General features: G+C 31.6%; 1 protein-coding gene across 1 annotated transcript; it reads left to right on the top strand.

The window, feature by feature from the left end:
• The first annotated feature begins 5,491 nt into the window (after positions 1 to 5,491).
• Positions 5,492 to 35,336, top strand: LOC132717650 (serine/threonine-protein phosphatase 4 regulatory subunit 2-B-like). The gene is made up of 8 exons (XM_060701167.1): positions 5,492 to 5,549; positions 5,635 to 5,716; positions 7,842 to 7,913; positions 8,722 to 8,815; positions 9,991 to 10,028; positions 18,094 to 18,736; positions 31,433 to 31,586; positions 33,274 to 35,336. Exons 1-8 carry the CDS (start codon positions 5,507 to 5,509, stop codon positions 33,705 to 33,707), a joined length of 1,560 nt encoding a protein of 519 aa, XP_060557150.1. The 5' UTR covers positions 5,492 to 5,506; the 3' UTR covers positions 33,708 to 35,336.
• Positions 35,337 to 58,835: the final 23,499 nt, after the last annotated feature.

Below are 58,835 nucleotides of genomic sequence, written 5' to 3'. Positions count from 1 at the left end.
ATAAAAGGTAATCGTACATTGCAAAAATTTATCTTTTTTCCTACATGACAGCTGCATTCCTTTATTGTCAACCTAACACAAACACCTGTCAAAATTAATATAAATTAATATAAAGTTGTCAACAACTGTCTAATAAAAATTAATCAAAACATTCAAAATGATATTTTAAAATAAATTGACCAAGAGTACAAATGCATTAAAACCAAAAGATTATTAGTATCCAAATAGGATAATATAATTATTTTATTGCATTGTTGACAGAATATTTCTTGTTCTAGTTTTCTCTTTCTGTGATATTGCCATTAAATCTTTATCTTTTGCAAGAAAGCAAATGTATATTAGGGTTCTTAAAAGATTAAATTATATTTCCCTGAAAATAAACATTACAACATAAGCATTAATTTTGTCTCTTCATATCTTGAACAGTGTTATTACTAAAAATATATTGAGTTTTAGCACTGCTTCTAATAATCTTTTACTACAAGAACTAAGATCATTAATGATTTTTGTACATGCATTAATTACCTTTTCATTATTTTTCATATTTTGAAAATATATAGGAACAGGAAAAGTTTTTTACAATGAAGAAAGCTTCAAAGAAATGATTAGTGTATTATCTATCATACTCAGGTAAGTTTACTCATTTAAAAACTTTTGTAGCCTGGTTAATAATTTCCTAAATATATTGTTGATAATTGTTTGAACATAACAATGTATGATAACATGGTTTGCATTCAGATACATGGGAGACAATACCTAATTGTAGGTGTGGGCACAATGCCAAACATCTCTGAAATATCAAAACTTAGACACAGTCATGGATTTAACACCCCACCCTATCATATAACAGTGACATAATTTCTATTTTAAATCATAACTAGTTCATTAATTCAAGATATGAAGCCAGGAAAAGCTATGAGTATAAGTGGAGTACCATTTTTAATTTGTAATTAGTATGATTGGACTGGTAAGCTAATAGAACAAGCTATATTATTCTGAACCCATCATTTCATAATATAAATGATGATACAGAAATATGATAATTGCCTCACACTGTGTTTATATTGTCTTATAAACAGCAAGATGACAATCTATAAAGGGAGTGGCAGATGAGGATGATTCCCCCTGGCTAATTAAGAAGACAGGTCTACATTTGAGACAATTTTAAGATTTGTCATAACTGGACTTGCCCTTATTATCATCCCTATCATCTACTGATTCATGGAAATTTATGAAGCTACTGATTCATGGAGAAAATATTAGAACTGACCGACTTAATACAGATTTCAATATAGTTATTAAAAGCCTATTATGAGCTATTTGAATTAAACCATCATAATAAACAAACCTGTTTCAGCATGAAAATGTGTATAATAATATAGAGTTTTCTTAGAAAACCTATGATAATTTGAAGAATTTTTCCCATGTTCACCTTAAATATGAAATAAATTTCAATTTCTTCCAAAATCACACATTACCCTTTTACCAAAAGCATTTTCTTTTTCAAATATTGTACACATATTGTCATGATATTAGAATAGTCAGACCATAAGTTTGCCTATTAATACTGGTCATGTCTTAGAAACATCACTGTTTGTGATAGCTGGCTATAATGATGTTGTCTTGCATTCAAAATATTTCAAAATTATCCAGAAGGCAAAAAGAACAAAGTTCCAATATAACCTTAAAAACTAGATCAAACTTTCAAAATCATATTTCTGACAAGACTTAATTTTTTTTAAAAATATGAAGAAACTCTGGTAAGTTCTGGTTTTGAATAATAAACAATTTGATAAATAATGATTTGAATTAAAGTGTGCTTTATTGAGGTTGATAAACAGCCGCATCAAGTACCAGATTAGGCAGATCCTCAAGTTATCAGTAAGTGTATAGATTCTATAATTATAATTATCAATTGATAACATTACTACAATATAGATCCATCAAGTTAATCAGGTAACATAAATGGCATAGAATATGTAGTGCAAAATCAAAGTAGCGATACATTTATATGGGAACAGTATATTTTAACAACATATTCATTTTCATAAACAAAAATAACCCCACCATTTCTACATTAAGAGAATCAAACTTTAATGTTCAATATTCATTATGTCCGAAAATTAAACTATCCGAAAAACAATACACATCATTCACTCCCACTTCTGCCTTTTCTCAAATGAAGCGGCGATACTATGTGATAAATTCCATGTATTCAAGGCAAACATTAAAAGATGTTATAATAAGTCAAATAAAAATCTATAAAATCAAAACAAAACATGATTTACCTGGCTCTACCTTAATTAGCTTTTATCGTAATTGGACACCGGCGTCGATGTATATTCCGCCCAGGCAGATATATCCCACAAGACAAGTTTGGAGGATTTATCTCCCTTGCAGCAGGAGATTCAATTTAATAATTATTCAATAACTTTTATAAAATTATATTAAATAGTTGGAAAAAAATACCACATAACGCAGATGAAATCTTTATCTAAATGTCTTATAATACAGAAAAAAAGGAAAAGCGTTTGTTTTCACAGAGACATAGATATCTACGTCTCTGGTTTTCATTGAACTGACTATATAATAACATACATGTATATCTGTATGTGAACTCTCCCTGTTTAATTAAGGGTAAGCGGGAGACACCTTCTTTCTCCTGTCAAATTTTTAAATAATTTTCTTGGAATAAGGGGTGTTTATAAAAAAAGAAAAAAAGAAATCCCCTCTTTTTCTTTTCAAAATTTCCTTCTATGTCTATTGTTAATTAAAAAATCTCCCTCTTTTTTAAGTAAATTCTCCCTCTTGAACATTGAAAAAAGTTAACATGTATGTAATAATTAAGAACAAATTTTAAGACATACAGAATAACAAGAGAGATTAGTGATCACATGAGTCGGCTCATGATAGCTGCAGCTACTGTGCAACAGGAGACATATATGGCACAGCTTCAGGTCGTAATAAAGTCCTCCTTAAGGATTGGGCCGGGTATATAGATATCTATATCACTGCAATTGAGACCTTAATTGCTGTATTATATTCATTAGACCGTGATTTGTACAACATGGACATATATTTGGACAAACACCTAGCTGAAAATCATAATTGGCGAGTCGCTGGACGTATATTCGCTCCAGTACGGCGGAGGTCTATAGACATAAACATGTAGCTATAATATTCGTCAAAACGAGAGAATTAGATGGGACTGGATACGGAAAGAACGAAATAAATGTTATAAACGACAGTTAGGGTGTGTACTATGGAATTGCGAGCTTTTGCGAATCGTACGATATTTACGGTACAAATTCCCTTTGTCTTTTTTTATATAAACAAAAGGAAAAAACTGTGGATTTTAATTTGAACTGAATTAAATAGAGAAAAACAGAGTCCCTAAAGAAAGCCCAACACGGCAAAATTGTAAAATGTTGCAGGCTCGGTTTGATTGAGCCTGTTCATGGACGGTACTGGAAAGTGCAAGTCACTGCCCACGCCCACTAGCACCGGCTTAAGCAGAATTCAACATTTAAACACAAAAATGGTGAAATTTTGAATTTAGAAACATCCGCAGATGTGTTCATACGGCGGTTATCATGGAACCTTCAATGTGACACAGTAGTGTCATTCCATGAAAAGCGGCGAACGGTCCCCATAGTGAAAGAATGCGTGTGCCCTAAACGAGAAAACAATGGGCGGATCTAAATAAAATGGAATTTTGAAAGGGGCCTGAGGTTATGAAGCCTGCATATCACAGACAAGGCGTCAAAAGATAAATTTAAAAAATAGGCAACATATCCTAAGGCTGCTTATACAGTATTAAAGTAGGAATATTGGAACCACCCAAGTTGAAAAAGGCCAAATACAAGAAACTAAAATACCATCTAAAATGTATACACGGCAATAATGTCGTGCTGAACGCTCTTCAAGGATCGAAAATATAATGTACGGGGAGACTTTTTCCAGTCGCCACACGGCAAAAATAACACGGACGTGTTAAAGCATTAAAGTAGGGTGCCGTGCTTTTAACGAACAATATTTGGTATCTTTCCTCTGAAAAACATTATTATCTAAACGTGCGTGCGTGCTTGTTAATATTAGGTGGGAAATACAAGATATTTCTATCATGTTTTCCTTTTTTCCGTAAAATTTCATTTTATTGAAAGGAATTCATTGTATTTATAAATAAGTCTTGATCAGTTGATTTGGTCTTTATTCAAGATATGTTAAGAAATTTGTTTGATAAAATGCATGTACATTTTTGTAATACATGTGTATCTGCTCTGTGCCAAGTATATTTTTGAAATTTAAGAAAATCATGGAATTTATGTTGCATATTGCAAAACTCTTACCGAAACCTCACTAAAAAGCACGTTGCGTTTATAACTAAAATATAAATGCGACGATATAGTAACTTTAAAAAAAACGAAACGGATGTTTCACATAATTAATTATTAACTATAGTCTCTAACATTTTATAACATTCACCAATACGAGTAAACTGTCGGATTCTTTAGCGATTTTATTTTTGCAAATCAAGGTAGGAACAATATAATTATAACTACACTTGGAGAAATTTATAACTGTACCACACTCTATGAAAATATATATTTCTAGAATTTGCTGATGGAATTCTTCAAAATGTTCAATGGTGGTACAATAAAGACGAATGAATACTACCCCAGCGACACGAACATGTTACAGGGCAGCCGTTGTAACTCTTAGCTTTGGTCGTCGGGTAGACTTGAAACCTCTTCCGTTGCCCTTTACCTCATTTTCTTATGAAGTTTCTGTGTACATCTATTTTCCTAGCAACATATTAAGATAGATATCGATCAATTATCAATATCGATCAATTAATACCCTTGAAACACTTATGAGGTTTTATAGATTTTACTAAATGACATCTGGGCGGCTACATATGTATAAAGTTAGGGAAAGCTCTACTTGGAACAGATTTGTTATTAGTAAAAAAATGTTTTGTATGCTCACTCGCGCATTTAAACAAAATATGATCGGGCTGGAAAGCATATTTTGAAATCAAAAATTGCGAAATTAAAAATGCATCGAACGGAAAGTGTTAAATAATTATACTTGAATTTTCATTTAGAGATCACTTTCCTCTCTTTGGACACTTCGGACACTCCCGCCGAACAATGTTACATAACAGACATACTGGCCATTTTTTTAATGCACATGTTTCAATTGCACATGATTTGTGTGCCTTTAGAACGAGTTTCACGTGCATTTTGAATGGAAAATGAAATAAAAATAAATAAAAAATAAATAAGAACTAAAAACAAAATCTGCATTTCTTATATTCATGATATGTTCTATTTTTCTACCGCAGAGCTTTATTTAAATATTTGTATGTACTGTAAGTCTCTGCTTCTAAAAATTTGTGCCAACTCGTACTTTTATACCGGAATTTCGTGCACTGTAAAATAGATTGTCTAGACGTCATCGTACGCAATTATCGTCCTTGACCGGAGAACTGATACGGTAAACAATGGAAATGGAAAATCAAGACAAAGTTCTGGATGTTTTAAACAGTAAGTTGTGTTTGATATTTGACAAAACAGTACTTCAAATATTCATAAATTGACTGTCTCTCACCATTTTGTCATATCTTTACAGGTTTTGAGAAAACACCGTCTCGAGATATACCACCGGTCTTGGAAGACTATTTACGCACAGTCGCGAAAACTGGTAAAACTGTGTAAGTAAACAGTTTGAAATATTTATCATAACAATTTTCTTACATGTTTCTGGTCTTTTATAGTTACATTTTGTATATCCATAAATGTTAAGTGATTAATAAACAAAACTTACAAACTGATATGTCTATAAATAAATCTTTTCTCCATCTGGAATCATCTGCCAGGAAGAGTAGGTCGGTCTATTTACCCAAGATACCACAAGACTACTCTGGGTGGGGTAAATAGACCGACCGAGGAAGAGTTGATTTTGCACCAGATTATTCCACTACTAGATTGTAATCAAGTGATATAGGAATCAAGAGGCATTGCCTGAGAAACAAGATGTCACTTGTAAAAAAGTTGTACAGTCGAGACTGCCTTAGCGACCCCCTGATTTCAACGACTCCCTGACTTATCCGACCTTGTTTCAGTACCCCCAACGTATTTTCCTATATAAATGGTTTGAATTAAACAACTCCAAGTCATATGTGACAAGCGACCCTAATTGTCTGGTCCCAATGCAATGTTTTGTCTGATTTAAACGACTTTCACACCTTTTAATTGTCCGTTAATATATTGATAAATTGAATACCTATTTTAACACCCACAGGGCCAAAATAATTAAGTCCAATTATATAATCCAGTAGCAAACAAACTCTACACATCTGTGCATCAATTACACTGTTAACATGTATACAGTACAGGTATCAAGTGACGTAGCGTCTGTTCTCTACTGCCAAATATGGTAAGCATGATGCATTCGATGTGTGTGTAATGTACATAATGACCTGAGTAAACTGGATAAAGACTTGTGTCAGATTTTTTTTTTAAATTATAGAGTGCCAACGGAAGATTTTTTTAGGCAGCATTTTTTAATTTACCTTTCTATGGCTGTATAATTAATACGGGAAAAAATATTGATACCAAACGGTATGGATATGTTTAACCTTTACAAGTATGATATTTATTTCAATGATTTGAATGCATCAAATTCCACAGACACTTTGGGTTTGGAGCTCAAAACTCCTTTAAAATCTGCATTTTATTTGGATTTTAAAGGCGTTTAATAAATCCCTGAAAAATACTCAATTAGATTTAGAATTTAGAACATGCCAATGGAACATGTTCCCATAGTTGCAATAAGATAATCAAGCACGCCAATTCCACAGAAAAACTTTCAGCATTTGGATATATTAATGAAACACCCAAAAAAGTCACAAATTAATTTCTACCCAGTTCAAAATGGAAAAGTCAGTTAATTGGTTAATGTCAACAGCCTGAGGCTGAAATGGTGAACATTAAAAGTGACTTAAATTTAAAAATTCAGAATGGCATCACAATCCCCTTTTTTTCCAAGCTAGATTGGACCCGGACCCATTCCCAAAAATTCAAAAACAAAAAAAAGCCACTTGACTTGTCAGATTTATACTCCTGAAATACAAAGTTTTCACCCAAAATATTTAAGATCTGTTAATGTCATGGTAAAACAGATTTATCTAATTTCTGGTATAAAAATCCCTTAAATGCTCAAATTATTATCTTAAACATTCGTCAGATTTGAGTTAAATGTTAAAATACTTTAAAGTTAATAATTTTAATCGCCTGTGTACTAGAAAACATGAAGATTTGTTTGGATTTTTACAGCTACAGATCTACATTAATCAATTTATTTTTGTCACTTTAAAGTACACACTTCAGTTATTTAATAACCAGTCATTTGGGAGCATCATAAACATCATCACATATGAAAAAGAAACTTGGCAAAGACCTTTTTTGTGTCCATTAAAATTTAAATTTAGAGGTATTCATATGTAAAAAAAAATTTACAAAGGGTTTTCATGATAAATGTAAATGAATTATGGTTATAAATGTGGAAATTTCTCAAAACATTTTATTATCAAGTGAAATTTGAAACAATTTAAGATAAAATAAACAAATTTTTCAGATTTACATAAAATACCACAAACATTTAATGTTACAATATAGGATGCATTTCAAAAACTTTTAATTTTGAACCAAATGCACTTTTTTTGAAATGCCTGGGGTTTCCAGGGGCAACAACTCAAGATGTTTTTTTGCCAGAACAGAGCGGGTGATGGAAAAACATTCAACAAAATGACCTTGGGGGTTTCGCGGGCCCCATTTTCCAAATGTTGATAATACAAAGTTTATGGAGATGAGACAGCGCATTATTGATGCATTGCAGAAATTTAATGGGTAAAATAATCAATTTCGTGTTACCCACATTTTGTAATTTGCTTAATTTCTTTAATGGACTTGTCAAGCTTCAGTATTATCAATTTTGAGTGATATCAGCATGAAAGATTAAATTCAATTTAAAATGTCAGACAATATTTTTGTTTTAGAAATTCATGTTTCTGACATTTATTAGCTTGATTATTCTGCAGTCACCCATTTGTCGGCATCGGCTTCCCTGTGGTTAAGTTTTTGCATGTAAGCAAGTATCTCCATAACTACTGAAGGAAATGAATTCAAATTCACATCTTACATGATTGGTACAAGTCCCATAACTCTTGATTTGTTTTTTCGTAATTTTTCCCCTTTTTCGGCTTAGAAATTCTTGGTAAAGGTTTTGCTTGTATGCTGGTATCTCCATAACTACTGAAGGGTTTGTGCCTTTTTTGGGACAATTTTATGCATTCATAATAATAAAGCAGTGATTTACTCAATAAAGCATCTTAACAATAAGCCTTTGTACCTTTTCGGACAATTTTATGTATTCATATAGGTAAGCATTATTATACTCAATTAAAACACCCTTGTGACAACTTTTTTAAATAGTCGAGCATTAATGCTCTCCAACAGATCTTGTTATTGCATACAATGAATTTGTTTCACAGAAATTTTTACCTTGCCTGATTAATTAAAATCTTGTAAATAGAGTATTTATAGCATGCAGCATTATGAAATCATACAGGTCATTGTCATGACATTATTTGAAACATTTCAAAAATGCACATCTCTGGAATATTTGATCACTTTAAGATGTAATTTCTTATTTCAGTGCACCATTTACTGTACAGCGACTTTGTGAACTTGTAACACAGCCAAAGAAGCATTATACACAGTGTGATAAATTCTTGCGGGGCATTGAAAAGGTATTCTTTCATGATATACACTTTAGATATTTGAATGATTTTTATTTTGTGTCTAATTTTAAATTTAGTGCATTTTGTTTGCTTTTGTTCAAACTTGGCAAATTATAGGCTAACAGAAAACATGATGTTTATAAACCAGCTTGTAAGATGTTGTAAACCAAGTAATGTTGCAATGTTTTGTGTGCTTCAGTACCACTTTTTGCTGGTTTCCTTCATAAATAAATCAATGTTGATAGTGTTGGTTCTATCGACCTTTAATAATATTCAAAACCTTGGCGTCACATATGTTTTCCCCTGACATTTACCAGCCATCTATAATTTTTCTGTCTTGAACGAATGGTGATAGATCCTTTCAGCGGGGAAAAATGGTAATGTAATTACTAAGAAATGGTTAAAAAAAGAAGTGTATACTTGATAATAACTTACCACTACAGATGAAAATTACTCGATATGCAATATTATAGTTTTTCTGTCGAGTTGTGTGTGAAAGCTGAAAGTTAAGGGTTTTTTGGTTGTGGAAGAATTCATCCTGAAACTGTCAGAAACAGCTTGCAGCCTTCAAAACTTTATGAAACATTATCTATATTGATGATATTTTTTCATCAGCAAGTGCTTTCCCTTTAAGATATAAAATGGAACATTTTTTATACTTGGACTAAAAGATAATATGGAACATTGTACAAACTTGTATGTCATATATTTGCTCATACAGCTTTTATTTTTAATTGATGTCTTTCATGTTTAAATGCAAAGGAAGGTTCAGATTTAGATAGGGGTGATTTGGGTCAAGGTCAAGATCAACAATACCAAAAATAGATATTAACAGTTTTACAGGTGACAGGTAATCTATGTCATTGACAGACTTCTTTTATATTTCGGAGGTGTCTTCTACCTTTGGAGTGAGTTAAGGGGGGAAAAGGGCCAACAGTTAAAAGCAGAGTAGAGAGACATAGATTTATTTTTTTTTTGTCTAAGAAGGAACATAAATGAAGCAAATTTTAAAGTCAGTGTGTTCTAAACTACATGTAAACATATATCGTCAACTATATAACTGAACAAAAAAATTGGTGTGAAATGTTTAATGAATAAGCTGTTGTTGAATGTATGAAAGCTGTTTTTTCTTTGTCTTAGTTTTGTTAATAAGTCAAAGTAATTCATTTTTATCCTGTTTACAGAATGTAATGGTAGTAAGCACGGTTGATCCCAATGGCAGGTATGTATTTTTTGTTTATTCAGCTTCAAATCCACTTTCAATACACTTTAATCATTATTTTTAGAACTAGATCGCAGACTAGTAAAACCAGTTCCTGTTGCTTTGAACTGCATGCCTGTTACTATTGTGGTTTATTCAATCAACCTTTAACGCAATATCTTAAATGGACTTTCATCTTTCAATTTGGCCCTAACTATTCATCAATTTTAGGGAAAATTTTAAAATAAGTACTGACTGAATAGCGAACAGTGCAGACTATGATCAGCAGGCATTGCGGGACTGATCTTTTCCTGCACTGGGCGCTGGGATATTCGGCTGTTCACTTAAGGAAAAATTTTCATTAACAGAATGTATGGGTTTTCCAAATTTACCTCTTTGGGGTTTACAAAAGATTTTAAAAAAATAAAACCATTTAACATAGATTGATTTCTTTTAAAAAAAATTGGGCCGTAAAGGAAGTCTGTAACATCATTAATAGTTAGGTTGATAGTATAAAGTAGCATTCATAGCACCAAACTGTTGAAGAATAATATGTGGATGTTGCTGGTAAGTGTGAGATACGATATTACATATATATGTATAACAGACATTTACATCATGAAAAATCAAATTCTCTTCTATCTAAATACCATAGCAGATAGAATAGATTTTGCTTTTTCATCATGTAAATGCCTATACAAAATTTTTTTCAACATTTTTCCTAAATAATATTTTTTAAAAACTTACAAATTATACATTTGTATTGTTTTTTTATAGAAAAATGTGCCCATTGTAGACCAATTTACTTTAATATTCTAATTTTACTTTGTTCTGAAATATTTTCAGATTAATTCTTATGTCCATTTTTACAATGATCTCTCTTGTGCTTGATACATTCTATTATCTTAATATATTCAATTTTATTTTGTAATGGGAGATAAATCTTCTGACTTTATGCTCATTTATATTTGAGTTGTGTCCCTTTAATTAGTAGTTTAGCTTACCTGTAATGAAAGCTTAAGGTTTATTTAACCAGTCGGGAGTCATATCAGAACTGGTGTCAAATAGGAAGAATGTGGTCCTGGCCCAAACTGTGTCCGAACTCTTGATTCCTGGTTTGAGGGGCAGACACCTTAACTCCCTGGCCACTGCTTTAATATATCAGTATTTCCCTTGTTTATGTGTACTGATGGTGTGATTGATACTGACTATATAGATAAGGCATCATAGATAGACCTTAATTTATGGAGTGAATTTGTGAATATATAGATGTTTTTCACATAGCAATTTTTACTTCCCCTGGCCACCAGTAAATATTGTAAAAATCGGGAACTATCTATGAAATTCTGAAAAAGGGAGGTTATCCAAGTGCGCAATTTAAGAAAGTGATTTAACTGTTCAAATACGGTATACATCCATTTAAAGGTCAGGCCAACAACTTGTTATCAGTTTCACCGATAACATTAAAGTTAACATGTGATCAAGGTTAAAAAGAAGGACAGTATCATTTACAAAATTTAATTCTTTTAAAAGGCAGATTTATCCAATATTTTCATAGACAATGAAAGGTCTTTCCAGCTCCACCCAAGGATGTTAGCATATGTTTTCACATATTTAGTTATTATTTCCAAATTTTACCTTAAGTAGCATTGTTTTATCATATAAAATCAAGAAATGTAATTTTCTTGGAAATATTTTTATTGATATATTTTGATACATAGGAAGCTCAAGCAAAAATGCAATTTATAAAGATAGGAAATGATTAATGTAAAAAAATTATATAAACACACAAGTGTTATATGTGAATACCATACAAAATGGAAGTGTTATATATGCCTAATAATAAAAAGGTGGAAGTGTTATATAAACACAATAAAGGATGTGTTATTTAATGTAATAAAAATGAGTGTGTTATATAAACACAATTAAATTGAAAGTGTCATATAAACACATTGTAAAAAAAATATGAATGTGTTATAATTATAAATACAATTAAAATGGAAGTGTTATATGAACACATTGTAAAAAAAATGACTGTGTTATATAAACACAATATGAAATAGGAGTGTATTTATTACCAGGAAGCAAATTATTAAAGATATAATAATCATTCAGTATGGTTAGCATTACATGTAGAATGTATACTAGTTACATTTTTATAACATTAAGTATGTAAAAACTCAAAAGTTGCTGCATTAAGAAATATGGGCACAAGTTAAACTTACTTCAAATTCTTTTTGTTTCCTCATATATACATGGAAAAATAAATTAAACAAAAAGTTCAAAATATTTTATATTTCACAAACTTTAATAATCTCAATGAGAGGGTTTGTGTCTTAAGCTAAATTTGCTTGATTTATGAAATTTTTTATGATGTGCTATCCTTATATATAAAGAATTAAATATAAATATAGGGATAATGTGATTTACCAATAGCATCAGTAAGAAGGTAAAAAGGCAAAGATAGAAAGCTAGGCAAGAAATTCATGTCAGTATCCTAAGTATTTCATTTTCAGATTTCATGGAATAAAAATTCACTTTTATACAATGGTTTACATGGTGTAATTACCATATTTATCATGATTAAAGCCATGCATTTCAATACAAAAAAAAAACAACTTTTTTGGCTAGTGTCATTCCGATTCCAAAAGACTTGCAGCATTTTATTGTTAAGAAATCAATAATGTTTTGATGATTTATAAAACATAAAACTATCACTCTTTGATTTTATCACACGTATTAAATGAAATTTGTTCTCTGTTGATACACGTATGTTATATAAACAAGGTTTAGGTAAATTTTAAAGCTGATAAATCCTTATAGTATCATTGCACCACATGCCCACATAGAGTGTATTCTTCTGGGAGTTGTAATCTACACATTGTGGGTTAACTATACCATTACTGGCATCCAGTATTACCTGGCCTTTCGACAGATCTCCGCTTATACGGTGTATGTTATTGCTGTTATATCCGCAGACATACACATGTCCACTTTTGTCTACAGTCAGACCAAACGGCATCTGTAGCTCCGCATTCTTATAAACAGCTTTGACCTTTCCATCCGTTGTTAGACTTTTCACGGTGTTGTTGTTGTAGTCAGAGACGTAGATAGTGCCATGATCTGGGCTTTGCGTCAGATACTTAGCATGACTGAACAGCTGGTTCCCTTCTGAGTCTGTGGTAAAACTCTTCAGATTTTCTCCCTTCATGTTTATAACTTCAAGTTTGTCCTTGTGGGTGACAGTAATTTTGTCTTGACTGTATATGATACCATAGCAAGGAGTGCTTGTTTCCAAAAAGTTTAAAAGAGAAAGCTCCCTTCTCTGGCTGACAGTGAAAAACTGGATTTTCCGTTTAAAGAATAGTGTGACAGCAACGATATTGTCTGTTACCATGGTAATATCATGAGGGTCACTCTCCACAGCAACAGAAGAGACAGTCTTGTTGTTAAATGTGTCTATCATTTTGATCAGGCTGTTACCGCAGTCAACAACCACAATAAAGCCATCTGATAGGCAACAGACCCCTGTTATGGTGCAAGGCTTTTCATCAGTCTTTGTTCTTGCTTTAATGGAAGTCTCTCGTTTTGTATGTGTTTGGACACCATTTGTTGAATTTTGATTTTCAACAATTTGTGTAGAAATTCCATCTGTATGATCTGTAGGTCCGTCTAGTAGAAGTGTTCCTAGTTCTTTAATTGCCAGCATCATCTCTTTGATTTGTTTGGATGGTTCATACTTGAAATGATCTACTCTGTTTTCCTGTTTCAGTTTTTCTAGGGTGTCTTCTAGATCTTTTAGGTCCTCTACAATTTTCTCCATTGTAGCAGAGGTTTGCTGATCAGACTTCTGCAGTGAAGCATTAAGTTGTTTTTGAAACTTTTCAACCATATTCTGTCTTTTGACATTGTTTTCTGTAATTGTAATAAATTTTGTTTCAATTTCACTCTCAAGTTTGTCAAAATAAAGTTTGATTTCCTCCCGTTGTTTTTTAAGCATTTCCTTGGCTCCGCTTAGCTGTGTTTCATTTATCACCTTGTTGGTCTCGTAAACACTTCTTTCATGGTCAAGTTCCTTAGAAATTTTTTGTAACTTTCCTTTTACTTCTGTTAATTCCATTCTTATATTATCAGACTGTGCTGTATAGTGAGAACCGTCTTCAATGTTACGATTGCTAGAATATTTTATTGCGCAAGAAATACAGTCTACTTTATCGCATGCTTTGTGATGATTTAACGCAGTCTGACCTTCACTCCCACCTTCTGATAAACCCTCAACCTTGGCTCGTTTAATCGCTTGAGTCATTTAATTTCACAACAGTTTACCGTCAATTTTTTTTCTTCTCAAAATGATTTATTCTTTCATATATCACATTTTTTTCCACTTTAGTCGTGGTATTTGTTTAACAGCTATTACACGCATTGAACCAACTTTTGCGCAAGTTGTAACTTCCTTCTTCCTTTAATATATATAATTTGTGTATAATATATATTATCCAATTTTCATTCACTTGTTTATTTTCCTGTTTCATTAACTTAAAACCTACACCCTTATCTGATGAATATAAAGTATGTATTTATCTAAAATATACAAAATGTTAATGTATAATTGTTTAAAGGTGGTTGACCTGGTAGCAATGGAGAAAAAGATAAAAGTGTCACAGTTAAATTTTTGCCTCTTACTTTAAAGCACATCTGACCTTGACATAACAAAACCTTCATAAAGATTTATTTTCAGAATAAATAAAGAGGAAAAAAATACTTTTGTTGGTAACTTAGGAAAAAATTTTTATACAATAAGTGAAGGTGCTTTTTGATAAGTGTATGATTTCACTGAAGTTAAATGACTTCCCTCTTGCTTTTATTGCCTCTTAAATTATGCACAAGGGAGATTCACAAGCAGAACAAGTTGTTGAAGTTACTTGACATAAATCAGTAGGTGTGTTTGAATGTTCCCAATGTTGTATTCTTTCAATTTAGGAGCTAACCAGATAGCTTTTGGAAGGGAGTACAGTAACATAAACCCAAAGTAATATATTAAACCCAAATATCTGCACATGTCTGAAATAAGTCTTGGTTGTTCTCTTTGTATCTTTTTCAATCAGATTAAGCTATACAGATGCATTATATGAAATTACCATTTGAGCCGCGTCACGACAAAAACCAACATAATGGGTTTGCGACAAGCATGGATCCAGACCAGCCTGCACATCCACGCAGTCTGATCAGGATCCATGCTGTTCGCTATCAGTTTCTCTACTTGTTATAGGGTTTGTAAGCGAACAGCATGGATCCTGATATAGTGAAGTGTAGACAATGATCAGACAACACAGTTGTGCCAGCTTATCATGGTCTGCATTGTTTGCATAATAGATTCAGTTAATGCCTAAGTAAAGGTCAAATAGTAATTACTCAGTAAATAACTGCCAATATTAATATGTATGAGTTCATGTTGAAGTCCCACCCACAGGTGTTTGGCATGTTTATTGGTCACTTCCCCAACCACCTGTATAACCCCCAACCTTTCCAAACAATTTAAATTGTAGTGTTGTTTTTTCATGTAACATGCAATTTAATACCATATTTATATGATTGTGACAACATTTCTTTCATTTAAAAGGAAAAAGATACATATTTTTTGGGGGTAGTAACCAATCAATGCGCCAAACACCTGTGGTCTTAAGTGGAAAACTGGTAACTGAAATTGATTCAACAGTTATCAGATAATTGAATTTACCCAATTAAAGGTAATTTACTATAGTTAATAAATATCCCATGTATAATATTGGTACATGTATTTCATTAATAATGGAGTACCTTTAAAATATCTTATGTGAATCTAAAAATTATTTGAAATATGAATTTAATTGTTCAGATATGTTAACAGATAAATGAAAAGACCTCAAAATTAGACATAAGGATTCATCATTCAGATTTACTCTGTCACCCCACATTAAGGTTGTGTGACATGTAATAAATTGTTATGATTACAGTGAAATACTTGTTCAACCAATTCAGCCTTGCATTAATCACAACAAAATTACATAAAAAAATGCACACTCAGTTTCATTGAGTCTGTGCATGTTTGATAAAGAAAACAGTGCAACTTCCCTCATGCCCCCTAGCATTGGCTTGATCCAACACTTAAAAGTACTGGAATCATTGATCCCAGAAGACAAGAATGATATAAGGATATATACCAAGACTTGCCATCTTTTGAACTGTTCATTGTTATTTTGAGGAATATTGATATGAAAAAAGGTTTTTATTTCTCAAAAGCTTTTTATTTACGGTGTCCAGTTATTGTTCCAAAAAGGTTATAATTGACCAATTACCTGAACTTGTTTACATCATTTTGCTATTTTATGACAAATAGTTTCACATTCAGTGCTACTTTCTTCAGGTAATAAGTGTCTAACATGCTAGACTAAAACCATTATTTAAATGTTATAAAACTAATTTTGCTCTTTCTAAGGTCATATTTGGTATTAAATCTGTAGATAATATTTTATAAAATTGATCAGACATGTTTATGTTAGAATGGCTAGCAGGAAAAAATGTACATACATTTGACATTTACATACATTTATCTCTTATTTTAAACATAAAAAAATGGTTTCCATAGAGACTGTATTGAAGTAATTGTTAACCCCGAATTTTAGTTATCATCCAATGAAAAACTTTATCTTTGTACTTCCTTGTATACCCCATATTCTCTTCCTTATTGATCGTACCTTAAAATGTATAAAAAGCTATATATCTATGGCAAAAATTATTGTTTGAATTTTAAAACAAATAATTCAAGAATGCTAGTATAAAATAAATATGTTAGTAAATTGCCTTAAAAAATGAATTGCGCTTACACGAAAGCATTGCTAAATTGATTATACCGTACTTTGTAAAAAGCAGAATATATTTTTTTGTTACTGAACATTTTATTCTGTTTACGTACAATATTCATGTGTAAGAAATCACAGAGATTTCGAGAATCGACCATATGACACCTATATAATTTTTGTGTTAAATTTTTTTACCTGGCTCAAGTTAGGTTAAAGACTTTTCCTGCTTTAAAATAAGATTTTTAAGTACGAGGGTTTTTACCATGAAGCTTTGATATTATAGCAGCAATGAGTATGGTTTCACACTGCAAAGATAGGCAGGATCCTCGGGTTATATTATTAGTGGCATTGGCAAGTTATTATAGGAACTGAAGCTCAGAGTTTAAATATTTGAATTTGCCTGGTTCATACGATGTAGAACATATACATGTAGACAGTTTGTTCAGTGTCATCTTACATTTTAAATATATTTTGTAGTTACATATATGTATAGTTACATGTAAAATGTATGCATGAATGCTCAAACATTTTACAATGTAAACAGGACAACAATGTAATTTGACAAACTAGAATGTCATAATGTATATAAGCATGAACTATACAATAACTGTGGAAAAACAATTTTGTATGTACATTTATATGTACATATTACTATACATATCAAGTTAATGTGGAAAAAGCAAGTTGTATATACATGAACTGTAAAGTTTATGTGGAAGAATCTTTCTGAAATGAATGGAAAACAATGTTCAGAAATTACAGTGTACGTTTGTATTTGTTATGATTATCATAAATTATGATATTAAGAAGTTGGCATAGATTTAAATAACCTTTTAAAAGTTAGATTAAAGTCTTCTTTTAAAATCATAAAAATTCATAGATAATAAATACTATTCCCGTGACTGATACATTTATATCAAAATCAGTTTGCCAAAATACTGAGCTATTTGTCCTTGAACACTTACCATGCGGAACAAAATCACAAACTAGCAAAATACTTTGAATCTTTTGCCCCTTACCAATTACTTTGAATCTTTTGCCCCTTACCAATTATTTTTAATATTTTGCCCCTTAACATTAATTTTTGTGATTTATCTCATTGACCCTTACCTCACTATGTACTGACTGATCTTGGTGTATCAATAGGTATAGGTCAGAACATTTAAATAAAGTCATGTAGATGAAAAAGTTAAATTGTGTCCTTGTCCCTATTATGATATAATATTTTTTTCTTTAATATTTTGCAGAAAAATTGTATCCGAGTCATCACATCCAATGGTCAATGGTTTGGACATGAATGGAGTTAATCAACAACGGTCAGACTTCAATGACTTCACAGATGGTCAGCCATTTGGCCCAGGTCCTCTGGTTGACTGGGCAGGAAATAATGTAGCGACTGTCTGGCCAGAGCCTACCAACTTGAACAAGAATAATTCAAATGCAGAAAGTGCTATATCGTGTACTGACGATAAAGTGAACAATCTTAAATCTGATGAAAAATTAGAGGACAATATTGAATCTGGATTGCCTAAAGCTGAACCAGAAGCTGCAGATGATGATAAAGATGAATTAGTTGTGAAAGATTGTGTTGTCAAAGACAGTGTTCCATCTTCTGTATCAATAAATACAGTGTCAAATGAGACAGAAAATACGACTGAAAATAAGACTGAAAACACAGAACAAAAAGAAAATCAGGACATTACAAAAAATGAAAGCTCAGTTGATTCCAAACAAATATCTGAAATGTCAACAGACAGTATGTCATCTGGGGATTCTGATAACCAATCAAAAGAAAATATAGAAGAGAAAAGTGCAGAAATAGGTGTGCCTACAGAGAAACATGCAATGGATGCAGGAGATGATGATGCTGGTGAACCTCCAGAGAAAAAGGTAAAGTTAGGGATGGTATTTTTAAGGAATAGTTTACAACGATGAAAACAAAGAAGTAAGCAAATGAAAGGAAATATTAAAATCAGGTCTGATTTAAACTTTGTGATAAAATAAAGATACATCAAAGAATTTAATAGGTGGTTAAGTGATTAACTTTTGAGAATTGACTGAGCCTCAAAAATTTATAAAAAAATAGACCAGTCCTGCATGAACATTGGAAAAAAAATCACAGTAGGAAGATAGGAAGTTTTTATGCTTGAATGATTTTTATTTAGGTTTTGCCTTAACTATCTATGCCAGAATGGTTTAAGATTTCATTAGTCATAGTGGAAACTTATACATAATATCTCATGTGAAATATTTGTAAGACATATTTATAAACAGTTTTGGTGTCACTTAAAAGTAGTCAAGTCTTAGTTATTACACAAACAGAAAACAGGACACATGATTGTATGTTTTTGGGGGCGCATGCGCAATGCGCCCCCAATGTAATAACGACAAATTCAGATTTACTATGATGTGAACACAATTAGTCAGCTACCTACGCTAAGCAAAATAGTTCCAAAACTTCGCAGTAACTCCAAAATCATAGTTCCCTATCTATTTTAAAATTGACTTGCCAATTTTGTACTAAATTTAGCAATCGTCTTTTAAAATTGTATGTATATTTTTGCTTTACGCGATTTTAATATTACTACGCCAGCGGTCGATCATAGCCAAAGTACTTGCATAAATATAGTACAAATTACATGTAGTCACAAGTTAATTAAGTGTCATAGAACTCAAAAATTTAGCAAGTAATGGAATACGGATTTCAGATCAGCTAACTTTAAAGCTTATAGGGCCTAATGCTTCATAAGTGTAAATTTAAGAAAAACAATGCATGCGTATGAATACGAACTATTTTCGCCCTAACGTCATTTTACCGCAATCGCCATTGTTTACAAGTTCATCCGTGATTGAGAAGTTTATATGGAAGTTCCACGTGTTAAAACGAGTTGTAAGTTTTATATTACAAAAACCTTATCTCCCATTTACCTAAATGTTGTATAACTTTGCTTGTTTTGCATTTATCCATTTATCAGTGGCGAAATCGTCGTCAAATCGTTGGCGATTCTGGTTGCTTACAAAAAATACAAGGACTTAATACCGGATATGACTTTAAATACAACGTTATTCAAGATGACTGATGTTCATTGTTTATATTTCATAACGTTGATATTTAAGTTGCAATCAAAAAGCTGTATTTTTTACAAATTTTCTTCACAATCGGCCATTATCGGGTAAAGCTTTTTTGTACTGAATTGACCTTATCAAATTTTAAGTTTAGCAGTTCCTTCCCTTGAAAGTCCTCCCTCAAACCATTTCCTACCCAGACATTTTTGACCCATTTTTTTTTTTATATATTTTTTGGAGGTGAGTTATTTTACATCTAGCGTATACATATTGTTGATGCTTACCTTACAGCTTTTTTAAATAAAAAAATATACAAGTTCAGTAATGATGTCTTATTACATTTTCTCAAAAAAGAATGAACTGGATCCACGGTGCATAATCCATATTTGTACTCTCTTTGCGAAATCTGCTGAAACGGTACCTATCATTCACTGCTTAAAACAAAACCAGCGGTGGATAACAATCATGTAAAATTTCATTGTAATAAGGAAAAGAGCTGAGGTATGACACTTAGAAACCACAGAACACTAGATTGTTTTATTTATGTGCTGATTCATCATGTGCCAGTCTCTCATGTACTGCAACTTCATAATAAGCTAAAAAAAATCGACATGTCTTGCCTTGTCCATCACCTCGGCTTACAGACACTTCACCCCCCAGACACTTCACCCTAGGCCCTTTTTTTGCAGACACTTCACCCCTCATTTTAAGAAATTTGAGTAAGGTTATAATTATATTTTACACTGGGGATTAGCATTGAAAAACCCTGACATTTGCTTAGTTCTGTGTAACATCTATACACTACCAGTACAATTTTTTTTGGAAAAAATGCGTTTTGACTCAAATTGATACTACATAACTGACAGGTATTCATGCCACATGGTTAATTTTAGAATTTTATCCAGGGAGACATGAGAATTATGCATAATATTTATACACATTTAAAGTTAAACCATGCATAATATATTGATTTCTTATTGGAGTGAAAAAAATGAGTACATGTACATAAATAATGTTCGGAAGTATAAAATGAACTAGGTACAAATATTGCTCTGTCAGATGTAGTTATACTTGGTTTTTATCACATATCACTTATCAATATGAAATCATCCATTTAATATATGCCAATTTTGGATGGGAATTTTTTTGACAGTAATTTTGGGACTTAAAAAATAAAACATTTGAAAATTTGCTGTCTTTTTTATTGGGAATTTAAATAGTTTTATAAGGGAAAAATGCTGTTCAATTACAAATAGAATAGATAATAGTTACAAATACTACAAATAATATATCAGGGATTGAAAAACGAAAAACAACAACAACAACAATGCTTAAAAAATATAAATTTCCTACATGTTCTGACTCATTTTTCTTTTTTGAAGACAATTTTTCTTTTTTTGAAGACACTGTTTAACTTACTTCTTTCTGGCTAAACATTTGCCAAATATTGCATTGTGACATTTTTAAAAAAAAATTTTGTGGAACATACTGGAATCGCCGCACGGGCTTTTAGTAAGTTTTTACAAAATTGAATCAGACAGAATTAAGCGTTGCATTCAACAAATCAACATCAGTTTTGCCCATCAAACACAGGGGAATTATTGTGTGCTCTGTCCTACTAGTAAAACTTGAAAAATGGTTTCAAAAGAATTGAATTGAAATTTGATTAATTTTATGCTAGAAATTTCACACATCCTGCAGGACGGGGGCATTTTTGGGAGATTAACTTGTCCAGAGTCATTTTTACTCGTATTTATCATTTATGAGCTGACAAGTGGATTTGTCAAGCCCTTGATTAACTGCAAGTGATTAACCACATTATTTCCATAAAACTTATACTACATGTAATTACATTGTTTGAGATAATAAATCATTTGACTTACTAGTGAAATAAGTTGTAAGACTGCATAATATTGATATAAAAGTGAAATTCAGTTAGTGGGTTCCAAACTACAGGTGGAAACTGTTCTATTTTCTATTCAAGTTTTTTTTTGATGAAACATAATATTGATATAAAAGTGAATTCAGTTAGTGGGTTCCAAACTACAGGTGGAAACTGTTCTATTTTCTATTCAAGTTTTTTTTTGATGAAACAAAACTTAATCCTGACAACAGTTATATATGCTTAACAGTGTTGTATTTTGATTATTTTAAAATCTGTTGAAAAATATTCATATTAAAATTCATGAAAAAGAAGTTTAAAAAAAAAGAGAAAGAAATGAGATTTGGGCATAATTTTTTAAAAGAAGCGTAAAGATACTTCAATGAAAAAGTAAAGATTAGGTAACAAAAATCAATCAAACGAAAAACTCATTTTAAATTTCAAGTTGTTCCTGACATGTCTAAGTTGTTCCTGACATGTCAGAACAAAATTAATAATTTTTTTTTTTGAAATCTCTGGTAACCTCGAGCTATGTTCTCTACCGATTGAGCTATGATTCCGACAATTATTACTCACTTTTACAATAATTATTGTTAGTCTCAATCATTTTTATCTGGGGACATGCCAACATTCAACTTACCCATATATATGCCTTTTAAAAAAGGACTGTTTCGACTATAAAATTACTTGAAATTATAAAGAATTGCCCTATTAATTCTTTACAGTCTATTTGTGTTATAGGCTAAATTTTAGGAGGACACTTTTGTGAAAAATACGCAATGAAAAATGAATAATTACATTGGGAAAAAATACAGGAAATGAAAATGGAGGCATTTTAACTTTATCCAATATTTCTTAATGGTTTCAATGAAGTATGTAATAAATTAAAAGAACTATTGTATTGGGATTAGGAAAAGTTTTTATTTCAGGTTTGTGAATAAAGGCTTTGTTTGTTTAGATTTCAATTGTTGGCTCAGTTGGTTGTTTGCTGAGAAGCTGTGAAACATAATTATACAGGCCATTAAGGTAAAAACATTAGTTAGCTTTTTTTTCTGACTTTGATATATATATCCATCTTACTGTAGCATAACAAAAGAGAGAACAATAGAATTCATTCCATAACCAATAGAAATTCTGGGGCCATGGCCCTTTAATAAACAAAAGGAAAAACAATAGTAATGGTCCTTAATCCCTTTTCGGTCACACGGGCAAACATTTTCTTCAAGTAAGACCATACATTTATATATGTTAGAAAGTTAAAAAGGAAATGTTCATTGTTATATATATATTTGGTTTTTGAAAATCTTTGTATATTTACAATTTTGACCAAATAGTTTCTCAAAGTATTTATTTGACATTAAAACTGACCATAATTAGTGGCATATGTTTTCTAACTTCTTTTTTCAGGAGGTTTTTTGTCAGATTGATGAATGTGAAATTAAGAGGACCCATTTTGAGGATGCTTTTTATGAATGGAATCACGATAGATGAAGGTCTAAAATGTGATACTGTCAATGTGACTAACCTTGAAGTAAACAGATGACACAATGTTTTTTTCAATGTCATGGGCATATAATGAAGAGGTACATGATTATTTGTATACACTTTTCCTTAATAAATACTTTCTAAAATGTTTGACATGTTTAAAGGCCAACACAGGCTTCAAGGTTTATTTAAAATCTGTAAGCTTGGCACTTAGAGCCAATTGTATATTAATTATTTCAATATTATTTTCATTATGCCAATCTGTTGTTAATTTAGGAACAAAAGTCGATTAGCAAAAAACATTTTAGCCGTGTTCATGACGAAACCAACATAATGGGCATCCGCCCAGTCTGATCAGGATCCATACTGTTCGCTATCAGTTTCTCTACTTGTAATAAGGTTTGTAAGCGAACAGCATGGATCCTGATCAGACCAACCTGGTTTCTGGATCCATGCTGGTTGCAAACCCATTATGTTGGTTTTGTCATGACATGGCTCATTTGTGACATGTAATTCACTTAAATTGTATTTTGAAATTCAAGTTTTCATTCCTTTTCACCTCAAGGCATTTGACATTGAAATAGTGACTTCATGTAGTAAGCAGTCAGTAAAACCTAATCATCTCATCTTGACTAAGCTGTATATAGATTATTCAGAATCACTCACATTTACAAATTTTATATGACTTTAAAAAGTTGTGTTTACTAAGCAAATAAATAGATTTAATTGGGGTGTGACCATAGTCAAAGTAATGCACCTAAACCACTTACCTTTAAAGATATATACTATGCTCATTCAGTAAATATTTTAATCATGAAAATGTATTGAATTCTATGCAATTCTTTTTGAATATGTCTAATTTGAATGAATTAACTATGCATTGGAAGTCATGTTCCTTTCTTACGAGACAAAAAAAAAAAATTTTGGTCCTTTCTTAAAAAGAACTGTCAGTTTCCTAACAACACTATATATTTATATTGTGACCAACTATAGCATGTGGGCTGTTTTTAACATTACATAGCTACTTTATGTAAACACAAAACATGCTTATTTTATGTTTACAAAGAGACTGTGTAGCAATTATCAATGTTCAATTTATATTTAATATGGATTCTTTAATGTGAAGAAAGCAATCCAGCTAGCTTTAAAAAAAAAGGCGGTGGTTCTACTCAGATGCTCGTTTGTGAAATCTGATCAGAGGGGTTGAGCTCTGGCATTGGTCGCGCATTTTTTTGGTTTTATACCTTTATAAATCAGAGTAATTCTAACAGAAAGATGCTGAAAAAAAGTTAACATACAAGTATGGAATATCTCGGTCAGCAATAAACTTTTTCAAAAACTCTATTTTCAGAAAACAGAGATGCTTGTTTTGACAGATACAGTAATAGTAGGAGTTATGAGGGAAGATAGATTGCAGTGATAACTATATTGAGGCACCACTTCATCACCAAGAACATGAAATGAATTATCAATGTTTTCAATGTGTTTGAACACCCATTTTAAATAATACAGCTCAGAGTGAATTTTTCAAAATAATTAATTCTGTTTTCAAAGTTTTTTATTTAGATGTTAGTTGATCTTGTCAAGTACTTTATTTTTTTAGGGATGGCAACAATTACTAAAATCAATACTCGAGTACTCGGTCATTTAGAGTATTCGGTCATTTAGAGTATTCGGTTACTGGGATGATTTCCAATGATCTTTAAATTTTTATCACACAATATCAACACCGTCGGGGCGTCCGTGGCCGAGTGGTTAAGGTCGTTGACTTCAAATCACTTGCCCCTCACCGCTGTGGGTTCGAATCCCGACAGGGACTTTGGATTCTTTCATGTGAGGAAGCTATCCAGCTAGCTTACAGAACGTCGGTGGTTCTGCTCAGGTGCCCGTTCGTGCCTGAAATATGCACGGAAGGGCACCTGAGGTCTTCCTCCACCAGTAAAGCTGGAACGTCGCAATATGACCTATACTGTGTCGATGTGACGTAAAACCCAAAAACAAAAAACAAATCAACACCGTCTGCATGCTACCTTCATTTTCTATTTTAATTCATAGAATTTGTAGCTATAAAATAGGATTGCAAGAAATACATATAATAAATATAAGCATAAGAAATGTCAATGACAGCATTTATTATATACCTATAAATTTTCTTCCTAAAACACAGGATTATCTTGAAGCGCAAATAGTTTTTCAACGGTTAGAAAATTCTTGTATTATGTTAGAGACAAATACAGTACCATATATGAAAGGCCTGGACTATTTTTTATGCTCCCCAAAAAAATTTCGGGTGAGCATATAGTCGCCGCCTTGTCCGTCCGTCCATCCCCTTTTCTTGTCCGGGACTTAACTTTGAAACAACAACAAACAGGTATTAACATGAAACTTTGTAGGTAGATAGATCTAATTGAGTAGGTGTGCAGTGCACAAGAACCGTAACTCTGCCTTGTCTAATTTTTGAATTATTCCCCTTTGTTTATTTTTTACACTTTGAACTTTGTCCGGGAACATAACTCTAAAACTATAAGAGGTATCAACATGAAACTTTGTAGGTAGATAGATCTAATTGAGTAGGTGTGCAGTGCACAAGAACCGTAACTCTGCCATGCTTAATTTTTGAATTATTCCCCTTTGTTTATTTTACACTTTGAACTTTGTCCGGGACATAACTCTAAAAACTATAAGAGGTATCAACATGAAACTTTGTAGGTAGATAGATCTCATTGAGTAGGTGTGCAGTGCACAAGAACCTTAACTCTGCCTTGCTTAATTTTTGAATTATTCCCTTTGTTTATTTTACACTTTGAACTTTGTCCGGGACATAACTCTAAAACTATAAGAGGTATCAACATGAAACTTTGTAGGTAGATAGATCTAATTGAGTAGGTGTGCAGTGCACAAGAACCGTAACTCTGCCTTGTCTAATTTTTGAATTATTCCCCTTTGTTTATTTTTACACTTTGAACTTTGTCCGGGACATAACTCTAAAACTATAAGAGGTATCAACATGAAACTTTGTAGGTAGATAGATCTAATTGAGTAGGTGTGCAGTGCACAAGAACCGTAACTCTGCCTTGTCTTATTTTTGAATTATTCCCCTTTGTTTATTTTTTACACTTTGAACTTTGTCCGGGACATAACTCTAAAACTATAAGAGGTATCAACATGAAACTTTGTAAGTAGATAGATCTAATTGAGTAGGTGTGCAGTGCACAAGAACCGTAACTCTGCCTTGCTTAATTTTTGAATTATTCCCCTTTTGTTTATTTTACACTTTGAACTTTGTCCGGGACATGACTCTAAAAGTTTAAGAGGTATCAACATGAAACTTTGTAGGTAGATAGATCTCATTGACTTGGTATGCAGTGTACAAGAACCGTAACTCTGCCTTGCCTAATTTTTGAATAATCCCCCTTTGTTTATTTTACACTTTGAAATTTGTCCGGGACATAACCTTTAAACTATAAGAGGTATCAACATGAAAACTTTGTAGGTAGATAGATCTCATTGACTTGGTATGCAGTGCACAAGGACCGTAACTCTGCCTTGCCTAATTTTTGAATTATCCCCCTTTCTTTATTTTACACTTTGAACTTTGTCTCTAAAACTATAACAGGTATCAACATGAAACTTTGTAGGTAGATAGATTTCATTGAGTTGGTAAGCAGTGCACAAGAACCTTAACTCTCCCTTGCCTAATTTTTGAATTATCCCCCTTTGTTTATTTTTACACTTTGAACTTTGTCCGAGACATAACTCTCAATGTAAAAGAGATATCAACATGAAACTTTGTAGGTAGATAGATATCGTTTAGTAAGTTTGCAGTGCACAAGAACTGTAACACTGTCTTGCCTACTTTTGGAGTTATTGCCCTTTGATCATTTTGACACTTTTGAACTTTGTCCGGGACATTACTCTAAGCAGTGCTTAAGAATTATTACTCTGCCTTGCCTTATTTTGAAGTAATTGCCCTTTGTTTATTTTTACTTTTTGACTTTTGTTCGAGACATAACTTTAAAACTATTAGAGATATCAACATGAAACTTTGTAGGTAGCTAGATATAATTGGATAGAACTGCAATGCTTAAAGAACCTAAAGAAAGCCTGGTCTAATTTTGGAGTTATTACCCTTATTTCATTTTTACACTTTGAATTTTACCTTGGACATAACTCTGATATCATCAGGCAACTTTATAGATGGATAGATCTAATTGAATAGAAGTGCAGTGCAAAAAAAAACATAACTCTGCTTTGCCTAATTTTGGGGTTTTTGCCCTTTGTTCATTTTTTTTATACTTTCCAGTGTCCAGAACCTTCTCGGGGAGCATCACCCGGTTCAACCGGTTCTTGTTAATGTTGGTTCTGATCTTAGCTGTGTATAACATAGTATATGGAAACGGCAACCAAAATAATAAAAGGTGTGGCTGGTTTTGCACAAATTACGTATTCATCTGTCAGTCATAATTTATTTCTTGACAGCTACATTTCTTTTTCTGAAATTTCTTATATAAGTGTAGTATAATGAAAATCATTTATACTTCAAACGAAAAGGTATATTATTAAAGGAAAATTATGTTGTAGTAGCTTTCTGAGGCTATGCATTTTTTCTACTTGCAATGTTGGAAAATTGTTATCTAGCTCGCCCTTTAGTCTCGCAAGATATCAATTTCCCACCGCTGCTCATAGCAAAATAAAAAGCCTCAGAGAGCTACTACAACATAATATTCTGTATATATATTTTTTTATAATTAAAACAAGTTTGGGCTATCCTTGAACATTTTTTTTATTTAATCAAGTTTTGATTTTTTTAAAATATATTTATATGAATGCATGCAGCTTTGAAATAGATTTTACTTATGTATATTTGGCAGCAATTTCACATGTAGCTCTTTGAAAAAAAATCACTTGAGCAAAAAAAATTTTATAGGCATAAAGTGATACCCGTTCTGTCATCATCAGTTTTTGGTTTTTAGCTCACCTGAGCTTGCTCAGGGTGAGCTTTAAGGATCGGTGAATGTCCGTCGTCCGTCCACAATTGCTTGTGAACACTCTAGCGGTCGCATTTTTGCCTCAATCATCATCAAACTTGGTCAGGATGCTTATCTAGTTGAAAGCATGGATGAGTTCGAACATGAGTCATCTCAGATGAAAGACTAGGTCACAAGAGCTAAAAAAAAGAAAAACCTTGTGAACACTGTAGAGGTCACATTTTTGACCCAATCATCATTAAACTTGGTCAGGATGTTTGCCTAGGTGATAGCTCGGATGAGTTTGAACATGGGTCATCTCTGATGAAAAAGTAGATCACAGGAGCTATAAATAGAAACACCTTGTGAACACTCTAGTGGTCACATTTTTAAACCAATCATCATCAAACTTGGTCAGAATGCTTGTCTAGTCAATTGCTTGGATGAGTTTGAACATGGGTCATCTCTGATGAAAAACTAGGTCACAGGAGCTAAAAATAGAAAAACCTTGTGAACACTCTAGTGGTCACATTTTTGACCCAATCATCATCACACTTTGTCAGGATGCTTATCTGGTTGATAGCTCGGATGAGTTCGAACATGGGTCATTTCGGATGTAAAACTAGGTGACCGGAGCTATAAATAGAAAAACCTTGTTAACACTCTAGCAGTCACATTTTTGCATCAATCATCATCAAACTTGGTCAAGATGCTTATCTAGGTGATATCTTGGATGAGTTTGAACATGGGTCATCTCAGATGAAAAAGTAGGTCACCGGAGCTAAAAATAGAAAAACATTGTTAACAATCTAGCGGTCACATTTTTGCATCAATCATCATCAAACTTGGTCAAGATGCTTGTCTATGTGATAGCTCGGATGAGTACAAACATGGGTCATCTCGGATGAAAAAGTAGGTCACCGGAGCTAAAAATAGAAAAACCTTGTTAACACTCGAGCAGTCACATTTTTGCATCAGTCATCATCAAACTTGATTAAGATGCTTGTCTAGGTGATAGCTCGGATGAGTTCGGAAATGGGTCATCTCGGATGAAAAACTAGGTCACAGGAGCTAAACATAGAAAAACCTTGTTAACACTCTAGTGGTCACAATTTTGACTCAATTGTTAGCAAACTTGGTCAGGAAACTTGCCTAGGTCATTGCTGGGAATAAATCGAACATGGGACATCTCGGATGAAAAACTAGGTCACAGGAGATAAAAATAGAAAAATCTTGTTAACACTCTAGTGGCTACTGTTGTGATCCAAATATTCTGTTAATTGGTCTAAAAGTTTGTTTTGATGATTTCTAAGTCAAGATCCAACATGGGTCATCTTGGATGAAAAACTAGGTCACACCGCCCAAATATGGAAAAGCCTTGTTAACATTCTACTGGTCACATTTTCGACTCAATTATCATCAAACTTGGTCAGGATGCTTGTCTAGGTAATTGCTTGGATGAGTTCGAAATCGCATGTGAAACTAGGTCACCGGAGCTAAAAATAGAAAAATCTTGTTAACACTCTTGTTGCTACTGTTTTGATCCAAGTATCCTGGAAATTGGTCTGACAGTTTGTTTTGATGATTTCTAGGTCAAGTTTGAATATGTGTCACCTGAGTAAAAAACAAGTCGCACTGCTCAAATATGGATAATCCTTGTTAACACTGTAGTGGTCACATTTTTGACTCACCTGTCATGAGACTTGGTCAGAATGTTTGTCTAGGTAATTGTTTGGATGAGTTTGAGATAAGTCAGGTGAGTGATCTAGGGCTATCATGGCCCTCTTGTTTTGTATGGTTTTATTTAAGAAATATTTTGTTCCAGTTATTTACAGATGTTTGTATGATTATTGGATTAAAGTTAAAGTACACTGATTTTCTTGTTATACACTACAATCCATTGTAACATCTTGAAATGTTTTCCATGATATATACATATATATTTATATATGGAATAACTATATGGTCTCAACCATGACTTGGTAGTTTTTAGCTCGACTATTTGAAAAATATGAGAGCTATTGTAGTAACCCAGCGTCCGCGTCTGCGTTGGTTTAAGTTTATTTTAAAGTCAAATATCTCAATTATTGCTTGAGATATTCAATTGAAACTTACAATAGTTATTTATAGTAACAATGTACATCAGATTGACAAGTTGGATAACTCTGCTTACAATATTAAAACTTCACATGCATTTAGGGTCATAATTGTACATGTAGGTTACTGACCAAGATCCATAATTTTATCGAGAATTTAGGCTTATTTTTCTCCCCTTTTTCAACTTAGAATTTAATGGTAAAGTTTTGCTTGTAAGCATGTTATCTCCATAACTACTGAAGGGTTTGTGCCTTTTTTGGGACAATTTTATGCATTCATGATAATAAAGCAGTGATTTACTTGATAAAACATCTTAATCCAAGCCTTTGTACCTTTTCGGTCAGTTTTATGTATTCATTGGTAAGCATTTTTATACTCAATAAACACCCTTGTGACAACTTTTTCGAATAGTCGAGCCTTACTGTCCTCAGACAGTTCTTGTGTTTGTATAATAATAACTGAACAAAAGTTTGAAGGAGTTATATTTCACAAGGTATGCAAACAATAGCTGTTGGTAGGACAGCACACTCTACTATATGCTTAGTGCTTGACAATAGAAGAACCTTGGTTATTTAAAATATTTTAAGTTCACAAAAGGACCAAAAATTTCTTTAAACCCAATATTCTACAGATATAAGCATTGGAGAGAGTCCTAGCTAGTATGCTCGCAAAGAAATGTATAACATTTCAATTTATTTCAAAGCCAGATGTCTATGGAATACGAAAATATCTTGAAGCCATAGGCAATCTTTAACAAATGGGTGCCTGATCGGGATCAAGTGTGCAAAGTTTCAATGCCATATGTCAATGGACTTCGGGAAAAATTGAGGTGATAGACGCCAATGTTCAGATGACTAGGATAATTCTACTTATTCTTATCGAATAATCGAGTAAAAATGTGACATCTGCTTTGAAAGTAGGAATGGCATCTGCTTGTAACAATAGACCACTATACAATCAACATAATGCGCCCCCAGCAGTGCTTTCAGCGCTTTGATTATAAAATTGTTGTCCTAATTTTCTGTATACTTTATGCTTTATACTTGTAATCACAATTCTAGCTATGTAATCTGAATTTGTAAATTACAGCTGAAGGTTGATAATTCTGATGAAAGCCAGGAGTCAGACAGTAGTGTAAAGGAAGCAGCAACAGAGGGACCAACTAGTGATAAAAGTCAGGTTCAAGATACAACAGTAGATACATCTCAGGGCAATACAACATGTGAACAAACACTAACACAAGGTAGTCTGATAGACATTCTTTTATTGTTGCTTCTTATTAAAGTGGATTGGTCAACAGTTTTTGTGCACATTTTCCATACATATTTCAAATATTGATAAAACGTTAGAAATGTATCTTTTGGATATTGTTATGAAATATTTCTTTGAAAAAAAAAAGGTGATAAAGTGATTTATCACATACCCGTGCAGCATGGCCGTGCATATATTTTTGACCCTTGACACAATTGCCTTAAACAAACTAGTATAAAGACGCGCGCAAACATGTTTAGCATTACACTAAAGGCCCGTCAATTGAAAAAAATGATTTTTTTTTTTTTGGGGTTTAAAACAGTCTTAATTTGGGGGTTATTGTGATAAATTAGAATACTATATTTGGCAGGTTCCATAACTGAATTTATTTGAAACTCATTGGAAAAAATAATATTAAAATCCTGGCAACCATTTAATTCAATTATATCGGCACAGGCTAAGGCATAGTTAAAAAATTTTAATTCAACTTGGTTTTTAAATTCCCAAGGATATTAACTTACATTATTTAAAAATCCTCCGTTTAGAAACATTTTATATATGAATAAATATTATTTTTGATTATATAAAACTCTTTTACTGCTAATATCGTAGATAGATATGTATTATCCCAATAATGATCAAGTATTTCACACTTAACAACAACATTCATTTGAGCCGTGCCATGACAAAACCAACATAATGGGTTTGCGACCAGCATGGATCCAGACCAGCCTGCGCATCTGCGCAGTCTGATCAGGATCCATGCTGTTCGCTATCAGTTTCTCTACTTGCTATAGAGAATGTAAGCGAACAGCATCGATCCTGATCAGACTGCGCAAATGTGCAGGCTGGTCTGGATCCATGCTGGTTGCAAACCCATTATGTTGGTTTTGTCATGATGTGGCTCAATTTTATAATTCTTTCGTGATTTGTTGTCATGTGTGATACTAAATACTATCAATAAAGTTATTTATAGTATTACAGACCTTCCATTATGCACCAATCCACTTTAATAGTTTACAGCAATGCAATGGAAATGTCATATAAATGTCGGAATATTTGAGCAAAACCCTTTGATAATTAAATATTGTTAAAACAGTTTTATTATTTTACATGTGGTAAAACACTATCACTGAGATAATTGTTGTTGAATATTTCTTACAGTTACCAAAAAATATCCAATAGCAATACAACTACATTGTATATGCATGGCTGTTTTTTGTTTTCAAAATAATTATGTTCTGTTGCATTTGGTCACAGTTGCTACAAAATATTCACAAAAACGTCACAAAAAGTTCTTTTCAAACACAGTATTTTGTTCTTTGCACTGTTCCTCTGTAAAATCACTCTTGTTTAACCTGAAAATATTTGAAAAAGAATATACATGTATACCTAAATCAGAGGATAGTGCTGTGTGTTCTGTAGAGAAATAATTATATAGAATGGTCAGAATAATGAATAATGTTTTCAAAAGTTTGTGATAATATAAACAATCTGTATGAATGTTTAAACAACAACTTCATAAGACTTTAACATGTTACTGTTGTCATACATTTCACAATTATAACTAGACATTTTGGTTACAAATATTACAATATTATATGTTAAAATAAAAAAATGGTAGACAACTTAAGTTAATGGGTGAACCACAATTATGTTCTATTTTGTATTCCTTTAAGATATGAAAGTGAAACAGTCCCAGGAAGATAAGAGTAAATCAGAGGAATCTGATGAACCTACACAGCTACAAGAAGAAAGTTCTTCTGCCACAGAAGATAGCCAATCAAAAGTGACGACACAAGGCTCTACAGTAGAAAACAGCCAATCAGAGGACAGCTTGCAAATAACAGAGAAACCAGAGTCAACTGAAAACACATCTGGAGAAAACCATTCAAAAACTGATACAGATATTTCTGAAAGTGTTATTTCTGTTCAGGAATCTAAAGACAAAGAGGAACCTGAAAAAGAAAAAGAAAATGGTTGTAAAGAACAAAAGGAGGACAACTCTGGTGCTGAAATGATGGATACTGAAACATCAGTTGAAAATAAAGAAACAGAAGCTGCAGAACAGAAAGGAACATCTGACGAAAGTGAACCCATGGAACAAGAATGAGGATAAGTTGGATTTATTTTTTTCTAAAGAAGACTACTGGAAAGGAATCAATTGAAATTTCAACTTTTGAATCTAGCAGTTGAATAAATGTAGCGATTTGCAAACAATATCACAGAATCGAAGGAGAAAAGTTGATTGACCCTTTGCTAACCTGTTAAAAAAGAAAACATGACTATGAAGGAAACAAAAAAAATATTTGATATTTTCAAAATAACATATTGGCATAAAAGAACATAAAGTGAAATATTATTAAAAGGTGGTATCTTTCAAACATATTGACAATAGAAAAATAGAGAAAATATAGTGAAAAAAACTTAAAAGGTGTATATTTTTCAAACACATTGACGATAGAAAAAAATGGAGTGAAAAAAATTATTAAAAGGTCATTGTAAATATTTGACATTTTATTTGAATGGCTACATCATGTGTTTATATCATGGAGTAGAATATATATGATAAGATAATAATGTAGCCTGAATGTATTGTATAAATTTTCCTGATTTTATATGTATATATAGAAGGTTATGTTTGTTGTTCAGGTAGGACTCTAGTATTAGAGATTCAGGGAATTAAAAGAAAAGCAAACAAATTTGTCAGAAATATTCTGAAAGTAATTTTATCAGAAAATTTGAGAATTGAATCAGTTGTACATGTATGGATGATAAAAGATTTGCAAATGCTGGTAATGTAAAAGGGAAATTGTGTGGATGAATTTAGACAGATACTTGTCTAAAAAATTAGATTTGTACATGTGTAGGTTCAGAATTTTATCAATATAAGAATTTTAAAACCTGAATATCCAATTTGTCAAGTGTCTTAACTAAAGGCTTATGAAAGAAAATGCTACCTTTGCATTGTTTATTTTTTCATATATATCTTGTTGCTATGGTTATTTTGAGTAGGAAAATTATCATGAGTTGATAAATGTCCTAGCATTTAATAAGTAGGTATGAAAACAACTATATTTAGACTACTTAAATTGTAAAACTTACATATAATACCATTGACTAAGAATATGATTATATTATACTGAATAAACATAAAACATTAAATGGATGTAAGTTGTATGAAGCTGTTTCTTTCCTAAGAAAACTGTATATGAATAATTCTTTAAAATGATTTGGACATAAATAAATGGTAGGATAATATAATGTGAATATGAAATTAGTTTTAGAGATTTATTGTCTGAGAGAGCTGGCATATGAGACTTGCTTATGTTACTAGAGTAGAACTAGATTTGCAAGTGTGATCACTTGGGTTCTATACACTGTAAACTGATAAATTTTAGAATTTTAATTTTAGAATTTGATGCTGAAACTCCTTAAACTTACCAAATGCAGGAAAAAATCATGGAAGTTCAGATTATATACAATAACTACAGCAATCATGATATCATGTGAAAGATCGCCATCAAACATGTGGTATAATAGTTAATACAGAAGTTTTTCGTTATGAACACAAACAAATATATGACAGTTGTTATACAAAGGTTACATTGCATAAGATGAGTTTTAGTTAGTAATGTATGATTACTTTGTAGTTACAATATGTTCTAATTTTATTTAAATGTGAGTTGAAATAATTATGTTGATGTAAAAGGAGACATGAAATAAATTATTTTAAATTGTATTGGCTCTGTTAAATCTTTATATCATACAAAATGAGAAAATGTATACCATATAAAGTATGACTTGACTGCAGGTTTGATTCACGTTTGACTGGGAACCGCTTCTTGCTTACCATTGAAATGGACAAAATATGTTAAATATATTTACCAAAATATTAATTTACAATCACAACCTCGTGATGAACAATAGTATTTAGCTCGTTTGTTTCGGGGAAAAAATCGAGCTATTATGATCGCTGCTTCGTTGTGATCAGCAAAAAATATAATGTAGCGCATTATTCCACCTTTTCATGATTTCACGTTTGTTGAAGTAGGGGAAATAACTCGTGGCCGTATCGATATAGATGACATTTCTTTTACGTCCCTTGCATGACGTTAACGTATAGAAAAATACTGAGAGTTTATTACATGCTTTTCGGTGGTTTATAGAAATATATCAGTAACATAAAACTGGTAATTTCACTGTTTGAAACAGTGAAATTACCACTTTGATAATTTCACTGTTTTGAATTTTAGCCCCTTACGTTGTTTCAGTGAAATACCAGCGTGCACAGTACTGGGTACCAACTTAATGATGTGACGTCGTAAATGACGTCACTTTGTATTATTATTTGGCGCGCTTTTCATTCAGTATTAGGTAAAACGTTCCTTTGCATTTAATAAAAATAAAAATTGTTTAGTTTAGTGTAAGATTGAAATATATTTCACCTTGTGAACACCAAAAGTTCATATTTCACTCGTGGCTACGCCACTCGTGAAATATACCTTTTGGTGCTCACTCGGTGAAATATATTCCGATCTTACACTGAACTAAACAAATATCCTCTATATATATTGCAATTGATTGGCTATATTGTGACAACTTTTGACGTACAATATCATAGTCTCAGCAGTGATTAACGTTACCATATTACACGATAGGGGCATATGTAAATACATGTATACTTTCTCATTCCGATTTAAAACTGTTGATTTTATTACATGTAAATCTATAAAGATTTAAGTTGGTTGCATGGTAACGATGTAAAAATCCTTTAAATACCTTTGTATATTCTACCTATGATATTTTTTCAAAACGAACCGTTTAATTTTCTTTTGCTATAAAATGAGTAACATTTGTTATATTTCGGTAACACAGAGAACAATTATTGAAAACTACATTGTATACTGAAAATAAAACTATTTGTTTATAATATTTTGTACTAACATTTTCATAATATTGAATGGAACCAAAACTAAAAGAAACGGAACACATCGGATGACACAGTTGCACTGCCAGAGCAGCACGGTTTTTGTCTTAAACAAAACTGAAATAGAATGAAGTCATTGCTTCTTCTTCTTTTTATTTATTTATTTTGCATATGATATAGGTAAATAGATTGTATGCTTGCCTGCCATATCATAATTATATAGTTCATCTTATCAAATACACTGACCACATTGATTATTTCAACTTTAAACTTGATCACCACCGGGTAGTTTTCTTTCGATTTTTATAATGTCCGAGTCACTAAAATAATTTAAAACTCAAGACACGAATAGCCTTTCGTATTTGTGATTTATAACAAGGATTAATTCTTCATAGAACAACTTGGAGATATTTTTTATTGACATCGACTTAATTAACATGCATCCTCGATGATGCTTTATAAAATTGTCAATTAAATCCTTTCAGAAGGTTTAGAGATGCCCAATGTATCGATACGAAGATTAAGTTTAAAATCAATATCTCGTGAATGATTGAAACTGATGCTTAAAACGAAATATTGACGATAATATGTTAACATTGCCTTTTCTCAGGTACGTGAGTCCTCATAAATTTAATAAGAAGAAAATCTTCAAGTAAAGGTCTATAACGAAAAGCAACGTAAAAAAAGAAACAGAGCTTATGAATTGTATTTAATACATGGACATTTACGCAAAGGCATTAGCACTCAGTTATGATATCAATATAATATTAACTTGGTAAGGGTAGTAAAAAGGGTTGTCATTGAGTTAAGGGAATAAGTAATAAACAAAATAGAAACGAATGAGCACCAAACTAACCATATGATGACGGAAACTAGTTATGTAATGCTGTAAGGTAAGCAGCGGGTCACCATCGTGGAACCACACAGTAAAATCACACAGTAAAATAGAACAAAGCACCTAACCAAATCAGAACACAATCATGCATCCCAGCTTTTGAGTAATTGACAAAAGCAACGAAAACATAAATTGGGTGACATTAGTTCATGTCATGAGCAAATACTGTTGTCTTCATAATGACAAAAACAACACAACTTTTATCCAAAGGACAGACTTGAGTAGTATTTAATTTACAATATCAAAGAAGCAGAAAATGTAACACCACTGGGATCGCGTTCTGGGAGACCTTATGCAAACTCTTTACACCATTCAATGCCCGCTGTGTCAATTTGATACTTTAATACAGGTATTAATCAACACGATTGCACTTATTTGTGAGTGGTAGAAAGTGTAATGCTACTTATATGTATAATGCTAGTTACTTTAATTTTACATTTTATGATAAAAATATTACCATAGTTACCACATTATACAGTACTTCCCAGGATATAAAATATATCTTTTGTAGGCAAAATGCGAATGCATTTGTTCTTAATACTGCTCGCACTAGGAGCTGATATATATGTTCAAGAAAGTGCTGAAATGACTCTGAAAAGGAGCTGACATTAAGGAAACCTGTCACTTATTGCCAACATTTCATGTCCCCATTCATACAATTATACTACCAATAAAAATACTTTGATTACAACATCTGCCGATAAATACCATATTGCATTCTCTATATACAGTCTTAACTTTTCATGTACATTCCCGCAACAATGCAATATTTGCGTGTTGTATTTCTGTATAAAGAAAAATCATGTATCTACAATTGAAATACCAATATTAATCTTTATTATTGTAAATCTTTATTATTTTACCACAATGATGCGTCATTTTGGTCAATATTGTCTGCTGTGTCCGCCTGTTTGACGTATTTTTAATTACCGACGTAAATTTCATTGCCACTGGTCGATCCACATTGTGTATATATACGTATCATATTCACCATCTATTAACGAACGCCTCCGGAAATGTAAGATTTTTCACTGATTTTCAAAAAAAAGGTGATAACTGTATTGATATTGGTGTCACAGATCTTTCATTTAGATGCACAGCTTGGTTGTATACCTGATCCCGGGCAATAACTCGAAATGAACGCTGAGGGGATTACGCAGACGACATATGTTCGTGAGAATGCTAATTTATGCAAATCGCTAATATAAATATTGAATATTAATATTGCAAAGAGTTTTTACAGAGAATTAGTATATTAATGTGTTACAGCATGTATGGTCTTACTGTAGGTGTTAATATTCATTTGCATTTCTTAGGCTTAAACTCACGAAGCAAGCGCTAACATATCCAAACATCAAAGAAAATACCAAAATGCTCAACAAAAAAAATAATAATTTCTTAATATTATTAATATATGAAGTTATATACACCTCAAACCTTAGCCAATTGCTCTTGTAAATGTATCAATATTAAAGAAATCAATGGGTTTCCAAATGATAAGCATTTAAATTTTTCTCTTATAACCATGTATGTTACAAAGATATTTACACGTTTAAGACTGAACAAAATTCACATCGTGAAAACGATGTTTGGGGTACCAAATTTAAAATATTGGAATTAGGGGTCAATTGAAAGCATGACTTTGAAAAATAGATGAAACGTTCTTTTGAGAAAAATAATAAAACATTTAGCAAACTTTGCAGACTCGTTATGCCTTCAAGTATTACTTGGAGCCATTGAACGGTGCAACATTTCGCGTAAACCTAAGCAACTAAATATCCTCTAGAACTGGCAATATACGATACAAACATAACTTGTTTGACAGGTTTTCATCATGATTTAAAAAAAAAACAACTTATTGTACCGTTCTCATATTAAATGGTAGTACAAGTAAGGGAAATTGCTCATTACACATTATAAATCTCCTGAAATGCCTGAACTTATAGAAGTGTGAGCATGATGTTAACGTCTTGGTAATTTTCATATCAGGAATACAAATATATTGTCCTAAGTACAACATGTTTTGCCATTGTCCTAAGTACAACATGTTTTGCCATAGTGATTTTTTTAACGCCAATTCAGTTTGTAGGAATTACGTCAGAGAAAAAAGCTTATACGTGAATTCATGCAAATCTTTAACAACGATGCTGAAATTCCGAATATTATCATTGCAGTGTTTTAAGGTAGCATTAAGTATATTTTTATGTAACAAAGCATGTTTGTTTATGATATATGTTAATACACATAAGCTTTGGCTTATATTGATAAACTGGTTAAATGTCAACAGTAACACATTGAAACCATGGCATTAAAGGTAACATTGAACTTTAACACTGTAACAACATAGATAGATAGATAGTTTATTCATATAAGACGTGTACAAAATGCACATGGTCATAAAATACATACATTCAAATATAATTAAACATCACGTAATCATCAAAGTTAACATTATTTAGTAGCAAAGTGTCATACAATGATACAACTACATCTTTGGACTGTATTAACAAAACAGGGAAAATGAAACATGGAGAATGTAACAACATATCTAACTCTTCAAAAGTGGCGACTTTCGTTTTGCATGATTAATCAAAAAAGAAACAAAGAATATATTTGTTTTTGTTTATTTAAAGAATATTATGCCCACATTTGATATTCGAAAATACTGATAATTTAATTACAGTCTCTTTTTAAAATAAATATAAATCTCCTTGAATACACACAGAGAAGATATGTTTTATTTTAAACTCTACACACTATGGTTAAACACAGTGCATGAATACATAATGCCATTAAAAACTGGAATTTTTTAAAGAGAGGACAAAATTAACTTGACGAGATATAGGGAATTCAGTTTTCCAAACTTTGTTTGTGTTTTCCCTCACTTAAAAAAGGACATATTCACTAAAAATTTCCTAGAGTTCAATAACTTTCTTCAATGAAAGAATATAACCAACAGATAAGCATTGTATATCTTTTAAACCAGGATATAAAGTGAAATTCAGCAGTTGAGCAGACAAAACAATGTAAGACAAGAAGAACAAACTATGATGACAATTCAAGGAACGGTGGAGCACAGGAGACCAACGCCTCGAACCGGTCCTGTAGGGTATATATAGTGCCCCATGTATCTATGTTATACTACTCATATATATTTATATGACATGAAATCCTTTAACAATATTTAAGTTTTGTAATTTAGAAAAGTATAAATTAAAGTATGTAACAATCTTATGACCGATTTCAACTGGTAATAGCAGATTTTCAGCGTTGCAGAACCCTGAAATTGTTTTTAGCTTTGACTTATCATGCATATATATCCACTGTGTTATACTTATTTGTTAGCTTATATTTTTAAATACTGAAAAAAGAGAGACTGTCATATTCGTTCAAAGTATCATTTTTTAGCTGTCAGTTATGGTGGCTGATTTGATCCATTGCGCGTTGCGTTGTCTATAGCGACAACACAACCTATATCGTTATCGCTTTTTCGTTTTGTCGCCAGGCACAACACGATAAAGCGCCAAGCGCGTTGTCGCGCTGTCGCCTTGTCGTCCTGTCTCTAGCGAAGCACGCCAAACGGCGCGTTGTCGTGCGGCGCGTGGTCGTGATGTCGCCCTGTCGCTTGGCTCATAAGCTAATCCTTAGATATGAGCCGAGCTACAATGTGACACGCGCCGTTTGGCGTACATCGTCAGCGACAGGACGACAAGACGAAAGTCCGACAACGCGCCGTTTGGCGCTATGTCCTGTTGTCGCTATAGCCAACACGACCCACAAAAGCGTTCCAAATCAGCCACCATAGTCAGTGTTTTATTATTAATACAATTTGCAAATCGTATATACATTTACACAGATAAATTTAGTCAACACTTCATTCACATCCTTCATCAATCAAGCAATAAAAAGTTTCTGCTGCTGTTTGGAAACATGATACTATGCGATGAAATTATATCTACTTTAACATCATATATTATACCCAGTGCACAGCATGACACAATTAGTATGAGTCGACCTTATTTAAACCATGATACGCGATATGTGGATAATTTATTTCAAAATTTGGATGACCTAAAATAGAAATACGAAGCATATTCATGCATACAATTTCATTTTAACATTTCAGCTTTGTTTTAAGAAGACTTGCGCTATTTATAAAAAACAAACCATCCCATTTGATTAACTTAAAAGTTTTGATTCTGTTTGCAGAAGAAATCTAAAAAAAGTTTTGAGTATGATATGGTAAAGAAAAGTTCACTGCAACTGAATGAATTCGAAGGAAAGATATGCTTGACATATAATGAAATAATGAAATAAAAATAACTGCAGCTTATAGGCCATAGTTTCAAAATATAACTGATCTTTCTACAACAGCAAATCTGTCTTTTATAAGGATAGCATGATAAATATCAGACAAAATTAATACAAACCCATAAAATACAAAAAAAGTAGAAAGAGGGAAGACATTCATTATTCTAAGAAGACAAGACAACGTCCAAATGCATCCAGTAAAAGTCAAATCGCAATAAGCGCAAAATTACTTCCAGTGAACAAATTGTGACAATTCATTGAGTAAAAAAGAATACAACCATTTTCCATTTGTCTGTGCTAATAAACACATGCTTAACAACAAAGATGATAGAATGCAGTTATTACAATATAGTTAAAATTAATGGACTTTAATGTCATCTGAATGTGGGTTTTCGCCGCCTATGGTTTATCAAGTAGTCAAAACATTTTCCATATGAGCCGTGTCATGTCAAAACCAACATAATGGGTTTGCGACCAGCATGGATCCAGACCAGCCTACGCACCCATCATGTTAGTTTCTCTACTTGTAATAGAGTTGGTAAGCGAACAGCATGGATCCTGATCAGACTGCGCGGATGCGCAGGCTGGTCTGGGTCCGTTCTGGTCGCAAACCCATAATGTTGGTTTTGTCATGACGCGGCTCATGTACTGTTTGGGAAAAAAAAAGCTTCAGATGCTTTGTTTGCTAGCGGTGATTATTATACACTTTTTACAATATTTTTCAGACATAACATATCAAATCATTTAGATGACATTATTTTCATAATGAAATATCTAATTGTTGAAATAAGCATTTAGACAAATGATAATAGAATGTGATAAACTTTAAATAATAATACATATTTCAGGAAAATTTAAATCATATTTTACAAACCAGGGTAAATAAGTTACAAATAATGCACAACATTTGAATGTTATATTAGTTTTGCTTTGCATAACTGTTGAAATTTCTATACCACATTTTTTGTCATTAGGTTTTAAAATGTATCTGTAATTAAAGAGAAATGAGCATCCACTGCAAGTTATTTTTCTTCTTTTCGAGTACGACATTATTAAAATAAATGAGAGACATGACAAATTCTAAGTGGATTTTTTTTCTACATTTAAAAGAAACAATGTTTCTTTGTAACTACAATCATTGATTTTTTCTGTCAGTCAAAAACACATCAATAAACTTTTCCTTACTTCGCATATTTATTTCGCATTTTTAAGGTTGATCTTCAAAACATCTGCTGACATAAGGGCATTTAAAAGATGGAAAAAATAACTGAATTAATGTTTGTTTTATGATTTAAGGGAAACATAGCAAAGGCAAGTAAGTTTAACACCTTACAGATCTTTAACACTTGAAGCATCTTTATTTGTTTAAGTTTAGAAGCAAATCATTAAGTGTATAGCGGGTTTGTAAATAATTCAAATATCTTAACGAGCATTATGAGGCATAATTCTGCATTTCAGCCTACCCAACCTGTTCCATTTAGCCTGACCCATCATTCGGAACAGTATCTCATTTAAATTCTCTTGATTCACACACTTATTTCTATTTGATTTGGTGGTGTGATGGAAAATGTATACGTTTTCCATTCATCCCGACTTCTTCACGCCATCTCTTTCGCAGCATGAGGGAATATGGTTTGAAAAATTAGTTTTGGCTACGATATGGCAACGGAGATGCTTCGGTGAACACACACTATCTTTTTCTACTTTTTTGACCTTTTTTTATAAAAATCTTAAATGATCTTTTAAGTACTACATTTGTATTATAATTTATTGACTGTGTGTAAAATGTATTAAGGGACTTTGAATATAACAGAGTAAAAGAACTCAATGAAAAACGTTTTATGTAAGTAGATTTTTATTATATTGTTTGAAATTAGTGCTTTTGTTATAATTAAAGGGAAAGACAAGGTTAGAATAAAAACTTGATTTCAGAAAAAGAATACTATAAATAATAAATCTGCAAATTTTCTATCGCCAAATAATAATATTAAACGAATGATCACAAAATTTAAATCGCTAAATCACCGATTTCTACAAATCAGTAAGCGCGGCCATGTTTGTGTATTGGCCGTATAAAAACAGGTGCGCGTGATGTCATTTCCCCACAACTTTAGATAGTTGAATCGTAGGGAAATATTAATATAATAAAGTATTGACCAGACAATTTAATTTTCACAGGAGGTGTAGAGGAGATTTTTTTATGGTTCAAAATACGTAACAATATCAAAAAAAAAAAAAAAAAAAAAAAAAAAAAAAAAAAAAAAATCAACGTCTACCGGTCGCACCACTTCAGGCCAGTGATGCCCGTTACAACAAACAATGCTATGTTCATTAAAGTCTTATCTTAATGTAATTAAACAATAGATTTAATAAATACACATGTTATTATTTAACATAGTTTCACAATCAAATAATGCAATTAAATAAACAAACGCACCAACGAATAATTGGCTGTTAATTATTGAACGGCGATAATTATCATTATTATAAAAATCCTACTAAAACGTGTTCTTTATAGTACATGTAATTTAATTTTTGCAGTTTGGTTCTGACTTTCAAATTAAAAGGTGTGAACATATGTTAAAATTGATGTACACATTTCAAAAATATAAGCAATTCTTTTGAAAAGTAAATTGTTAACATGTCAACGTATGATGCTGCGCATCGTAATCGTAGCCTAATATTAACTGCAGGCAAAACATTTTTATTGGCTGCTCAAAAATCTTATTTGCATAATTTATTCACACAATTGCTGGTTCTTACTACTTATGTCTAATACTGTGCATTGTCCATTTTAATTGTTCCTAATTTGCACCAAATGTTCCTGTCACACTGTGTATTGACGATTTTTATTGCTCCTTGTATGCCTCTGTGCCGACAGACCTTTTGATCATGCACAATGTTGCCCTGATTGGTTAATCACCCTTGTCAAATATTCTAATAACGAAATAGACATCTATTTTTTTATACGCTTCATCAGTGAACTGAATGACCTTAGGGGAAATTAAATTCCACACCTGTCAAATTATACTGTAAATTGCAGCATGTCATAAAATAGCAACACATTTCAATAATCATTTTAAATATTAAGTAGATTTATGGTTTTTTGTTTTATTGGATTAAATTTACGGTAGTAGAAATGCGTACCTGTGTGGGAAAGGAATTGGGTAAGTAGATAACGTGGAAAAAAGCTATAGGGAACTGGATAAACCACAGACATTTGGGGTTTGGAGCTCAAAACGCCTTTAAAATCCAAATAAAATGCATATTTGTCAATCCCAGCACATGTACTGATCATATATATCAAAAAAACTTAATATAAGCCGTTTTGAAAAAATTTCATATTTCAACATCTATAATAATACACAAGATAAAAATGTTCGCCGGAAAAAATCCGCACCCCTACCGTCATAATCACCATGTATTTTATTCCATTTCCAATATTTTCACATAATCCTTTGGTCCATCGACACAGAAGATATAATTCTTCACGATGATGGTCAATTTTAAACTTCAACGGTAATATAAACAACGCAACAGCCGAAATAAACATCAATATTATCGCCGTTTTTTTCCAACGACAAAATCTTTCGATAAATTCAATGGACCAGACGGCTATGAACGAAGCTATCCGATTATGTGGTTCCCAAACTTAAAAGCGCTGCGCATTTTGCACACGGCAAAGCTGGGGCCATATAATCGGATAGCTTCGTTCATAGCCGTCTGGTCCATTGAATTTATCGAAAGATTTTGTCGTTGGAAAAAAACGGCGATAATATTGATGTTTATTTCGGCTGTTGCGTTGTTTATATTACCGTTGAAGTTTAAAATTGACCATCATCGTGAAGAATTATATCTTCTGTGTCGATGGACCAAAGGATTATGTGAAAATATTGGAAATGGAATAAAATACATGGTGATTATGACGGTAGGGGTGCGGATTTTTTCCGGCGAACATTTTTATCTTGTGTATTATTATAGATGTTGAAATATGAAATTTTTTCAAAACGGCTTATATTAAGTTTTTTTGATATATATGATCAGTACATGTGCTGGGATTGACAAATATGCATTTTATTTGGATTTTAAAGGCGTTTTGAGCTCCAAACCCCAAATGTCTGTGGGATAAACCCGAGAATATGCGTAATTGGCAACCTGTTGCTGTTAGTACCAGTTTTGACTTGGTGCCTAAATAACCTAACGGACAGTTTTGTTTTCATACGATATTAGTCTGGCTGCCGATTTTCCTTCGCCGTTCTCATTTTTAGCGTCAATGGCGGAAAATCGCTTCCTCAGCAGATCTCTGCATATTGGATTTAGTTGATATTTTACGCTGAAAAAAAGATACATGACCGGCGATGTACCCTATTCGGACAGCTTGTTTAGCGAAAATTAAGTACAAAATAAAAGGATATATCGTCAATTTGAAGAAGTTTCTCATAGTACCCAAATTAAATTGATGGTTTATCTTTGAAAATGAAGCAGTCATTGCTTAAATCATGTTGTGGGATCATCAGCAAGCTTGAAAATCGGACAAATGATAATAAATGTCGCGGCGTCTTCAATTAATTAATTAAAGCAATTCAGTTCCATATGATGTTTTCATAAATAATATATAATGTACGCAATAAGATTAATAAGTTCTTCATCAAGATATATTTCAGTTGTACCAGCGTGTACACCTATACCGGAAGTGGGTGTAACACGTCACAATCTCGGTCTCGTCTGTCTCGCGAGAATGACAGAACGCCAAAATGGCGGCGCCCATGAACTTATTTCTCAAGTAAAAAATAGTGTCTTAAAACATGAATTTCTCACTTATAGGGTTGATGTCAACAGAAAAACTGTCATGGTACCTCTTTTTAAATGATGAATATTTATATTAGACAGACATCAATCCATCCATTCCTATTCCTTTAATATAATCAGCATTTTTTTTTAAAAAGTGTTCTGTGCAAATGGAGAAAAATCACTAAACATACTGCATTCTGTAATAAAACCCTTGTTTTCAACTTAAAAATGATTTAATGTTCATTAACTCTAACGCTGATTCAAAAATGTTTAAAAGTACATGCTTACAAGGTTATTCATACACATGCTATTCAAAAGCCAGGAGGTTTGTTAAATGCTTTTAATCCGGGATACGGACAAAAGCTCCCCCCGGACGAAAGTCCCCCATCTAAAAATGACAAGGTGGACAAATGTCCCCATTTACACATAGGACAAAAGCCTCCCCCTATCAAAAATCCAGTCAATATAGATGTATTGTAGTCCCCCTAATTTAACACCTTCCACGAAAAGCGACTATTTTGATTTCTTGTTTGGTGTATGTAAATATGTACAGTAACATTTATTTATATATTTTGAGAAAAGAAGTTTGAATTTTTAAAACTGTATATGGTACAAGAAGAGTTTATACAAATCATTCTCTGTTAATAAAAAAGCCCTCTTTTATATTTCCCGTTGGTCCGCCGTAAAACCAAACCAAACAAACAAATAAAAGGTCCTCATTGATTACGTAATGGAAACGCCATTATACATTTTTATACACGAACAAGAAGACGTATAATTTGGGATCAAGTAATCGCGTTATAAAGTTTAAGACATCATACTGTTTCAATACATGAATATTGGCATCCAAAATACTATTATTATTGTAAGGAATTTCATATTTTATTTTGTAAGTATTAGCAATTAGCAATTATTAACTATTATATCTAAATATTTTTCCAAGACTGATATAGTTTCTATGTGATCTGAAAGTGGAAAAAAATCTTTTAAAAGCAATGTCAAAGAATTAAAACATGAACAGTGTAAATAGTTTAAGTCAGTTCAGAAGAGTGTAGATTGTTTAAACATTGTCCATTACCCATATTGTCATTTTATTGTCCACACCCCTATCACCTCCTATTCAATTGTCCATACCCACTTTAATCGTTTAAAAAATATATGTTTATCCATATCCCTATCAAGACGTCCTTACTATAACCGGGCCCATACCCTCTATCACCTGTTTTTTCGTTATCCATAACCCCTATCATCAAGTCCTTTCCCCCCATTACCGGGCCCAAACCCTCTATCACCGGGTCTTTACACCTTATCACCGGCTATTTCAACATCTTTACGGAAACAGTAATACGTATATTGCTAAAATTCAAATGGTCAAATTTCAATAGCTTTTAATAAAATCATACATGTATTATCAATTTATCGCATGCACGGAAAAACTCATTTATATCAACATGTATCTTTTTATTTATTTGTGTCATTTTTTTCCTCCATCGCTATAATAATTTCCCCTCAAACTCGTATAATTATTACTTCAGCAAACGTTTTATGTACTTTACTTGAGATTAATTCTTAGTCTAAATTACAAAAATAACAAAAATAATTCTTAGTCTAAATTACAAAAATAACAAAAAATGACAACTCTTGAATATTCATTTTAAAATTTCTATTAATACCCTATCATAACAGCAATACAACATCAACTAATGAGTTATAACCTATATTTTTTTCCTATCCAGTATTAATGTATCAATTTAGTTTGTTAGATTGTGTGACCTATATTACAAGACGTGATTCCAGCACGTAGTCTGCAATATCCATCAATATATATGGCCTGCAATTTCTATGATCGGGTTTTAATTCTCTCCACTCTGGCAAGGACTTATCTGAGCGTAACTAAAGTTTACCATATATGGAATTAATTAGGATATTACAATAAAGCGACCAATGTAGCACAGCTATGCGAACTAAAATGACCCCTACGATGTTATTGTTAGTGATTGGCAGCGCAGCTTGGCATGGAAAGCATTGTATAGAAGAATAAAAAGAGGCCGGATTGAGGGGAAACGTCTTAATTTTAAAATTAGTTATTTAAACACAAATAGATTTTTTTCTTGTTTCGTTTAATCAAGTTTAAATATTATATGTAATATGTTTAATTACTGGTTTTAAAGTCATTTTTAGATATTTTATTTCATATAGAAAAGTGTTGTCATACCAGCATATTGTTATTTATATTTTATGTAAAGGATATCATGCTAAGCTTGAAACATATTATGCAACATGTTTTATTATAATTATGGAAATGTCCAATGTTCCAACTGCCATGTATTTCATGTAAAAAGTAAAATCCTGTATTTCTATTTAATGATGATGCATGCTTAATGCTTTTAGAAGATTAGGATTTCTTGGTCAGAAAATAAAAGAAAAATGTTTATTTCAAAAATAGATAAATAAATAAGATATAAAACACAGTTTTTTTTTTAATTTTTACATAACTATCACCAACTGATACGTTTATCAAGTACCTTACCGGTATAATATTTTTATTGATATTTAAACACGTATTTGATATCAATTCTTTGGTAAATCTAGGCCGTGATAATTTTTATTATCTCTCCAAACCATATCTTCCCAAAATGCATTCCGTATTTCAGTGTCTTGCTCTATTGTGTTAGAAGAAGTCAATGTTTGTATTTAATGAAGAAAATACCAGCCCAAGCATGCTGTGTTAAAGGAATTGTTGTTGTATAACTTGATTTATAAATTTGTAAACTATTCATGGTAGCTTGATTATAATTTTTTTCCAAGTTAAGACAAAAAAGTCAAATAAAATTAAAAAATAATTCAAATATAGTGTATTCATAATGACACATTTTGCCGTTGGCTCAGATCATGAATTACTTTTTTGTCCGATGCATAAATACTCAACCTAGAAAATGAGTTTTGAACGACATTCGTAATTTATTTTACACAATTTTGCAAGTTCAAATGTGTATAAACGCCACTTAAGACACATTTTATGAAGGACAAGTTTTATCTGTTTTCTCTTAAATGTTTCTAAAATGTAACGATAGAAAATGTTTAGATTAAATGGCTCTTTTCGTATATGATGGGAAAATGTTTTTTTTTGTTTGTTTGTTTGTTTGTTTTTTTGTTTGTTTTTTTTTTGGGTTTTTGGGATACAGGTAATCAAAGTTAGTGTTTGTGTTTAAGGTCCAGAAATATGATTAACTGGATGAGTCATATTATTTGTTGCTTAAAATACAAAGTATACTAAAGGTAACATATTTTGTGACCATTAGATATTCATTTCGAGAACAATGTTACTTTCATTAGTGCATTAAATTTGTATATATCGGAAAAAAGGTGTAACAAAATTAATATTAATATCCGCAAGCTACTAAAAAGGCGATCCGGCTTTTCAATTAAAAACTAATTTATCCATCGACTGACGAGCACTGGGCATGCATAAAATGGAATGGATTAAGGCTTTAGAAATAGGCAAAATGTTACTGAATCAATATCCTTATAGTTATATAGGGCCTGCTGTCGTCGGAATTAATATAAATCTTTCGATTTTTATTGAAATCCGGAAAGTAAAAGTAAGGTAACATGTTGGAAAAGATCAAAATGGCCGCTATCACATTTAAACGATGGTGAGTAGTTAGTGAACTTTATTCTTTTTTCAAGCTATAAGCTGAGTGGACATGTACAAAAACTACATGCTTAAAGAGAAGTGTGCGAATAAGTACTTTTAAAGCAAAAAGGTATGTATACTTTATTCAAATATTATGACAGTTTGTATTTTATAAAAAAATGTAGTTCGGGTGACAAATTCTGTGTAATAATACTTATTATATAATGTTACTATGACGCCATATTTGTTCATACTACAAGTACTACAATTACCAAAGTAGGAGACTTACATACATGCATCGTTTATATGTTCTCATGATTGTATTTTACTTACTTGTTATCAAAACAACATATATCTCTTGTCTTCCAAGAGTAATCCACTGGATTTACTTTATATGTGAGATACATGTTGTGTATTTAAACAGATACTTTGTTTATGTATCTATACATGTATATTATAATGAAATCATTATTCTTTGATATTTAAATATGTTATTATGTATATTTAAGTGATATAAGTAAAGATTTAATATTCCAAATAAAAGGGCACATGTACACGTGTCAGATGCGCATGTTAGGACGTTTAATACTCGCCAGTATAAGGCACTGCTACGTTAGTAGCTATAATAATTTTCATGTTTGATACTGAAGAAGAAAAGTTAACAACAACATCAACATCATCAACAACAACAACAACAACAACAACAAAATACAAAAACAAAATAAACTCACCGGAATACCTAAATACAACATTAGATCTGTAATGAAAATCGACGTTAAATGACAAATGGCTTATTCAATTGTAATGATTCAATTTCATTTAAATATAGATTACTGAGTTAATAATGCAAGTTATCGAGTTGTATAATAAAGCCATTATAGATTTCTATATTTGTTTCCAAAAAAGTTAATATTTTAAAGGCAACTGCATGTAAAATGAATGATATTTATATACCAATACAGTATTGGTTTTAAATGATGACTATGCTATTCGATAAAATACTTGTTGCTTTATTTGTACTCTTTTTGTATAGGTTTTATATAAAAATGTTTCAAAATATCATTAAAATGCCAAACGAAGCAGGTACACAACAGTAATGTCTTATAATAATTTTTTGTATCGATGTTTAAACAATATTTACTAATAATATATAATATGCTTGTTAAGTATAGTCTTTAAAAACTGCAGATTCTATATCCGTAGATTTTATAGAAAAATGAGTGCATACAGATAATATGAAAAGCCTATGCAACAGGTATAATTCAAGGCACCATTGAAACGACAAATGAAGCAGGTACACAACAGTCACATCTTATTAACATTTAGTTATCAACGTTTAAACACTATTCATTAATATTGTACACTCAGTTCGTTATGCCCAGTGTTTCAGAAACTGCAGATTCCTTATCAAAGAACATCTAAGCAAAAACACCAGTACACAAAAGCTATGATACTGCTCATTGATGATTGTTAGTATACTGTACATCTATTTATATGGAAGGCGATCAAGAGGAACAAGTTCTTACTGCTTTTAGAATTTTTAAGTAAAAATACAAGCCTCCAGATGAGCCAAATTATTTCCATAAGAAGCAAACATAGGGTAAATTTATTAAGATTTTATGAAAAGTAAATTCTTTTTGGTTACTTTACAATATTTTACTTTAAAATGTATTTTTAAAATTTTCATGAAAATTAGCATGAAAGCATGCTGCTTTAAAAAATGTTTAAATATATACTATGCTCAAATTTGATATTTGAAAATATTGATAATTACTACACAATCTCTTTGTAAATATTGAATAAACATGTTTTGACTTCACACAAATTAGATATGTTATGTTTAAAACCCTACACACCATAGATGATCACTCTATACATATATATTGTCATTTAAAAAAAAATGCAGATTTTTTTAAGAAAAGACCAACTTTACTTTAACTGTAATAGAGTTAGCTTCCTGGAAGTGTAAAATGAGGCATACATTTTGTATAGAATAATGCGTATAGAACAATGTGTATAGAACAATGTGTATAGGAAAATGTGTATCAGCTAACTTAAGGTAAGATAATAAGATATTCAAAGAAATAAAACAGGCCTATGAAACTGTATAATATTGAACAACTTGCATATACAAAATAGAAACCAGTTTTCAATTTAGAAACGAACTATTATAACGACAATAAAGTGTGATAGAACAAAAGATAAACAACTGCTTTAGGGCTCGTTTTATTTTCTCTATAATTACAAATTCAATATCTTTTTGAGATAATTGCTAATTAATTGTATGGTAGATAGTATCGGTAATACATGTATATTATAAATGAAGATATAACGCGAGTCTATATAAAGCCGTATATATATATATTTATTTGGATTTTTATATTGAAAACGTACAAATTAGGAATAATATTTAATGATATCTAATAAGTCTTTTTCTATTTACATCAAATTTGGACAGTGGACAGCGTATTTCGGATAAAAAATGATGTTTTTTTTAACTTATAATCGAACATATTTTTCCCCCCGATCGCTTAAAGCGAACAGCATCTCAACTTTATATGTTTTGTGTAAATCGTACCGGTATCTTTAATCTGTGATACTTGATATTGCATTGTTTTCTAGCATTTTGATCTTTTGATCAGTAAATATGTCTTGGAAGATGTTACGCATCGAACAGACGACATCTGTACAAATACTTTATAGACAAAGGTATGCAAAAATACGTCATTCTAAGCTAGGTTTTTGCACTTTGTAATACATTGATTACAGTATGATACTATACATGTAAAGATATACATGAACATGATACGATGGTTGAACAAAGTTTATCGAAGATAAGTGATCTATTTACAGAATGTTTATAATCCGTAATTTCTATTTTGATTTCAATTGAAACATTTTTTTTTGAAAAGTACACATTTGAACACATAGATTAAAATTTACATGAAAATCAAAGCTTTACTTGAATTTACTTCAGTTGCTCTTTTTAAGTTTGATAAAATATTGATTTTAGGAAAATAAGAAAATATTCAATAGTCACTGAAATGTAAAATTCAATTTCATCTGCACAGAATTTGTAACGGAAGTTTAATTCTCAGACTGTATCCAGGTGTGTCGTTCTTTTGAATTTGACGCGCCATGATATGAATAACTTGAATATTGATAAGACCAGTCTACGTGGCGATCACGTGACGCCAGTCAATCAATATAATATCATATTAATTTTGACTCGCATCTATTCAGGCTCTTAACAGCTAAAATATTTCACATAGGGCAGTTGAAATGAAATTGCACTCTTTTTGAATACACCATTTATCCAAACCAGTTTAAGACGAAAGGTTTAAGAAGTGGATGGTTTCGTATCGCTGATTCTTAATAACTGCCGTGCATTTTGAGTTGATACATTTAAAAAGAGCTTAAGATATACCTATATTTAATACTGTAAGTGACTTATGATAAGCATGGTCATGACTTTATATTTTGTTTTCTCTCATTGCACTTGAAAGATAACAAATTTTCATCTAAATAAAAAGGAAAAAAGGATGGATACTTAAAATTTAGAGAAAGGAAAAAGTATTGCCAAGTATAAATTATTATCAGGTAAGTGCACTGTTTTGATAAATAAAACTTAACATTTGCATAAATCAGTTTAAATACAATAAATTGAGCATCTGCAGATTTTTATACCATACTGTTATGTAAATATTACACGATTTTCAAGTTTCAGATGGATGACTTTATATAGCCATCCTACGCAATTTATGATAAGCACATTTTCACATATAGAAAGGTTTAGACATTAAAACGTTTATACACCGCCAATATAAGGTGAATCTAAATTCATTTCTTCAATGTAAAATATAAAATTGTCGAAACTTCTTCAAAATTTAAAATTTTATCTTTGAGAGCCCAAATAAGAAATGTAAAGATCTATAATCAGCTTATCTTTTAAGGTGAATGCTGTTAAAATATCATTTGAATACCCGGAGATAACGAAAGTCCTAAATGTAACCTGTGACAATTGTAAGAAGTGTCAGTCGCCTATAATTTATCCATATATAACGATAAGAGCGTAATAACTTTTAAAACAAATAATTAAAAATCATTTTGTAAAACAGAATTATTTTATTTTCATCGGACCGATTACTTTGCATATTCATTTTTTTTAAAATCATACGTGGAGTACTTGTCCTTTGTTCAATTTATTGAAAATAAATAATAATAAAATATCTATTGCTAATCTACTAGTTATATTTTTAAACAAGAAATATACTGAATAAAATCGTTTCTATTTTGTCATTTTCCTAGCTATATTTTAGTTATAAAATAAATTAATGCAAAACAAAACTATGTAAAACTAATGTTTTTTCAAGTCCAAAATGATTCAGTTGCACATGTATGAGTTGTACTGTGATTTTATGTAAAGTGACTATATGTAACATGTAAATCAACTTATTTTATTTTACACAAAGCTTATTTAAGTTATCCTGCTATAGAAAGTCATTTAATCAGCAAAACTTATGTTGTTTTTTCCCTTTCTTTTCATGTACATATTTTCAGTATGCAGCAGCAGTGTACAAATATTTTATCATAGCTATGATGCACTTTATTTATCGTAAAATTATTACATAAATTTTATGTTATACACATAGTTGTAAATATGTTTAAAAGATTTTAACGTAAGATGTTTCGAAATATATTTTTGTTAAGATATAACTCATTTCAGTAAAGGTTTTACTTTTCGAGATATTCATATCTTAATTATGAAATATAACAACATAACTATACAGTACTGTATAAATAGTTTGAATAACATGTTTCTATATTGTAAACTTCCTTTTTACCTATTGATAATAAAATATAAGGAAACACCACATTTCTTGAAAACTGATCTTAAAAAAAGTTATAGGTTTATTTTTTATACAATGTATTTGACTTAAAATACAACATTTTGTTCAGAACATGTACTAAACGCATACCCTTGTAATATTTTGCTTTTAATGTTCACATGTCCGAACATTTAATTCTTATTATTATTTAACATAGCTATCATTTCTTTGTAGAAAATAATACTCAAAGATACCGGTATCTAAATGAGACATATGTTGAAAAGCTGGATGTTAAAAGCAAATCTATACTGTTTGTGATGATACGATTTTTTTTATGAAAAAGATCTATACGGTTTCCATAGGAACAAAGAAAAAATGAAGCGTATCATATGGTTAAAAGTATTTTGAAACAAATATTCTTTTTGCTGAAATTAAATGACACATTGCAAATCATTCAATATCAGCAAATTTGTTTGTTTAGGTAATGGTACAGGTTTATGCAATATATATATATATATATACATCCAGGATACAATTAAGATGTTCCAAAAATGGATCAAACAATTCTGATAACCTTAGAGACAACAAACTTTACTCTGAGCTCCACAGGATAACCAAAGATCCATCATATCATGGCTCAAGATAGGAAAGGATGAGGTAAATGGCAACTATACACAGGATGAGCCCGAAGACATTTTATAGTCAAGACCTTTTTACTAGTATATGATGAAGGAATTGCCGAAAGACACATTATTTTGTCGAACAAGCATTATACAATGTATCGACATTATACAGACGACACTTAAGGATAAAAATACGGAATGAAAAGTCAAATATAATTATACCAGGGATAGAATACGAAAATACGAAAGGACAAAGTACAAGTATTTGATGGGACATGCTAGATATTTATCATTTTACCATACATAGCCGTGAGGTAGAACATGCTAAAGGACAAAGTGAAACAGGTCACCGAGAAACTTTTCTCCTCATATTTTGATTGTTGCTCAGAAAGCCGTATTGCTACACTGGCGCTCGAGCAGCAATCAAACAGTGACGGAGATCTTAATTACTACAAATACAATTGTGGAAAATGAATATAAAGTGGTAAAACGGGAACACTTACACAGTCTTGGATTTCAACGAGTTAACAAACAAGCGGAAAAAACGTTATATTTGCAGTGAGTAAGTAAAAATATTGGACACCAAATTTAGAAAAGAGAGATCATAAGTGGATGTACATGAAAGTTTGTTTTGAGAAAAAATGAGTAACTGTCAACAAGAACTACAAGAAATATTGTAGGAAAAAATAAACAGCTTGATGGCTAAAGAAGCGCTTAGCGTCCAGATATAACTGAGTGATAACACAATTTTGAAGGCATGATAAGATACATTGTTTTTTTATTATTATTAAATTGTTTTATGGTATTCCTCAATCATTCATATTATATGTTTCTACACACAAAGTTCTAGTTTGGGAGACAAAGAATTTGACTTTTCTGAGAGGCGTTCATATAGATAGGTTAAAGTCATTATGAAGTCTTATTTTGGGAAGAATTGAAACTGCTGTATTTGCCAAAAAGCCTATTGCTTTTGAAGACCGCTCCACAGAGGTTGCACTGTAGTTACAAATCACAGTCATACTCGACCAAGATAAGGGTATTCTACTCTTCTATAGCTTGATTTTACCTAAGGAGTTCAAAAGCCATTATCATATTCAGGAACGTTATAAAAAGAGATTTTATAAGGGCATGCTAAAGGTTATTACAATTTATAAACAAATGTTAGATATTATGAAATAAATAATATACATATATAAATGATATCATGTATTGTGGGTTGAATGTGTTATTTGCAAAAATGAATTTCTGAAAAGACAGGCAGACACTCGCTCACTAGAAAATATTAAGAAAAGGTATTATGGCATTAATTTGATTAGATAGGCCTTAATTATTACTTATATGGATTCTTTTTATCAGTTCATTAAAAAAACTGTTGGACATTTGACGAACACAATTGGCCGACCTACTGACACAGTGAAACATGAAATATGAAGAGTGCTGCCTTTTAGCATGCGCAATGCATTGATCTGCTCGATTCTTCTCTACTCTATTCATTTAAAAATCTCCAAATATCTAAAATCTCAATGTTTAAGTGTTGAAAGTTAGCGCTATTTTAAGACAGGTAGTGACTTCCCATAAAGAAGTCCAAACATGTCACCAACGTATGTACACGCACGACTGCCTTTTGTTGCCGAGTCCTTCCTTGGAGACTAAATTGCGTGAAAAAAGTGACAAGAAAATCATTTTATACCACCTCGGTCTAATTATGACGTGGTAACTTTTTATATTCTTCCATCTAATGGAAAACTATCCACGCCAATGAACCTTTTCAGGGATTAATAATAAAGTAGAGACAGCTCACTATTTAGCGCCTGGCTTTAATGAAGTTGATGTGATTGAGTACGATATGGAAAAGTTAACGGGATTAGAGGTGTATGAATTCAGGGAGGAAACAAGTTGAATCACGTGACCGATTGACTGAGGAATGTAGGATGAATGTGTGTGGCATATAGATTGACGTACTGCGAGAACTTGCATGTGTGGCGGAAAGTGATGTCACATTAGATGATGAATTGACTTGTTTGATAACCATAATGAAAAATAGAAATGTTGTCAACACTGAGATTCTATTATATTTCATACTGGTAAATTTACCAAGAAAAAAAAACTTGACTGTTTGTTTAGCTTGTTTAAGGTTATGGTGATGCACGTCCACATATTCTTTGATATGTTCAACATATATAAAAATTTGTGGAGGCCGTCGGGCAGTCACGGAAATAAGGACTTACATATAAAAATACTTTCACATTGAAATTGTTTCTGAATATGGCACACTTTCAATATTCCACCTGGACTCAAAATGTGACTCAACGCACATTTACTTGTGCCTTCTAGGTGCCCTGTTGTTGTGGCTGGAGTGTGTCTGTCAACGTTGCCTTTGCCTTGTTGATCTTTGTCCTCGCTTTTTTTCCTGGTGTTATTTTAATACAATACAAATTTAAGGTTTAATCACGTTCTGCGTAGGGAGCTAATTTCCACCAAAACATGTTACTGATACACATCTAAACCTTATTACATTCTATATAATGTTGCTTGAAAATTGTATTTTAATGTTATAAAGGACACCCTTTTCTATACAAGCAGTCTAGCATAAGTCCAATTACAGTTTAACAGCTGTTTGCAAAATCTATTGCGGGAAAAGACAATACCTTTCACCATAATCAAAAGGAATGCATGCGCATTCCTATCGATGTTAATTTTTTGTACTTGTAGTTTTTCGTGCAATATGTGCTTTTGAATAAAGACTGTATTAATATAACTCACTTCAATCATATGCCGTCACGAATTCTAAAATATCTAGCAATCAACAAAGCTTTAGCTGAGGTTGATGGGCCAATTTAGGATTATAATTGCGTTAGGATTAACATCTATGCATGTGTAAGCAAGATTTTGTATTGGTATAAATGTCAAAATGTGTTCGCACGCTATACAAAAGCTATGCATGTAGATTGTAGAATTCTATGTGTGAGTAATCCTCCGTACATACTATAATTCTTACTGTTATATGCCAATGCATATGTGTGATGGTTACTGAAGAATATGAACGCTTGCAGAAGGTACATTGAGAAAACTCTGCTCTGCCAGTAAGCACAGCTTGAAGTATTATTTGACAATTAGAAGTACAATTATAAGAATCAATAAAGGAATTGTTTGATTGGAAAAAAATCTTATTTACCCGTTCATCTAATGTGTCCAGCATATGTTATCAGAGTATAAGATTTCATG

The sequence above is a fragment of the Ruditapes philippinarum genome, unplaced genomic scaffold, assembly GCF_026571515.1.
Source record: "Ruditapes philippinarum isolate M1 unplaced genomic scaffold, ASM2657151v2 ctg282_1_1_1_1, whole genome shotgun sequence".
Taxonomy (NCBI): Eukaryota; Metazoa; Mollusca; class Bivalvia; order Venerida; family Veneridae; genus Ruditapes; species Ruditapes philippinarum.
Note: the sequence above shows the minus strand (reverse complement) of the source record. Positions and strands in the feature narration are given on the sequence as shown.

Coding starts and splice junctions, on each gene's coding strand:
- LOC132717650 (XM_060701167.1), top strand. CDS start 5,507: ATGGAAATGGAAAATCAAGACAAAGTTCTGGATGTTTTAAACA. Junction 7,914..8,721: donor GCATTGCAGAAATTTAATGG/GTAAAATAATCA, acceptor TTCTTATTTCAG/TGCACCATTTACTGTACAGC. Junction 18,737..31,432: donor GTGAACCTCCAGAGAAAAAG/GTAAAGTTAGGG, acceptor TGTAAATTACAG/CTGAAGGTTGATAATTCTGA.